The following is a 69,314-nucleotide window of genomic DNA, read 5'->3' as shown; positions in this document are numbered from 1 at the left end:
CCAACAGGTGAGGTGAGGTTTGGGTGTTGCTCAAACAGAACTCCAAATCAATTCATTTAATCATTACTTATCTCTGGGGGACAGATGGGACCAACAATTCTGGTTGTTGAGACAGATGTAGTTATACATTAGACAGACTTAGTTATAATTTAGACAACGCAGGTGATACTTCAAAAGCTATATTGCAATGGAGAACTGTGGAAAAACCCAAACCATATATGGACACTTGATTTGAGTTGAGATATGAGACTTTTCAGGAAAACCTTATGGTTCAGTGACAGACTATGACTGGGTGATGAAATTAGTCCACAGGAATCAATAAGAGATTCAGCTGAGGAAGTAATACCTTCATGGAAGCTTAAAATGCAGAGGGAAAGAAAAAGGAACAGAGAGACAGATAGAAAGTCAGGGGGCTTCCTCACAGGTGTAAACTTTATGTGGCAGAAACAAGCTTGGAAATTTTGAAGAACTGAAAGATGGCATCTGTGGTTGAGTGACCTCATAGACATGTGTGATACTGGCGAAGTGGGTGAAGACTGTGATGCAGGACCCTGTGGTCCATATTGGACCAATTTCATACTGGCAATGAAAAAAATGTCAAAAGGTTTTATGTAAGTGTGTTATGGACAAGCATTTACATTTCCCAAAGATTATTCCAGTGACTGTGAAAATGTATTGATGGGAGGCACTGTGGACAGGAGGAGACTTGTTAATGAGTTAATGAGTGTGTTTTAGTTGTACCAATGTTAAGTGTCATCTTTCTGGTTCTAAAAAGAAAACAGAAGGAAGTGGAAAGATTCACAAAATTAGAAGGTGTAAGTGAAAATGGTGTGACATTGGAAAAGGAGAAGTAATGGGAAATCAGATGTTCCGTAGTGGTGCAAGTGAATATGACCATTTAGTAAAGCATGGTTATGAAATGAAAAGGGAAATTTAGAGATAAGCATGGGGTTCAGTTTGGGCATCACTGAGAAGCTTATGAGAAAGACAGGTAGCAAAGCATGTTGGGATATGTACATTTGTTGCTCAACAGTGAAGTAAGAAAAGAAGGATAAATTCTGTTTTCACTGGTTGGTGATAGAAATCCCAATCACTACCTCCTAAAAGCAGACTGAACAGTGATACCAAAAGAGCATGGAGTCAAAGCCCAAGGAAGTTCAGAGAAGGTCAGAGAAAAGGAACTGAGAAATGGCAACAAGCAACATGGGAGAGAAACAAAGTGTTTGCCTTAGGTAAGAATGAACTCATCTATGGCATCCAGGCTATGCCTTTGATGGATTTAACAACAGTAAGGCTTTTGAAAGGGCTGCTTCGGGGAAGTTGGGAAGGAATTATGAAGATAAGGATGACATAGACAGAAGAGTGTGTTAGTGTGGGACTGTAGGCAGAACACTTGACCTCAATGTCCTAAAAACACAGATGAGGGAAGAGCTTCCACTGTATGAGACCATAATTCACCCCATAAAAAATGGATAGTGAATTAATGAGAAACTACAGGAAACCCCCAATAAAATGCCAGCAAGATGAACCCTGCAAACATATACAGTGATGATATACCATATCTACAGGTAATGTCTGCTAAGTATAAAAAATCAGGAAATATATATTATCAATATAATAAAGAGGTACTTTATTTCAAGATACCTTAATATGTGGAAGAAAAGAATTTATAAAGGTCTGACATCCTTTCACAATGAAAACACAGAAGTAGGAATTGAAGGGCATTCCCTCAATATGAAAACAGCACCTACAAAGAAACAACAAAACAAACAAAATCAAAACAAAAAACAAACAAAAGAACAGTGAGAAGCTGGCATGACTGAGGAGGCCCTTTTATAACATTCCATTCATCATTGCACTGGACTTCTAGCAGGGTGATTAAATGTGACTGTGAAGCCACCTATATTGGAAAGGGGATCCCTTGTAGTAGCCATACATCCCCCATCCCTGTGTTTGACACAACTTCTTTGTGACTTACAGGTAAACCGTTTTCAAATTCACCAATACTACTATGGTCCACCCAACCAGAGGCTAAGAAAATCATTGGGGTAACATTGGAGCCCTATGGTACAGATTTTCTTCTTTGTTCTTATCTACCTACCTGATATTTCCATCAACATATTTGAAAGCACCTTAGCCTGTTGAGCTATTTCCACAGCCCCCGGTTGTTTATTTTAATAAAGTTTTGCAGTTTTCTAAATCAGTAAATCCTTTGTCCTTTATGATCAGGACCACTTTGGTTATTTAGTGAGTTTTGAATTTCTATACAAACTTCCCTTCTTTTCCTTCCCTCCTTTCCCTTCCCTTCCCTTCCTTCCTTCCTCCCTTCCTCTCCCTCTCTCTTTCTTTCTTGCTTCCTTCCTTCCTCCCTTCCATCATTCCTCTCTCCCCTACCCATCTATCTCCCCCCCCGTGTGTGTGTGTGTGTGTGTGTGTGTGTGTGTGTGTGTGTGTGTGTATACGTGTGTGTACTTTAAGTTCAAGTCCGTACAATAGGCAAGATTTCCCTTAATAAGTTGGATGCCCAACTCTAATTTTTTTGTTTGTTTGTTTACTATTTATAGGAAAAGTGTCAGTGGAGTTTTAAGGGCTTGTACTAAACCCATATAATGCTTTAGGGAGTATGGCCATTTAAACAATAACACTTCCAAACCAAGAGCTCACAGGTATTCTTCATTAACTTTAATGAATAGTCTACAGTTTTGCAGGTACAGGACTTTTGCCTCCTTAGTTAAGACTACTCAAGCATTTTAATTTTGGGTGCTACTGTAAATGACTGGTTTCTTGTCCTGCATGTCATCATCTTAATTGTATTGTAGTTTCTTTCATCTTTTCCTCTCTTGTCTACCCCATGATTAGAACATTTTCCCTTGTATGCTATAAAACATTAACTTTTAAACTTTTGTGTAGAAACTTAGCAGTTATGACACAGGCTGCCTGCAGCATCTTATACTTACTACAGGCTATTTTAAAGTGGTAAGAACTTCATTTTGAAATAAAACCCTGCACTTTCATGACATACTCTCTTTTGAAATAGCATCTATCTATATGTAGTCCTGGTAGTCCTGGAACTAGGTGTGTGGACAGGTCCAAGTTGGAACTAACTCACAGAGATCTCAAAGCCTGTGCCTCATGAGTGCTGGCTGTAAAGGCATTCACCACCACACCAGATCATATGTAGTATTTTTGATGTTCCATTTCAAATGTCTTAAAAATCATGTCTCATCAAACAAATTATGGTCATGATTATTATTGTAAATGCTATTGTCTCTGTGCTTTTGTATTGAAGAGTGAGAGATTGTCATGCTACCTCCAGGAACAAGAGTTTCTTATTTAATAACAAGCTTCGTACTTTTACCCAATCTATCCATGTGCTTTCCTTTCATTGTGATGAATTCCAGTCATGGTTTGTTATAAAGTATATCTTATGGTCACGGACCTACTTGGGTTTTATGCATCTGGGAAAGAGTTTTCTTCTCTATGAAATGCAGCTTGAGAGTTAATTTTTCTTTGTTTTGTAAATATGACAGGGGAAAAGATTTGTTGATTTTGCATTAAGCTTATAAATCCAATACTTGTGTGACAAGAAACTGAAGAAAATCCATCCATTTAGAAGTGAATCATCATAATATAAATTAGTTTTCAACTACCAAAACCATATTCACAGGCTGCATGTATTTCAGTGGTAAAGTGGTTACTTACTTAGCCCTGGGTTTGCTGTCTAGCTATACACACACACATGCACACATTCACACAGGCATGCACACATGTACCACATACACACACACATACATGAGGATTCATGTATGTGTGTGTGTGTTTGTGTGTACATATATATACACATACACACACAGGAAACAACAACAAAGGAAGTTAGCAAAAATCACCTTGAGAATTGAGATTCCCAGTGAATTTTACATTAAAGCTTAGAATAAATTCTTTTTCATACTTAAATATAAGATTTACTTACATTTATATTCTTTTTTTTTAAGATATAAAGCTGTAGGCCAGTTACTTGTTTCTTATCACCTAGCTCTGTCTTAATTATTAACCCATTTCTATTCATCTAAGTATTTCCATGTGGTCTTATCGTACCAGAGAGAGGGGCTGGCATTCTTCTTTCCTCCATCTTGGATCTCCTCCCTCCTACATTCTCTCTCCTCCTGGTCTCCTAGTCCCTCCTATCTTGCTTTCCTATTGGCCAACATCTCCCATCATCTTTTCTATCTAAAATAAAAAGAAGGGTTTTAACCTTACCATAGCAAAATGCATAACAAAACAGTTATCAAATAACCACAGTTAATAATATTTAGTCCATTAACATTTAACAAGATTTAAAGAAAATATTTCATCATCTATCCTATCTTTGTGAGTCTGAAATCCTATATGTAATTTATCTTTAATCCTAACTAAAGAAAACTATAATCATAACTATCTGTCTTCAACTCCTTCAAAGACCACAGAAGGATAATATATAAACTCTAGAAATGACAGAGACAACTCTTCAGTCACCTGAAGTTCTTCTGTAATGTTCCATTTTCAGCCCATAGGCCATAGTGTGTCTGGCAGTCTCCTCAGCAAAGCAGGAAACTTTAAACTGTCCATCTGTATTGGCAGTTTGTCAGTCACTTTCTCTGTGTCCTGCAGACTGTCTGGCAGACTCTTCTATGAAGCAGGAACCCTGTAGCAATGTTCAACTTGTATCAGCAGTCACTTTCCTGTGGGTCCTGCATGTCCAGTTTATACAACATAAAATCAAATAGTCCAGACAAGAGCAGTATCTTACCCAAACGGCTAGTCTTGCCACATTGAAAGTAAATTCCATAACGTGTTTCTTCAAGGTCCATCTTCCTTTCTGATGCAGGTGGCGTTGCCAGGAGCAGTTGTACCTCACTGTTAAGAAAAACACTAAACTATTTTAAATGCCATATTCTGTAGGTCTTTGAAAGGTTTGAAGAATGCCTATCCATCTCAAATACATCTCTGTGCATCTTGAAAACCTAACTTACCTCTAAGTTTTGACTATCATAGGTAACTATCTATAATCTGTATTAAATAATACATTACATTTTTAAGCGAGCTATATAAACACAATACCTAAACAAGAGGAGAAATATATACATCATAAAATTGACCTTAAATTGTATCAATAAATGAAAATCCATTTTAAAACGAAGTATTCATCTCTATACCATAATCCCCTTTTTTACCTTTAAAAGAATTGGTTGTGATCATTAACCATGTATAACCAAGCCAATTTAAATGACAACAAACATTTATAAACAGTATTTGGGAATTTGAGCATCATTCTTTCCAAACTGTTTCCTGCTGGTAGGGGGCGCTGTCATGGGGGATCCGAAGGAGATGCAGAAATTCTGGCTGCAATCTGTAAGGTTGCCTTGTCCCAACTGTTTTGAATGTTGGATCACCTGGGACTCTGTTTCGGGGAGGGGGGGTCTTGCTTGATCAAACCACATTAGTCTAAAAGGAATCCTCAGCTTTTCATTTTCTATGGAAACAAAAATTAGAAATCCTTTTCCCCAGTAACTTGTCCTTAGACTTAAATTTTGAAGTCAAAGCATTTTTTTTTTTCAAGCTGACAAATTTTATTTTCTCAGGGGAGGCTTATATAGGACTGTGGGCAGGATGTGAGCAGGGTTTGAGTGTAGCCAGGGCATGGGCACTGGCACATAGGCAGAGTGAGAAGGTCAGTAGAAGGAATGCCCTGAATTGTTTACCTAACCTGTAATTGGCTGTAAATTGCAGCAGGAGAGAGAGAGCCCTGAGCTGGTTAGCTACTCTTTAGCTGGCTATTAAACTGCAGCAGGAAAGAGCACCCTGAGCTATTCCTTAACTGACTGTGAGACCACAAGCCTGTACCTTGGAATGTTCTGCTGAACATTCTGTGTATTTCTTTTAAGAGGCAGTGATTTTTCTGCCTGAGAGACCTGAGGTTGTGAGGATGGTGATGGTTCCCAACAGTACTAGGCATGGCATGACTCATTGTGACACTGGTGCTCACTTGCTGTAGGTGAAACTATTCTTCCCAGGCTCCTCTATATAAGACACTGACTTCTAGACTAAAGACCTTTAGACTAATATTCACATATTCTCTACCTGTAATTGCATTGATTTTTATCTATGTCTATTCTACCTTACCCCTAAAAAGGAGTTAAGACTATTGTAGGTTAATAGATTAGCATGAAAAGAGAGCTTATTATCTGTGGATGCTGACATGTGGAATAACATATTTAATTAGTAAAGAAAAATGGTGTGCTTAAGGAAATGCAGGCATCTGCATTTGGTATTTCAGTGCTTTACTGATTTGTATGTGAGCCTCAGTATATCATTTATTTCTCTGGCTTAATTTGTTAATTTGTAAAATGAACTATTGTGTCATAAAATTTGAAATATGTCAGTGTATCCATCTGACATCATGATATAGTAAAACTTCAATTCAACAGAAAGCAAATCTATAGAATCTATAGTGATTAAACTGGTCTGAACCTGATCAAACTGGCTTGAACAGGATAAAACCAGTCTGGACCAGATAGAACTGGATTAAACCGGTCTAAATCAAGCTGATCAAACCGGTCTGAACTGGATTGAACTGGTTTAAACCAGTCTGAACCAACATGAACCAGATCCAACCAGTCTGAACTGGATCAAACAGGTCTGTACCGGTCTGAACTGGATCAAACCAGTCTGAACAGGTTTGAACCAGATAGTACCGGTCTGAACCAGACTGAACCGGGCAGGACCTGCCTGACTGGGATCTAACCGATCTAACTGGTCTGAACTGGTCTAAACAGGATCTACCGGGTATGAACTGGATCGACCCTGTCTAAACTGGATAGACCCAGTTTAATCAGGTCTAAAGTGGTCTGAACCTGTCTAAACCGGTCTGAACTGGTTTGAGCCGGTCTAAACTGGTTTGAACTGGATCGAACTGGTCTGAAATGGATTTTTAAAATATATAAATTGAATTAATCAAGCAGTATTTCTTTTAACAGTTGTTATTTCCTCAGCAGTCAATTTAAAGATAACAGAACAGCATATAGTATCCAATGTTCCTCTATGCTTTCCATCTTTACGTGGCTTTTTTATTACTCTATTTCATCTACTTCTATTTTTTTAATTTTTTGAGACAGGGTTTCTCTGTGTAATTTTTATCTGTCCTGAAATTAACTTTGTATACCAGGTTTACTTTGCAATCACAGAGATCTGCTTTCCTCTGTTTGCTGAGCACTGGAATTAAAGGCGTGTGCCACCACACCCAGTTACTCTACTTCTTTTTTTGGTTTAAATACTTTTAAATATAAATATAAGTAATTTTAATTATCTGTAAGAATATAATTAAAAATTCACCTACTGTTGGCAGATGTGGCACATGCCTGTAATACTAGGACAGCCAGAGCAACATAGTCCCAATCAGATTTTCACTCAGTTTTCAGAAAAAATTACATACATGTATATTTCAGGATTTCTTTTTCATTTAGGAGACATGAGCTGAATAAACATTTTAAACCATTGCATTTAACTTTATGATTTCATAGTGAAAATTACTCAGAAATCTTAATTTTAAAAACAGAGGTTTGAAAGAGTACTAATAATGTGTAAGCAAATTATGACACATGTGAGGTTTATTTGAATGATAATTTTGAAACAGAATGATATGATAAGGGAGTAGGACTAAACTTTAAAGATATTGATCATTCTTAAACTCTGAGGTTTAATAATAAACAAAGAAGAATTTTTTAAACTCTGTTTTGTCTTTTGTAACCAGCTGCAAAGTAGGGAGCTATTATCTCATTTTTTTCTTTTCATTTACCTGGCAATGCAGTTATTTATTCATACATCAATCATGTTCTCATTCATTTTCTCTTCAATTCACTGAAATAAGTTTTGCCCAAGGACAGAAATGGACAGGATGTCTCTGGAAATCTTACCAGTTCAGAAGTGGAGGCAGACATACAAACACAAAATGGTAATAATAGGAGAAGGGACTATGGGATGTGATGTGTACAGTCCAAAGGATGAAACAAATGTCACAACTCAAAGTAAGATGGATGAGCAAAGACACTAAAGTCTTGGAGTGGATGGCATTGATCAAAGGCTTCTGAAAGGAACAGGGAAAACAGAAAACAAAGGACACCAGCCAGACTGAAATGTGTCAGCAAAGCTTCAGGGCAAAGAGAGTATGGGGCACGTCCAAGGGTTAGGGCTGGAAAATGAATCCATGAAAGAACACATATGGATATTAAAATGGGTGCTTCAGACTTTATTCAGGAAAATAGCAAAGGAAGTGGATAGCAAAGACGTTGGTATTTACCCCATTTGAGTGCACTGAGTACACTTGGAACTTTGTCTGCTGAGGAGCTCATGCTACTCAGTCTATTCAGAGAAGCAAACACCAGGACTGGAGCTCATCACAGCATCCATTGAGCCATTAGATCAAAATTCTGGATATATTGAAATACTCTGACTCAAAACCATCTCAATTAAGGCAACTATTAAAGAGAGTAATCAATGGGACATTTGCCAATTTTGAATTAATTAAACTGAGCCTCTATTTAGGAAAGTGCTGTTCCTAGCAGAATGAACCCATCCTTCTGTAGTGCAGCAATGCATTTCAAACCTGAGCTCTTTCCGACTTTCATCCTTTTGACTGGTTAAGAATGCAATGATGTCTGTGCTATTGTTAAGGATATAGTCAACTGCCTCTAAATCAGTCAACTTGGTCCGACTTTTACCAGCCTTTTATGTTCTCAACATTAGGATCTCAGGATGATTGATGCTATAATAAGGAAGATAAACAAGATTTAATGAAAACCCAACATGCACGCTCTGTTTCCCGAATAACTGCTTTGGGCTTGTGCATGTGTGTGATTGCATGCACATGTTTAAGAATGCATGCATTTAGTGAAATGGGCAGGTACAAGATATATCGATCTGGTTCTTCCCTTCCTGCCATTGACTGTGTGGCCAGTGTCACTTCTCCAGGCAGTGAATCACAGTGACAGGATGCATTACATTTTATAAATTTCTTCCTTATGTAGGAGACTCACAGTTGGAACATATTCGCCTTTTAAAGACAGGCTCTGCGGCACGCTACAGCCATTGGGATATCTGTTTTGACTTGAGAATTCGGTTTCTTTCTTAGCACAGGAGATTTTTTTTACCATGAAGGTCTTCTCAACTTCTCTCTGCTTTGGAATCCTGGCTTTGTTGTCTGTGATGAACCTTTTAAAATATGCACATGGACGGCCATATATGAGCTCAGGTATGTGTACATGAATCTAAGCCCTCCAAGTTCCAGGTGGATGAGTGACTGTTTCCTTTCTGTTCATTTCATTTATTTTCCTGTCATTACTGAAACATGTCTGTAATGCAGTAGTGTAAATTAATCATTGAACCATCCTTAAGTTGTCACTGTTCTGAAGTGGGTGTATTCTGTGAAGCTTTTATCATCAGGAAAATTGTGCCATTTGCCCAATATCGTACTAAATGAACTTCAGATATATATATATATATATATATATATATATATATATATATATATATATATATGCATATATATATATATGTGTGTGTGTGTGTGTGTGTGTGTGTATGTATGTATTTCTAGTCACAGGCATTTATTTTCCACTTGTACTATATGAATACCATTATAAAACCAGTGAAAGTGAATTGAGGTGCTTATTACTTTGTTAACAGTCTTCTTTGAAAGCATTACTTCAATGTAAACAAGTCGCCTGTTCTGTGTCACTTGGTGAACTTACATTTAGTGTTGATTTATTACACAAACAGGTTAACTTCTGAAAGACTCCTAAATTGTCTTGTTTTAAAAGTAATACTGAAAAAAAAGTAATACTGTGCTTAAAACAATATCCCTTCTTGACTGAAATTGTGATTTTTTTTTTGCTTTTTGTTTTTTGCTTTTTTCTTTCTTTTCTCTTCTTTAACCTACACCCTGGTCAGGAAGGCTCTAGACTTTTATCACACACAGCTGGAAGTAGGAAGGAATTTAATAAATGTTCTGTGTCATTAAGGTAAGAAAAGGGCTCAACTTTGTCACTTTTGGATCTAATTCACCTTTACTGACCTATGTTACCCATAAGGTGGTTTTAAAAAACAATGAAACTTATTTATTAATGAAGATTTTCCTATTGACAGGTGAATACCACAGGAAACAAAATCAAGGGTGGGACTTGCAGACTCTGTCTTCTATTGAGGACACTCACGTTTTGTTCTCTCCATCCAAATCACTGTATTTGTAGACTTATATTGCTCTCTCTGCAAAAGAATGAGATTTCTGATAGTTCTGGCATAATGTAAACATGTGAGGAAAAATGTGGTGATCTGTGTAGGCTTTGTAACAATCCTATGTGTTACTGGTCATTGTAACTGGTTCATGCATCTGTGAAATGTACAAATACATTTACAAATTTAAAACAGTGATAAGATTCATAAATATCACCTCCAATCTCAAGATTCCACAGTATAACTTGACATGATGCATGTTTCTAACATAATGGAAAGGTTTCTCTCCAAGACCCTATTAGATACCAGAATCAATGGACATAAATGGAGTTGATTAATTTAAGTCATTTTCTGTCCTAATTATTTCAAGAATAAAACAAGTTTTCCCCATGTATATTAAATATCCATAATGACTAACTCAATGTTGCTAGCTTCTTTTCATGGGGCAATATTAAAGCATGCCTCTGTAAAAAAGGGCAAAACTGGGCAATAGTTTACCAGAAAAGGAATAAAAGACATCATAACCAAGAAGGCGCTGGAGGAGTTATTTGTTATGTTATTATCTGGGAACTTTCCAGGTGTCTTTCTGGTAGAATTTCTTATTTCTGTTTATTAAAAACTTCACATGTTCACATGAGCAAAAAGAGAACTATTTGTTAGTGCCAGGCCCCTGAGTGGTCATGGATCACTATTTTCTGTGTCTTTACCTATCACTAACTCTCCCCTGCCTGAACACTCTGTTTCTTTAGTGACAGACACATCTATAGATGTTTATTATGTAGATATTTTCTTTATCAGTGTTAATACTGTTCATTGCTTAACATGCAAGTGTGGCAAAGAATCATCCTTTTTTTCTTTTAAAGATATAGTTTATAAGCTAAAGTAGAGATTAGAACAGAAATCTGATTGTTTTCATAATTTTCCCAGATTTCATATTAACTTCTTTAGACATGATGATACTATAAAAAAAAATCTTCCCAAGCTCCCCTTTTTGAGATTTTCCAGTAAATGGTGGCTGTTTAAAGCAGGAAAGAATTTTTGAGAACAAATATCATGCAGGCGTAATCACTGAAAACAAAATTGACTAAGGCAATCAATCTGTCTTAATTTGGAAAACATTCTACCTACATCCACAGAATGCAATGCAAAATGTAGCTTCCTAGCCAAGGAACAAGTGAAGACAGTGTATTTGTTTTTAAGATTTATCATTTATTTTCTTAAAGCAGGACAGAGGGAGAGAGAGGAGAGAGAGAGAGAGAGAGAGAGAGAGAGAGAGAGAGAGAGAGAGAGAGAGAGAGGATGACTGACTTTGGGGTAGAATCCAGAAAGTGGCATCAGATCTCCCAGAAACTGAATGTGGGTCTTCTGCAAGAGCAGCAAGCACACTTAACCTTTGAACTCTCTCTTCAGCCCCGAAGATCTTAATCCTGAGCTACATGTGAGGGACCATGGCCCAGGATTCAGTTTGCCCCAAAATACCATATTCTAAAGTGGCAACACTTCATGACTTCTTTATTTAAATCTTACAATGTGTTTACAATTTGTATCACATAGAATACTTATTTCTCTCACTCTGTGGTCAGGTTCTGAGACATTTCCTTGACTGAAATTGTAACACCAACTTCACTTTGGACAATTGAGGTCAGCTCAGTTCACACACCTACTGTAGCTAACCCTCATTAATCCACTCCCTGCCCACACAGTAACAGTGAGAGTGAGGAGCTGGGGAGGGAGAATGAACTGTATATGAGGTAAGAAACAACTTTTTTTTTAAGGCCTTCATTTAAGTTCATTGCTTTTGAATACTCATACTTTGCAGATTGAATGAAGCCTGTTGCTCCAATTTATACTCCAGAATATAAACATATATAATCTGAGGCATGTGAAGACCTAAGCCCCAAACACCTGTGGGGTAAACCAAGGGCAGTGGAAAGAAACTGTATAGAAGAAGTTGACACTAGCTCTTCCTCAAGTTCTTTAACGTGAACCCTAGAACCCAGATTGCCTCATATTTAAATTTAACACATCAAATAAAATCAAAGGATGAAATGTTATGCCTTTCTTTCAAATTCAACATTAAGGTTTTACTTCATGTGTTCAAAGCAATTGCAGATGGTTGAAAAAAAAAAAAAAACCCAGAAAAGTTCTCCTGCAATCCTACCACCTTTGAGGTATATCTGTCTTGCTGTCCGGCAGGATGTTCAAATACATCCACTGGCTTTAGAATGGCCTGTCTTTTGGATCATAGAATGCCCTATTTGTCTAACATTGGTGAATATACACGTAAGAACTGACTGCAAATCCCAGTGACCCAGAAACACATTCAGTGACTCATTAAACATGTTGACATTTCATTATTACAGGACATGAGCTGTTTCCAGCTAATGAGCACACAGTTCATGAGACACTCCTCCTGGCTCTGTTGAGAAGCAACCCCAATTTCCAGAGGCCCTCCCACGCTGGTGAGTCAAGGACAAGGCCTAGCATGTCTGTTAAAAGCAGCAGAATCTGGTTGGTATGTAAAATAAATGAAAAAATATTATTGAGAATGCAGAATCACTGTGGTCTCACAGCAAACTCTCTGATGATCCTCTGGGTCTTAGAACCTTTCTGCCTCTGCTTCACAGTTCTTACATCTTAGGTGTGGGAGTGTTTTATAGGAATATCAGTTGGGATTGGGCTCCTCATCTCTGTATTTTGATTGGTTGTGGTTTTTCTGTAGTGGTCTCCACCCTGTTGCAAATAGAAGTTTCCTTGTTGAGGAGTGAGGACTACACTTATCTTTTGGTACAAGGACAAATATTTAGAATGTAGTTAGTGATTATTCCAGGTTAGTAATGTGAGAGTATATAAGTTCTCCTCCCAGAATCATGACTTCACCTAGCCCTTCTATGTTGTACAGAAGCCTTAAATCATAAAAGTCACAGTTACTTAAAATATTAAAAGCACATTTATCCCATGTGAGAATTCTAATGGGTTGGTAACTGCGGAGGTGAGGAACACTTATCATAACTCATCTTACCCTCACATTTGTGACTCTCCCTAGCACAACTAGTTAGTATTTTCTATATCAAGCTTTTTAAGAGTACTATGTTGATAGTCTTCACTGGAAATTTCACCACCCACCTGCAGTGTTGTGTTGTGTTCCTCTACTTTATGAAAGGGAGAGTACAAGTTGGAAGTCTAGGGTGTATCGATTGCGACACAACAGTCCTCTAATTAAGAGGGTATGTTTTCATAAATTGTCAAGATTCTGTCAGAAATGTAGCGAGGGTACCTCAAGAGAAAGTGTGGTAATTGACAGCAGGATTCCCTCTCAGACATCATCTGGCACATTCTTAAAGGTATTTATACTTGTTGAGTACAGTATTAGTTTAAAAATACATTAGGAGTGGGGATGTGTCTCACTGGAAGGAAGATCTTGTGCTTAGCATGCTTGAGTTCAAGGGCTTGATGTTCTTAAAGCACTATAAAACAAACAATAAAAAAACCCTCAATAATTCATACTTTTAAAAATCAGGATTGTACAAACATTATATAATTAAACACATTTTAAAATTAGAAATTAGTTAAATTATAAAATGGAAAAATCTTCATATCCAAGAAATAAAACTTGGAGGTTTGTAATTGTTTCTTAAAATTTCTTCTTGCTTTTGATTTTATGGAAAATTATTGCTCAGTCTCTTTCTCCATTTTATATTGCTTTACGAGAATTTCCCTGTTAGTAAAATATTGTATTATTTTTATGAATAATACCTCATGAATACTTTAAAAAAAAACTTTGTACTTCAACCCAGAGAAGCTAGGAAACAAAGAGGATTCTAAGAGAGACATACATGGACTCAAGAAGACGGGGAAAGAGACAAGACCCTGAGTAATTTGAGAGCACTGGGGGGGGGGTAGAGGTAGGAGAAAAAGCAGAAGAGATCCAGAGGTCAGAGAAGAGCATGGAGGACCAACAAGGTCAAGTTGGGGGAAGAACAGAGAAGGATAACAAGGAAAGAGATACCTTAATGGAGGGAGCTGTTATGGGCTCAACAAGAAATCTGGCACTGGGGCAATCTCCAGGGATCCACAAGGATGACCCCAACTAAGAATCTAATCAGTACTGGAGAGGCTACCTAAAATACCCTTTCCCTATAATGAAATTGTTGATTAACTTAAATGCTATCATAGAGCCTTCATCCAGTAGATGATGACAGCAGAAGCAGAGATCCACAGCTAAGCACTGAGCTGAACTCCTGGAATCCAGTTGTAGAGAGGGAGGAGTTATAAACAAATGGGTCAAGACCATCCTGGGGAAACCCACAGAAACAGCTGACCTGAGCAAGTGGGAGCTCACAGACCCCAGTGTGACAGCCGGGAAACCAGAATAAGACCAAACCAGGCCCACTGAATGTGGGTGTCTGTTGGGGGGGGGCTGGGAAGTCTATGGGGCCTCTGGCAATGTAACCAGTATTTATCCCTAGTGGACAAATGGGCTTTGGGCATGCATTCCCCATGGAGGGATGCTCTCCCAGCCTAGGTACATGGGGAGAGCCTAGGTCCTGCCCCAAATGATGTGACAAACTTTGATGATCTCCCATGGGAGGCCTCACCTTCCCTGAGGAGTAGATGGGAGGGTGGGATGGGGGATAGGGGAAGTATGAGGACAGAAGGAGAGGGAATTGAGATTGGTATATAAAATAAGATTGTTTTTAACTCAAATAAAATTTAATTTAAAAAAGATAATAACGACCAAGATCTATAGTATAACAAAAGAAAACAAAAACAAAACAACTTTGTGCTTACAGATAGACACAAGAGCTTTTTCATGTTAAAAGTTATTGTAGCTCAGTATTAGAAATATACTTAGTGTTTTGCATTAGGAATGGGAGGGCAGCCTCAAGTCATATGAAAAAGATATTTGCCTTCCACTAAGAGCATAAATGCATATCCCAAAGTGAATTAAATGCTGCCCATGATATGTTTTTCACTTGACAATGTCTCTTCCAGCTGTAGATCTGCCAAGCAAGCGGGAACACCTTAGACAGGTAAGAGTACAAAAGAGTTCAATGCTCAATTTTGAGAACTGTTATTAGATGCACTTTTGACACATTTTTTAAAGAAGTATTAATACTACAGTATTAGCTTATACTTGTACTAGAGAAAGAATAAAGTAATTCTCTGAGAAACAGACATCAAATCATAGTGACACAAAACCGCATACATACACACACTACATACTACACACACACACACTACATACTACACACACACACACTACATATTACACACACTATATACTACACACACACACAACTACACACACACAAAACTACACACACACACACACACACACACACACACACTACATCAATTGTGATGACACCAATGATCTAACCATGAGACACTGGGATAGTTAAAATTCTCTGAACTTGTCATCTGTAAAATCAGAGGATATAAGTAGATACTTTCTGAAGTTACAATTTTTAAATAATGGACTTTTATTTCCTATTGGAAGAAGTTATGTGGTTTCAGAAATTTAACCATGTAAGAAACAGAAGAGGAAACATGTGCAGCTGGTTTGTAGACCAAAGTTCTGCCCTCTTGAGAAGAAGCCTCATCTCTATCAGCTTCATTTTTGCTACTTAATGTCTCATAGAGAGTGTTTAAACAGATGAGTTATACAATTTATAATATAAACTCCTTCAAATAAAAATTGGTGCTGTTCCATCATTATACAAACAGGTTGGCCATTTGGAAACAGAATTAGGCCCATCATACCCTCCTGACCTGCAAGAACCTGGGCACATGCAATATGCAGGCCAACCCTGAATTGATACAGTGGGTTTGTAGTGGCTAGGTGTTTGGAGAGCTTGTTAAATACTAAGGTTGGGCTGAATGCTGGATGAAAACTATCTGGCCTGAAATATGTCTTTTTCTTCAAGACAGGAAAAGACTCCTGGAAGCCTAAACTATCACATAATTCTCTGGAGATTTTGGGTTAGGGCTGATTATATGAGGAACATCAAGTTAAATCTAGCTGCCTAGGCTGCACACAAGCTAACTTGATATATAAATAACATGTGTGTTAGTTACAGTTCTATTGCTTAAAGAGATAGCATGACTAAATCAACTTATAAAAGGAAGCATTTAATTGGGGACTTGCTCACAGCTTACCAGTATGAGTCCATGAACATCATATCAGGGAGCATGGTAGCAGGCAGGTGGGCTGGCGGGCTTGGTACTCAGGCAGGAGCTGAGAGTTCACATCTGATCCATAAAGAGCAGGGAGAGAGAGAGAGGGAGGGGGAGGGTAGAGGGTGGAGGGAGGGAGGGAGGGAGAGAGAGAGACTATACTGGGCTTGACCTGGGCTTTTGAAACCTCAAAGTCCATACCCAGGGACAACCTCCTCCAATAAGGCCACGCCTTCCAACCCTTCCTAAACATTCCAATATAGGAGCCTATGAGGGCATTCTTATTCAAATGGCCCCAGTGTGTTTCTTTCTGATCTCTGATTAACTCTCATACTTATTCCAGACAACTTCTGAATGCCAGTCTTTTAGGCCTTCATGTATTTATTTTTTAAAGTGTTTTCTAATCTCTTTTTTTCTTTTCTTGTTTTTTCTAAATTTTTCTTCTTTCTTTTTTACTTCTTGTCTTCCTTTTCTTTCCTTTCTCACAGCTAAAGAAGCTGAACGAAGAGTTTATGGAGGCAAAGAATGCAGAAGTATCCAATGCCCTAGACTTCATAGATGACAATCTATCCTCTCCCCATCCTAATAAACGAGGTAATCTTTTATTTTAGTTGTAAAATTGACTTCCAAATGATCCTTTTGGTAAATATCTCTATTTTAAAAAAGTAATATTGACATTTTCCATCCTCTGATTGAAATACAGATCATATTTTTAAGAAAAGAGTCTAATGATTGTACTAGAGCCTCTGATGGCGGCAAAAGCAGGTAACTAGGTCACACATTTTAGGTTTAAAATTCTCATCTCCTGTTCCTGTTTGAAGCCAGGAGGATGAAAGTAGAAATAACCAAGTTTTAAAACAATTTAACTTTTTTGTTTACATAGATAGGCACTCTATTGCTACAATATTTGTTATAAACACATTTTGATACAGACAGTTAATTTTGTTTTGTTTTTCAAGACAAAGTTTTTCTGTGCAAGGGTCCTGGCTGTCCTGGAACTCTTGTTAACCAGGCTGGCTTTGAATTCATAGAGATCTGCCTACCTCTGCCTCCCAAGTGCTGGGATTAAAGGCATGCACCACCACTGCCCAGTGGACACAGTTAATCTTAGGAAAATTTTGACTCACTAGCTTTCCATAGCTTTTCTAGGATTTTTTTGGTTCTTATTTTCAAAAGAGTAAAATTCCCACATTGTTTCTCCAGTTCCTTAGTGATATGAATTTCTTAAGGTGTATTTGACTTCTCTTATCAACATCTCAATTTGTCTTTTACTTTTGTAAAAGCTTGTTATTGCAATACTACCGAGACAGAGATTAGATAGTATTCACTACTTAAAACATACCAGCCTTTTTATAGTGTGACATTTCAAAATACAATAGAGCCAGATGGCTTGAGTTCAAATCTTAACTTTGATAATTTGCATCTGTGTGATCTCAGGCAATTAATTTCTTATGAATTGGATTTTTGCCCATATATGTATTAAATAATTTTCATAAATTGTTAGGACTAATTTATTTTACTTATTTTAGAAATCTACATGGTCTATAGTAAGTATTCTGTGAGCTTAAGTTAAAATGTATTCCAGTAATTGTTCCATGATTATTATTTTATTCTTTATAATTGCTATGTCGATTCTGTATATGAGAAAACTGTATTTTATAAAGATTAGATTACATGCCTCAAAATAAACCAACTGGTAATGAGTGTAAAGGAGAAAATAGTATGATATAAGGTAGATAAAGGATGGGGGCAGGGAAATTTATAGCTTTATTAAGGACTGTTAATTTCTACTTTGCATCACAGAAAACTGGATGATTCTAAGAAAATCAGTGATTAACTAAAAGGGAATTTGACCAGAAACATTTGTGTGTGTGTGTGAAAAATTTTTTAATTTTTTTTATTTAATATTTTTTATTTTACATATGAAGCCCAGTTCCCTCTCTCTCCCACCTTCCCATACCCACCTCCTCGCAGACCCCTCCATCCCATCCCCCATACACTCTCCAGGGAGAGTGAAGCCTTCTATGAGGGATCATCAAAGTCAGCCAAATCATTTGGGATAGGGCCTAGGACCTCCCCCATGTCTCTAGGCTAATGGAGTATCCCTCCATGGGGAATTGGGCTCCTGAAGTCTGTTCCTGCACTAGGGATACACCCTGGTTCCATTGTCAGAGGCCCCATAGACTTCCCAGGCCTCCCAACCAGAAGCATTTTTGATGCCATATGATACACACACACTTCAAAAGAGGAGCAGAGTGGGAAGCAGCAGCATTGAAGCTCCCTCAATGGTGGTTGCTAGTAGGAGATGGGCAAAAGCAAATTACAAAGGATTTAACAATGGGTATGTATTGAGCAGTATGTCAACAAAGATATTAAAATGACTCTACAGCGGTCACTCTGAGAAAGCACGAAAGGAAACAAGGGGCTAATTTTGATTTATCAACTCAGTGAAAGGTTAGGAGGAGATAGTTGGAACAGGGGGAATATTTAAGAAGAGTAATAATAGAATTGTTTGCACTTTCCATTTGTTCAGTTTAGACTGTGCTGTGCATCTATTGTTAATCTGAGTCTCAGAGCTTAACATAGCTATATGTAACACATATAGCTCCGTATCTTTACTTTATCACCTAGAACTCTGAACTGCTTCCGGGGTGTTCTTGGCAGAGTAGGAGCCTAGAAGGGACATTCAGGTAATGAACTGCCTCAGTTCCAAAGATATACTTGCTACGCCTGCTGTCAGGGTTAGTCACAGGCTGCCACCAACATACTGACAAGTCAAGATGGTGAAAAGCAGGAAGTCTCCATACTACCTGGTGATCACTTTACTAGATCATTTGATCTTTATTGAAAATATATACTGCACTCATCCCATTTCTGAGAGGATTGTATGACCCCTAAAATGTAAGTGATTGGATATCCAGGGCATATTCGATCAGGAGCACTGTAGCAAATCTTCCTTTATATTATTTTAAACATTGAACTAGAAAGAGAACTTATTCACTTCACATAAACCCAATAATTTCTAGAGGAACAGGGAAAGGATAGATGCAGTCACATATCTCTATGAAGGAAAATGGGAGGCAGAGACTCCTGGAGTGATATCCTCAGTTGTTCTGAAAATTTGATGGCCTGATAATAAGGGCATTTCTTATTCTGAGAATGGAGAGCACGTTTTCTTAGCACTTGCTAGTTTCTAGGATTTCTCTGTCTATTGAATCCTTACTCTTCTTCCACCCTTCCTGAGAGTTTTTTTTTTTTTTTTAGGACATATCTCTTACTTAAGGAAATACTTTCATGTAAAGCTTTCTAAGGTCTCTTCAAACTCTTACAGCTGGAGGTACAAGTTTTATTTTGTCTTAAACCATCAGATACAGTTTTCATTTCAAGAATCAAGGTTTCCTTTGTATGATGTTTTATTTGTTTGTTTTATTTTTGTTTTAAGAAAGAAAGAAAAAGAAAAGAAATCAAGAAAGCTTATCAACGATTTTTTTGCATAATATCTTATTTTGCATTCCCTTCTATGACTTATATCAACGTCCTTGAAAGCAGCTGAAATATTTCTTAAATTTAATATTGATAGTTTGATTTTCCCCATGAACTCTTTATCCCAGATGTTACTTAATGCCATTTTAAAATCTGCTTATTTCAGCTAAAATAATGATCAAATTTTATTCATTTAAGTGGAAAGGATAGAATTTCCTCATTTTGGCTAAGTAAAATTCTCTCTCTGCCCCCTCCTTCCCTTCTCACCTCCATCCAAATGTGAGTGTGTGTGTTTGTGTGGTGCGTGTCCATGTACTGATGACTTCAGCAATTTCATAATTTGTCTATTGGGATTATTGCAGTGATAGACGTGTACAGGCATCTTTACTCATTTTGATTCTTTTGGTTGTATACTTAAATATGGTATACTTGTATCACATGACAGTTCTATTTCAACATTTTAAATTGTGTGTATGAGTTTATATAAGTGCATGGTACTGCTGATATTTACAGTTTAGGAGATGGCATCAAATGCCTAAGATCTGAATGTACAAGTGGTAACCTGCCCAATGGAGGCACAGGTCTTCTTTTAGAGCAGTACTCTCAATCACTCAGCCATTTCTATAAGCCAACACTGTTAACTTTTGAGGAGGCTCTGTAGTGATTTCCATAAGAGGTAGACTAATTTACACTCCTACAAGCCACGAATACAAATCCCTCTCCCTTGTTTTGCATCAACACTTTCTGGTTGCTGTCTTTGTTTCCTGGATGATTCCTATCCTGACTGGGATATGATGAGAAATTTGCTAAGGGACATCTGTGGTTTCTCTGTACTGATTTAAATCAGTAAATTGAAACTTACTCCAACATTAAAAAATTTGGAAAAGCATCTCTGTTGGCAGTGTCTGGGACCCAGGCAGTTAGTTTTGTCAGTGCATTACGTGGGACACACTGTCCAGTGTCCTTACAGCAAGGTAGGAAAGGGTAAAAGGAGTGCAACATGCCTTTCCCTTCTATAACTTATCGAGTGATCTTGATCCTATTGGAATGAGGCTGGGTCCAGTTGAGAATATCAAGAATACAAGGAATAATTGGAGAACTAGTATTTTGACCTTATTACATCCTGGATAGCAGCAAAGTTGTTCTGGTCATGACTTCAGTGAACAAATGACTTTGAAATTTAGGAAAGCAGCTCAGATGGAGTGTATATATTTGACATTGATCAACAAATTCACATCTGGCGTTTGATGAGACTATTCATGGAGTGATACTACATATAGAGGGAAGCTACTTAAGGACTGAATATCAGGTCAGTTAAAGAGCAGATGTTGTGAAAATGATAATCAATAAAAAGGGTTGGGTAGAAGCAGATACTAAGGAAAAGAGCATTACAGAACACAATTCATAGAAGCCACGTACCAACATGTTTCAAGAAACTTAAGTGCATCTGTTCTATTATAGCTCCAGTAAGATGAGAACTGATACCCACCAGTGAGTCCAGGAGCAAAGATCCTTAACTTTTTTTTAAAAGGGGTATGATTGAACAATTGGAACCACAGACAACAGACATGTCTTATATGTGTCTATGTGTTCATGTGTGTATATATGAATGCAAGCTCATGCAAATACAAGTATCAATTTGTATAGAGGGCAAAGGACAGATTCAGTTGTCATTTCTCAGACATTATCAACTTTATTTTGTGAGACAATGTCCCTCTCTGGGCTGTGAGCTTGCCAATTAGACTATGCCAGCTGGGCGTCATCTGTAGTATTCTGCCTGTATAGAGAGCTCTTTTGAATAAAACATTTCTGTTGGAGCCCTTGACATTAACTAGAATGATGTAAGCATCAAGGAAGTTTTCCTGCTGTTGTTGTTTTGTTTTTAAGCAGAGAGATATGGAAGCATGCTCCTGTGTAGTAACAGACAAGAAGGTGTTGTGATGATGACTCTATGGACTAGATGGCCTGGTTAGGTCATGAAAAAATACACATTCTTTATGAAGTCATCACTATTGGCACATCTTAAAATTATTTGCCATGAATAGCCATGTATGAAGGCGAAATGGACCCCCAGATCCAGCCTAAGGCAGTAGGAATTTTCATTTACTGAAATAGTTTTCCATACAAATTTAATATATAGTCATTAGATAGCTTCTCCAAGCCTAGTGTGAATTAGACAGACATCAAGGGTCGGCAGCAGTTAAGCTGGCTAGAATTTAACTTTATGAAACTGAGAGATGACTAGTATGCATGGGAGAATTGATTCTATTAGCAGCATGTTAGTCCATTTCAATCATGCCCAAAATATTTCTCCACACTATGTTCCATTGCAAACTTAACTGTGCTGCTATGTGATTTAAACCTTGGCTCCACGTCAGCTTTTATTTTTGTGCCAGACAGAAGACAGATATCCAAAGATATCTGAAGGAACAAGCTGCACAATGATGATGACTTTCCATAACACACTATTTAAAGGAAGACTGGATTAAAGGCCCACATTCTCAGCTCAGTTCTGAGAATAGACTCCTGCTAGGGGCTGAATGCAATTTTTTTTTCCCAGAAGGACAACTACTGCTCTACCTACTGGAGATTTAAAATGATTCATTGATGCATTCCAAGATCGAAATGCTGCTGAATTTGTTTCTGTTATTTGTCTGAAGTAGTGTAATGTGATCACAATAGTAAGGCTCAATGTGATGAAGCATAATTTAACTAAATATCATTTGCTGGGTTACAGAGTGACCCTTAAGCACCCCCCCTTCTTCCCTTAATGAGCAGAGGGTCAGTTAGCCCCACCTTGTACGTAAGTGTCTTCTGCTTTAGCATTTTAGTTGCACAAAATGTGAAGTGGAAGTGTGTGTGTCCTAGATCAGCACCCGTGGTCCTTGGATTGTATTATGTGCATTGTAATGCAGAGGAATGGTGACCCATAGAACTGGAATAGTGGGACAATTCCCTAATTTATTCTACTCATTCTGATAGTCATTAACCTCTAGGTGGTATTGTGAATGTGACATGTGGCTAATATAATGAGCAACCTGAATTATTAATTTATTTAATTTTAGGCCCACATAAAGCTAGTGACTAGCATATTGAATATATATTTTTAAATGGTCTCCGCCTCTTTTTTGAGCACATAGAATATTTTATTCAAATGGAAGATTAAAAAATCATTCTAATAATTCACTTTGTTTGCCTTTTTAGCTTGCTTTTGGAAATACTGTGTCTGAGTCTTCTCTGGATATATAAAAGAAAAGAACACTTAGAAAGATTAATAGTCTCTTGCTTCAAGTTTGCCTTTGTTTGAAGTGTTAAGAACCTGGCTCCTCTTCTGCACATCATTTTCCTCGCTTTCTTACCTGCTCCTGCCTGTGTAATGGTTTGCTTAATGCTCATGTGGTCAAGAGTGACACTGACTGCACCACTGAGTGGATCTGACCATCAACATGGCTTTAGAAAGTGTTTGATTTATTGTATGCTTCCTATAAGTCCACTCTCTCTGTGTGTCAATGCTTTGTTGTTGGCTATCAACAAAAATATTTTGAAAAGCATGTAGAAGTTAAAATAAATTATATTGTCTCAATTCGTGTAGAAAATATGCACCATGCCTCTTTCTTATTTTAATGATTGTGTTTCTTTTGGCTTCATTGGGACAGTTGCCATTGAGCATACTAGGGATGACTACACTACTGTGAAAAAGAGATACATCACAGAAGAAAGTAATACTAGATTTCTCAGAAATAGAATGTGAAGAAAATGTTCATGAAAAAACTTGCTTGGGGGTTCTAATTTCTCATATTTGCTTTCCTCGGAGCATCTGAAACACACTGACACTCTCTGCATGTCTAGAACAGGCCCTGAAACAAACCTTCCCAGAATGCATTTGCTTTTCCTTGTTAGGTTTTAATTTCCCATGGCTACATTGGTTTTTCTTATATCTGAACAAGCCTGTTTAGTTAATTCTGACTTTAGAGTTTAGCCTTAATTTTGCCTGACAATCACTCTGATACTTTGAACTAAGGAATATTGGTGACTGCCCTATTATGTGGCCTACATAAGTTCCTTTTTCTTTATAAAATTGAGAAATGCATTTTTATCTGTGTACTGCTATGTGGTGTTTAATGACAAAAGTATTTCATAAAGGAGGATGATAGTATTTATTAAACTAGCATTTAATAAAAGAGAACAAAGCTCTGTGATAAGGCTGAGGATACCTGAATAATAAAGATAACTTAAAGCCTAGTGTGGTAACACCTAATATACAGAGCCCCAAGTGAGGTCTTTTAAGAGGATAACAGGAAAGTATAGTGATTAGGGGTAGGATGAAGAAACTCAGCTGAATGTTTAGCCAGATCTCCGAGGTCCTTTTGAAAAGGTGACATTTGGGCTGACCTTCAAAGCTGGGAAGGGCATGCAAGGGGATTGAAGAAAAGGACAAATCCCTCAAGGTGCTGGAGAAACAGGGAACTAGCACTTGGAAAGGCCAAAGTAGGAAGGACTTGACATCCTTGAAAGAGGAAAGGAGTCAGCGTGCTTGTGGTCAGTGAGCAAAGCCCATGAAAGTGAGTGTGGTCAGGCAGGTGGGTTACAGACCACTAGGCAAAGACAACAGGCAGGTATTTTATTCTAAAGAAACAAATAAACAAATATAAAAGTAAAACCTCTCTCCTGATGGATGGAAATTAGAACAAGATCAGCACATGCTTCAAGCCTTTGAAATAAGACTTCCCTCTCTGGAACCACAGAGAATGCCACTTCTCTTCCTCAGTCACCAAGGACAAGCTATGGTACACAGTGATGTCCATCTGACCACAAGGCTCTCATTCTACCTGCAGCTATCCTGGAATGAGCTTGGCTTCCTTCTAGAGAACAAGTTTCAATGTTTGTTAACCAAGTATTTAGGTAGAAGATTTCCTACAAATAGTGCTGTCTTCCTAAAATCTAAAATCTCAAATCTGAAAATATAGATGACAGGTTGCTTTAAAAACCGATCACACAATAAAGGAAAAAGAAAAGAAGAAAATTAAAGTGACCACCTTAAGCACTGTGCTTGTAGTACTGTGTATGTACATCTTCATGAGCATAAAAAACACAGGAATAAATATGAGGCAACAAGAATGCTCCTGTGGACTTACAAGATTTGTGAGCACATACAGAAGGCTATTGTAAGGATTAAGACTTCAGCTTTTTTCATCAAAAATTAATTTACTTTGGAAAAGCTGGATAACAGTCCAGCACACTGAAGCTTACACATCATGCACAATGCCATTGCTGTTTTTTTTTTTTTTTTTTAGAAGATTCATGTTCAGTTTTTAATTTAAGAAATTTGATTCCCCAAATGATATGGAGATTAAAGGTGCAATTTGATAAATTTTGTGTACTGTAAATCTGAAGGCATTGTAGCTTGGAATTACATCCTCACATGCAAAATTGGTTACATAATTGACACTAGACCTCAGAAATTTATATTCGCTTGCCCTGTGTATTTTTGTTTAGAAATAAGGAGAAAAATTCAATATATATTTAACTTTAAATCATGACCTTTTAAATTGTTATCTTCCCAGGGAAAAATAGTTGAATTTACTGATAGACAAAGTTAAAAGACAAATGAGATATGACATCATATTACTAACATAACATAAGAAGGCTCCATTTCAACTATTTTATTGCTGTTTATATTTCTATTCTTTGCAACATAGTGATTAAAAACTAAGATTATGAATTAAAGTAGCTTTAAGTTGAGAGGATGTTTTTCTTTTTTCATTGAAGTTTGTATTAAGACAAGTGCACTCACTACACAGAATAAAGAATAGATTAATATTTTGTGATCTCTTACTTTAAGTTAGATGTGATTTCTCTCTCCCTCCCTCCTTTCCTCCCTCCTTTTCTCCTTTCCTTCATCCATCCCACCCTTCCTTCCTCTCTTCCTCTCTTCCATTGTTTCTTTCTCCTTTTGAAAGAGTCTCATGTTGCCTAGCCTGGTCTCAAACTTTCTGCTTAGCTGAGGGTGGCCTTGAGTTTCTGATCTTCCTGTTCTTTTTTCCAAGTGCTGGGTTTACAGGCATGAGCCACCATTCCATTAGACAGAAAATTTGTCTCTTTCGTGCTAGGCTGGCATTCTGCTATTGATCTGCATTCCTTGCTCTCATATCCTTTTTGAAGGAAGTCAATTTTTACAGCTTAAATTCACACTTTAATAGAAGTGTTAGCCTAATGCTTATTTTAATATCTTTTATCAAGGTACAGAGCAACTTGTGGTTGCATTGGTAGCTTATAAAAATCTAATGGAGAGAAAAAAAAAAGGAAAAAACAAAGCAAAAACAAAAACAAAAGCTTCTAACAGAGAAAACATTTATACAGAATGCCCCAATGCTTGGAAAAATAAATTAGAGAGACAGAAATGTCTTTAAAATAAATCTTTCAAATTCAGAGTTCTGTAGAACATTACACATAGCTTTCCTTATATTAACTTTTAGATATTTGTTTCTAGACAATACTTTTGCTCAGCTTTCGCAGAATGTAATTCCTTTGCTACAGCCTTCTACAAAACTTACACAATCATTTACTAACTTTTCTCTAAGCCTGGATTGGAAAGTTTCAGCCATTTGACACATTTCAGAAAAATTGAAAAGCTTTCTATAAACCATTTTGTATTCTGTATGTGCATTCCTTTCTTTACATCTTCAGATCTTTAAACCCTAGGTTTCTAGAAAGCACATGGGGTAACTGAATTGTCAAAACATTAATGGCAAGATAATGCACAACACTTGACAACTATTTGAAAAAGTAGTTCTTGGGGACATGTTACAATTCATGAACCATTAAAAAAATATCGCCAAAGATATTCATTCACTGAAATGATCTGCGCATCTTAACTAAAACCATAGCAACACTAGGACATGGTGCATTGAGGCTCTCAAGCTTCGGGAAGGTTTGCAGAAGGTTGGTTCTTAAACAGTTTAACCAGTAAGGAGCAGTGAAGAACTTCACTGAAGCGTCTTCTGTATGGTCTGTGCCGTCTCTCTCAAGTCAGACACATCTATCTGCAAGAGTGAAAGTTGCAGTTGTTAACATTGTTTCTGCACTCTGCAGATCAGATGAAATTCCACAACTTCAACAGTGAAGATATAATCCTTTAATCATATGGTACCTTGTGTCAGTTTTTAGTTACATGGCATATTTTATAATGTAATGTGAAGTAATAATTTCAAGGAACAGTGAGCAAAGAGCATTTGTGACAAGCTAAGAGACTATGTTCAAGTTTCAGTGACAATTATAATATCTGTCAGTTCTTTATTTCCTTTTTATTTTTTATTTTTTTTGAGACAGGGTTTCTTTGTGTAGCTTTGGGACCTGCCCTGAAACTTGCTCTGTAGACCAGGCTGGCATCAAACTCACAGAGATTCACCTGCCTCTGCCTCCCAAGTGTTGGGATTAAAGGCGTATACCACCAACACCCAACAGTTCTTTCTTGATATCAACTATACCAAATTTCTAGTGAGTTTTTGATCTTAGATCAAAGGGTGTTGTCACAAAAAGAAAAAAAAAGATAAAGTAGAATTGACTAGAGTTTGTTTTGTTTTAGGTATCCATTAATAAATATATATTTTGTATTGTTTACACGTGATATTCCTGCAGTATTTCAGAGTCCTATTAATTTATATGAACAGTGATGTCAGCATCATACTAAGATAAACAATTGTTGATCTAAAGCAACGATATGTGCTTTACGTCATTAAAAGAAAGTCTTAATTCAGGCAGTAGCAAGTGACTACCACAGCAAGGGCTGTACTTCTAGTGTCATGAAGTAGGCTATCCTGACTTCAGCACTAGTTTCTAATTGCAACTAGGAAAGCGACAAAAGGGTTGAATGTGAGTTTCTTAAACCAATGCCTCTACAGTCTCCAGACTTTAACGAACTTACCCCATAGGAGTAGATGCCAGGAAATAATCAACTTGAGGGCTGAAATCATCAAAACAGAAACCAGGAAAACAATACAAAAAATCAATGCAACGAGGAGTTGGTTTTTTGAGAAAATCAACAAGATAGACAAACCTTTATCCAAATTAACGAAAAAGCAGAGAGAGAACATGCAAATTAACAAAATCAGAAACGAAAAGGGAACATAACAACGGACACAGAGGAAATCCAGACAATTTTCAGGTCATACTTTGAAAATCTGTATTCCACATAAATTGAAAATTCAAAGAAAATGGACAAATTTCTGGATAACTATAACTTACCAAAATTAAATCAAGAACAGACAAACAACTTAAATAGACCTATAACCCACAATGAAATAGAAGCAGCCATCAACAGTCTTCCAACCAAAAAAAGTCTAGGGCCAGATGGATTCAATGCAGAATTCTACCAGACAGTCAAGGAAGAACTAATACCACTACTCCTCAAACTGTTCCACAAGATAGAAACAGAAGGTTTATTGCCAAACTCTTTTTATGAGGCAACAATAACTTTGGTACCCAAACCTCACAAAGACACAACTAAGAAAGAAAACTACAGACAAATATCCCTAATAAACATTGATGCAAAAATACTCAATAAAATACTGGCAAACAGAATTCAAGAATACATCACAGAAATCATTCACCATGACCAAGTAGGTTTCATCCCTGGAATGCAGGGATGGTTTAACATACGAAAATCTATCAACGTGATCCACCATATAAACAAACTGAAAAAGAAAAACCATATGATTATCTCCCTAGATGCGGAAAAAGCCTTCGACAAAATTCAACACCCTTTTATGATAAAGGTCTTGGAGAGGTCAGGGATAACAGGAACATACCTAAACATAATAAGAGCAATATACAGCAAACCAACGGCCAACATCAAACTGAATAGAGAGAAATTTAAGCCAATTCCTCTAAAATCAGGAACAAGACAAGGTTGCCTTCTCTCTATATATCTTTTCAATATCGTACTAGAAGTTCTAGCTAATGCTGTAAGACAACAAAAGGAGATCAAGGGGATCCAAATTGGAAAGGAAGAAATCAAACTGTCTCTATTTGCAGATGATATGATAGCTTACATAAGCGACCCAATAAACTCTACCAGGGAACTCCTACAGCTGATAAACACCTTCAGCAAACTAGCAGGATACAAGATAAACTCAAAAAAATCAGTAGCCCTACTTTTTTCAGATGACAAAGAGGTAGAGAAAGAAATCAGAGAAACATTACCCTTTACAATAGCCACAAGCAACATAAAGTATCTTGGTGTAATGCTTACCAAACAAGTAAAAGACCTATATAATAAGAACTTTGTGGCTCTAAAGAAAGAAATTAAAGAAGATACCAGAAAATGGAAAGATCTCCCATGCTCTTGGATAGGTAGGATAAACATAGTAAAAATGGCAATCTTGCCAAAAGCAATCTACAGATTCAATGCAATCCCCATTAAAATCCCAGCACAATTCTTCACTGACCTTGAAAGGATAATAATCAACTTTATATGGAAAAACAAAAGACCCAGGATAGCCAAAACAACCCTATACAATAAAAGAACTTCAGGAGACATCACCATTCCTGACTTTAAGCTCTACTATAGAGCTATAGTTCTGAAAACAGCCTGGTATTGGCATAAAAATAGACAGGTAGACCAATGGAACAAATTGAAAATCCTATATTAACCCACACACCTATAAACACCTGATTTTCGACAAAACAGCTAAAATTATGCAATGGGGTGAAGACAGCATCTTCAACAAATGGTGCTGGCACAATTGGATGAGAGTGTGTAGAAGACTGAAGATAGTCCCATGTCTGTCGCCATGCACAAAACTCAAGTCCAAATGGAGCAAAGACCTCAACATCAATCCAGCCACATTGAACTTCTTAGAAGAGAAAGTAGGAGGTACCCTTGAACAAATTGGTATGGGAGACCGCTTCCTGAATATAACTCCAGGGGTACAGACACTGAGAGAACAATTAATAAATGGGACCTCTTCAAACTTAGAAGCTGATTGAAATAAAACATGTAAATATCAGATTATATCTCTTTCCAAAATATAGGAGAGAAGAAATTGTCCTTTTCTCTAGAAACTTGTTAATATCTAGAAGCTGTATGTGGACTTGACCTTAAACCAAGCCAATTTTCTTTGACTAGAGAGCAGTTTCACTTTGAGTGTGAAAACTCAATATGAAACCCAAAAGGGAAAAACCTACAGTTAAGCCTCCTCCAAGGGAAAGCACTTCAGCCCCCACAGAAGTGAAAAGGAGGCAGAGTATGCTTTCTCTGTGGCTTTGCTTTGTGACAGTTAGGGCTGGGGATATAGCTTAGGGGTGGTACAGTTGCCTAGCATATTGGAGACCTTGGTTTGATCCCTGGCACCATCTGTTTGACCCAAACTGACCAGTGATGCTCTCAACCAACATTAATAGCCTAGAATCAAGAGAGCACTGTGGGTTGTGAACACAACATTGACCTAGTGAGTGAAACACCTGATTTCTCCACCTTGATCTGTACAAAGTCTACAAAATGTATTACACTAATGTCTACCAACAATTCCTGAATATTCTCAAATCCGTAATTATTTGTTTGACTGTGTGAACATTATCTAACAAATGCTTTAATTCTTGTCTTGTAAATGGCTTGCTGTACAAATTGTACCCACTGTTTAATTCAAAGGAATATTGTGATAGCAAAAATGTATTAGAAATAACAGAAATTTGAATGAAAATCATTTTGTAGGTTTTGTTATCCAATCAAATCACAAACTTTCACATGAGGAAATAAATATTTTATGAATGTTCATATGAAAATTAGTTTCCTATATTGGACCTCATGTGCACTTTGGGAAATTCAGAAATATGAAAGCATGTGATAATGAAGAGTGGCAAAAGGCTATGCAGATATGAATGAGAATCATTCAATCTTAGGTTCATGTTAATGTGTCAGGAAATTGGAAGATGTGCCTTTGGTTCCAGGAAGTACTTGGCTTTTAATAGCTATTAGTTAATTCCTGGTCAAATATAAGTGCAACAGTTGTTAGCACACACCCAAGGAATGATCACATTTAGGCTATTTCTAGAATGAGGGAAACAGCTCCATGCGAGTTTTGAGGGTAGTGCTGTTCAAAAAGTAATGTTCCTTTCAGCAGTCGGTGCACACTCCTGCTTTTATGGGGGCTCAGTGACTCCAGAGCCTCAATATAAAAAACTCTTGAGAGCCAACACTCTTTTAATCAAGTCATTATCATAAAATATCAACCATCATTATGACTTTAGAGTATATGAAGGAAAGAAAAACTTAAATTTTAAAGGATTACGCCAATGTCTTGAAAGAAATAGTAAACAGAGTTCTTATAGCTCTGTTCTGAGATGGTTGGAGTAGTTGCAGGTTGTTAGAATTATTTGGAAGTAAGAATGGGCCTTTAATGAGCTTTACTGGAAGAAAACATATTGCCTAGATTTCAAACTCACAAATATTTATTGTTTGTTATATAATACATCTTAATGAAATAAAAAAGTGATTTATTGTGTTCCTCTAGTTTTCTTTCTATTGCTTTGTGACCAAAAGCTATTTGGGGAGGAAACTTTGCTTAAGCTTTAACGTCACAGTCCATTACTGAGGGAAGGCAAGGTGGGAACACAAGGCAGGAACACAAGGCAGCAACCTGGAAAAGAAGAGCTCTTGACTGGCCAGCTGTCTAGTTTGCTCCCATGCTCACTCTTAGCTGATTTTCTTACACAGTCCAAGACCCTAGGGATGGTATTCTTTACATGAGGCTTGGCCAACACGCCCTCATCTGATCTAGGCAATTTCTCAGTCAGGCTTTCCTCTCTGTGTGTTCTTTGCTTTGTGAAGTTAACAATTAAAGTTAGCTAGGACATATGTTAGTTATAATCTTAATCCTTCCTTGAATATTAACATTAGACAATTGCACGGGCTTATGTGAAAATAATGATTGCATATTCATGAAGAATGACTTTTCTTTAAGATAAAATTTGGTTTTTCTTTTTTCTTTTCTTTTGCTTTCTTTTTTTTTTTTTTTTTTTTTTTTTTTTTTTTGAGACAGGGCTTCTCTGTATTATTTTGGAGTCTGTCCTGGAACTAGCTCTGTAGACCAGGCTGGCAGAAAACTCACAGAGATTTGCCTGCCTCTGCCTCCCAAGTGCTGGGATTAAAGGTGTGCACCACCAAAATTTGATGTTCCTCAATCATGTCCAGCCAACAACTTTTGAGCTGCATATGCCTCAGAGCATCTAAGAATGTAGCATAATATAAACTGTAAACTTCCTTGAACTATTAAAAAGACTTTGTGCATGTATTAAGTTTTAAAACCTGATTGTACATTGAGTATAAACTTTAAAAATAAATAAAAATGTTATGTTGCTATCTCAAAAATTTGGAAACTCTTGGTAGAATGTTTGTTTCCTTTCCAAAAGTCCCCTAAATTATTTAGCATCAATATGTTAATTGACTGAAAAATATTTTCACATTGTATGTATATATATACATATATATACACACATATATACAATACATACATACATACATAGATGCATATATCAAAAGGACATTTACAAGTAAGCATGGCCCCAATCATTTAGTGTGAAATGCTTTCTAGCAACTTCCCATAGACTGCTTGTTGGAATTGTACTCACGATGAGAATCCATCAACCTCTGGAACCAGAAAGTCGATTTCTACCAATCCGATCCATGGGGATGCCAAACCGCTTTTTTGAATGATCTACTACCTTCCTGTAACAAACCATGGAGAATATTTTTAAACCAATGTCCAAGTTATCAACTGTTGCTTTTATTTTTGATTTAATGCAAACCTAGGGCTCTCTTCAGAAGTGGGAACAAAAATTGGTACCATTTATCAGTTCTCATCTCTGCTCATTTGTCAAGAAAATTAAAGTTTAAAGAAGCCTTTTCTACTCTGTTAGTCCCCATGAAAACCCAGGTATTATCAGCACATTAAACTGCTAATAATCTAGTTGATAAACCCTTGTTCTCTTGTTGCTCTTATGCTTCTAGATGAATCCTATGAAGAAGAATGATGGTTGAAGACAGAAAAATGTATAGATGCTAAAACTGTTGTAGCAGAAGCCTGCTTCTAATGCCTTCACTTAGACATCTAGTTCAAATGCTTGTATGTGAACATCTGTGTCTGCTTATATATTTTCTATGTAAAGTATTGGTTGAAGAAATGAATTATAATATAATTTCCTGCTTGATAAATTTTCTGTTGCTGTGATAAAACACCATGGCCAAGGCAACTTAGAGAAGGAAGGGACTATTTTGGCTTATGACTCCACAAGGATAAGAGTTCAGTACCTTCACAGTGGGGAAGTAGTGGCCTTGGGTAGTCATGTCAGCAGAAACAGCAGGCAGTGAGAATGTGCTAGGAATGGTGCAAGATTTTGAACCTCAATTACATCCTCAGTTACATACATCCTTCAGCAAAGCTACACTTCCTAAGCTGACTCAGACAGTACCACAACTGGCAAACAAACACTCAATCAAACATTTGAGCCCATGGGACACCTTTATTCAAGCTATCACCACTTTTGTGAAGTGGTTCTTTTTTATTTTTATTTTATTATGTTTATTTTATGTTACATATCGATCCCAGTTACCTCTCCCTCTCCCCTTCTCTCTCCTTCCCTCCCTCTTTCTTCTCTCCCCCCTCACATGCACCCGGACTACCCTCGCCTTCTCACCCCACCCTCCCCCCCCACCCTGCTCCACATGTAGGGTGATGCCATCCAGGAGGGGTCATCTAAATCTGTCAAGTCATTTGAAGTGGGGACTAGGACTTCTCTCCTGTCTCTAGGTTAAGGGAGTATCCCTCCATGGGGAATGTGCCTGCAATGTCCTTTTGTGCACCATGAATACATCCTGGTTCCATTGTCTGAGGTCCCTTTGACTGCTCTGGCCTTCCAGCTGAGACCCATCTTCAGGGGGTCTGAGTCAGTCCAAAGCTGGATTCCCAGCTATCAGTCTGGGGGCCCGTTAGCTCCTCCTTGTTCAGGTCAGCTGTCTCTATGTGTTTCTGCAGCGTGGTCTTGTCCTCTGGATTCTGAACTAGAATCTCTGCATCTGAATTCTAGTTTGGCTGGGTGTTTAGTTGTGGGTGTTAGCTTCTGTTTCCAACAGGTACTAGATGATGGCTCCATGATGGTGTTTATAGTAGCCTTTTCACTGGTTCTTAATACCTTATAAGATAACCGGATGTTCAACAACTCAGACCTAAAAACAAATATTTGCTTCAGGATGTCTTCAATGGCTTTCATTCTTTTTTTCCTTTAAGTTGTGCTGTCAGTCTCATTTCATCATAAATACTAAAAATGAATGAAATCCTCAATGATTTTTTTCTACTATCATCCAATGGACTTTTCTATTCTACAATCTCCTTTGTCCTTATATGTGTAAGGAACTTCTTTTGTGTGTCCTGGGGTTCACAATCAGAAGTAGTATTTGTTTTCAAAAGCCTTGACTACTCTCAGAAGTGATGATGGCTGAAGATAAATAGAACAGGAAAAAGTTTCCCATTTTACCGAGTCCTAGTTTTTCATTAATAATAATATTTAAAAAAAGCAATTTATTAAAAAGCTATGAGGTCATTGAGAACTTTTTTACAACTATACCTTGTACATAAAATACTCAAAGGCTGAGCAATTTACTTAACATAGTTAATTTGAAGGTAGTTAATATTTCCTGAGTGCTTTCTACATGCCAGGTGCTATGCTGGTGCTGTGCACACAGCACAGATTACAGAGCAGGATGCAATGCATACCCGCAAGTGATTCTTAAGAACAACGGGGCTATGTTATATTGTCCTCCTATCCATGTTATATTTCTTTCTAGGCTCTTGGTTTAGTCATGAGCATTGATAATATGCTATTTTATAAGGAATTGTCTTCTAAAAATTTAAATATATTTACTGCATATAATACTACTTTACAACCTATTCCTCAATACTACTATACAATCCTACTCCAACTCAAATTTTTAAAAAATATGTCCTATTAAGAGATGCCTTCAGTTTCATTGTCTTGATTTCCTAATTACCAATTGGACATATATTTTTCAGCTTGTTAAACAATAGGAAATACATAATTTATAAAATTAGCTTAAAACCAATGGGCAAGAGTTATGGGAAATTATACATAATAGTCATGCTTTAAGAGTTTGGTGTAATTATAAACAATGGGTGCTGAATAAAAATATTTTCTACTATTATTATTGTTATTATTATTATTATTATCAGCATCTTCATCATTATTAGCCAGGGCCTTACTATGGAATGCTGGCTATCCTGGAACTCATTCTGTAGATCAGGCTGGCATCATATCACAGAGATCTCTCTGTCTCAGCCTCCTGAGTGCTGGGATTAAAGGTGTGCAAAAGTACACAGGTCCTCCACTGTACTTTAACTGGCTTTACCATGACTAACATAAATAGACTTTTAATTAAACATTGTTTTCTTGTGGTAATTAGCAGACTGGCTTCCCACCAGTGTTGACATTTCAGTTTCCAGAATGTAATTTTATATGGATCTGATATCTTTCACAATAGTTCTTAAAAGTTAATGATAGCTGCAGAAGAGTACCTCAGACATCAGATAAAAAGAGCAATCTGAGAGGGACCAAAATTACCAATGACAGCATGAAGATGGAGGAGCCATAAGTGAAGGAATGATGTGGCTCCTTGAAGTTTTTGCAAGGAAAATGGGACCTCAGTCCTTCAAGCATAAGAGTTGAATTCTGCCAACAAGTCAAATGAGATGAAAATGTTTTCCCTAGAGAACGCTAAAATATTACAGCCTGATGACACCTTCATATCATCTGTGTCGAGCAGGAAGACAAGGCAAGAGTGTTCAAGAACACACAAAAGGGAATTTACATACCATCATTGGCCAGAAATCAGCCACATCTCTCCCTAACAGAAAGAGACTGGGAAAATTGCCCTGAAATGATGGAGTGTGCATGATAAGGATATACTGGACCTTGACTGACAAAATTATGAGTTAGTAATTGATTATAATTTATTATGGTATCAATATTTCTCTGTATGATTAGGGCTTATGTCTAAGTGACAAGGTATTAAATTGATGTGCCCCTCCCTTTAAATTGATTTCTTCCTTGACTATCCATCATTATAATCCCAGGACAAAGGAGAATGCTCAAGGGTGACTAGGTGAAAAGAAAGTAAAGAATCAACTCCCCCAAGGTCTTAAAAAGGGGAAGAAAGTGGCAGCTTAGGGTTACATGCACTGCCTACTGTTCCCAAAGCCACTTTACATTCAAGGATGTGAAAAACATTCATTTGCTTTTTTTTTTTTTTTTAAATAAGTTCACTATTCTTATAGAGTATATAAATTACAACAGAATGTTCACTGGTTCTCATAATGGTTTCCCAAAACCAAGTTAAAAGAAATGTAAATGACATTTTTCTTGCTTTGCAGTAGTTGATGTTTTCCTGCTAAAGCAAATGAGTAGAGGTTGTGCTTGTGGAAAAAGCAGAATAATTAACTTCCTTCCATCCAAACCCCATAATCACTCTCTCCTCTAACTGTCCCCAGGTTTGATCTAAAATGTGTTAGGAACCAGGAAATAGAACTTGGCCTTTAATGAGTTATTTTACTTAATGTTTCTGTGATCCTCTGCGATTCTGCTATTCTGAGGAATTCTTTAATCTCTGATAAAATTCAGATGACACCTGGTGTCCCTATTGGAATTGCTTATTCACTTAACACACTTACTTGTTAGGTATTATTTGGTTATAATTTTGTTTTATCTCTCAGTGCCCCATTCGTGTTGAAAATGGCAGCTGAGGTGGCACTCAGAGTCATTTACACGTTTCTTCAGCTTATGATCCTGCTAGTTCAGTTGGATTATTCCCAGATGATTTGAGCTACTTCAAAGTGGACAGCTAGCACATGTCTTTGTTCTCGCATCTTAGTTACTTTGATTCATTTTATAAAAGGTGGCATGATCTGCTGCAAAAATTTACAGATATCTAGAAATAATTTCTCATGAGCTTGCATATGTATAAATAGGCTCAACACAGGAAAAATTTAGCACATTTAAAAAACAAAACCAATTTAAAAAGTCCATGAAAATCTAAATGGCTCATGAAGCAAAGGAGTTTATCTATGTTTTATACCAGTTCAGAGACAAATGGCAAGCTGGGAGTTTTCTTAACATTTTTTTCTTGATATCAACTATGTATCTAACTTTATAACAGATACATTGACAGGAGTACCCAGTGTGCATAGAAGGAAAGTTGGATACTCTAATACCACACAGGACAGCTAAATTCTGACTGTCTAGTCCCTCTTGTGACAAAATGATGTAATGACATGGCTTGTATTATATGCAGGTGAAGGAATCCTCCATTTTCATGGAAAAGTACCTTAGGAATTGTTTATAGAGATGGAGTATCTATCGAACTATTACAAGAAGAACATTTGGATTGTTTATTTTCAAGATGACTTTTATATTTACAATAAAATATAGACTTTATGTCAAATAGGATTTTCTTTGATATCTGTATCAATCCTTTCTGAAGCTGGATTAGCATTGTTAAAAGGCAGTAGAAAAATTGTATTTAAGCATTTTATTAAGTATTACCCCATATATGCCAATGAGTGAAACAATTATCTCTATCTAGTTTAAAGAAAATAAAAAAGAACATTTGTACTTGCAGTACTAGCAAATGATATGTAATTTTATCTGCATAGTAGGCATCCCACTGTCCTCTGCAAAGCAGTGTCCTGGTTCCAGAAGTCTTCCGTGGACTCAAGCTTAGTCCAATCATGTCTTTGCCTCTCCTTATCTTGTGTATATTGTTTAAAGGTCTGATACTTACTGCAGGTAGTTTTAGAATTTTGCTTAAAGCAATTATGTACTGCAGACTTAATGTATAACCTAATACTAGCTATGATTGATAGTGTTACTAGTGTGAATAACACTGTTACTCTTAATAACTGTATTATGAGTTATGCCTTTAGAACATATGATACACTAGACGTTTGTTAAAAGAGTAAAGATTGTGTTCTTATCATAAAATCAGGTGTTGTGTGAGGTGATGGCTATGTCAACTAGCTTCACAGAGGCAATTATTTCACAATGTATCCATGTATCAAATCATCTTTGATTTTATATGTCTTACATTCAATGTCTCTTTGTCTGTCTGTCTGTCTGTCTCTCTCACTCGTGTGTGTGTGTGTGTGTGTGTGTGTGTGTGGCGGGTAAGAGGGCAAGAAGTCAGTTCTCTTCACAATGTGGGCCTCAGGGAATAAACCCAAAGTATCAGGCAAGCACCTTTTACTCTTCGAGTCATCTTGCAAGCCCATGTCCATTTCTAAGGAGAAATTATTTTCTTTCAATCATGCCCCACTAAATCTTTAAAAATAAAAGGCATCATATATGAATTCTCTATTTCAGTAAAGCTATGCATTTTGAAATGCATTCATATTGATGTGTGTAGCTACAGCTGCCTTTCCTTTCTTCTCTAGAGTATTCCATTGAATGGGTGTATAGCGTTTGTCTATCCTTACTGTTACCCAGGAAAGCTCAAGGAGCTGAATTTTTTGATGTTGTTTACCACCAAAACTCAGTTGAAAATTGCTTTATACATATCTTTCAACTTTATTTAGGGATTTCTGAACAGGATATTATCAAATAATAGAGTTGCCAGATATGACTATTTAATTTTATTATTTAGTACCAAACTGTTTATCATATTCATACCTATTTACAAACCTAAGAGTCATGTGCCACAATTATTTTTATTTCAAGAGTATTACAGGACCTGGGACATGACTTTATAGCCTTAAAAGTCTGATTTCTTAGTTTCTATCATATACTGGATGTAACCAACTCTTACATTGCTAATGTAGCCTCCTGCTTTTCATCTACTCTTGTCCACCTAGATTTCTTTGGAAGTATCTGCTTAATTAAACGTTTATTTTTTTCTTATTGATTTTTTTTCTCCTTTCAAATATTGATGATAGGTGGGCTTGCTTAGTGTGCACTGAATGTGACACGTTGTCAGTCTTAAGTACTTTCTGCCATCAACTTTCTTGATTTTGTTATTAGAAAATCTTTTATGTTATTTCAATGAATAACAGTGTTTTATCTTTCTGTCTCATAATTGCAGATTAAGCTTATTGAGTTTCTTGAAAATCTGATTGGAGCTTTGTCTAGAATTGAATTGACTCTATGTTGTAAGTCAATCTGTGGGAAACAAAGATCATTATGAATGTGTCATGCTATCCCAGATGATTTATCTATCACTTAGGCTACTTTGATGTCTTCAGGCAAAGTGTTATAATTGTCTCCATAAAAACCATGCATAATTTGTGGAATTTCATTTGTTTTAAGTGATATCACATAAGAGTATATACTGTAGGAGTTTTTTTTAAATAACTGTCTTTTACTTGGTTAAAAAGTCCCCTTCTAATGTTCATTTATTGATGATTTTAATCATGAATGGAATTTGATTTTGTGAGGTGATTTTCTTGCATTTGTTGTGATGATATGGTTTATTTCCTTACTATTGATTCCATTAGTTAATTTTCTGAATCAAATAACTTTTATAGAGCAAACTAATGAGATAATGGGGTATTGTTTTACACACCTGATTGGACATGTTTAGCTATATTTTGCAGTAACTTTGTATCTGTGGTCACTAATGTGGCTGTCATGTTGTTCTTTTTTTTTTTTTTTTTTTTTTTTTTTTTTTTTTTTGTTCATTCCCTATAAGGTTTTGGTAGTTAGACAATTTTATCTTATTAAATGGGATAAGGACTATATATATTTTTAAGATAGGGAAATATTTCTTTTGGGTTTTATCATGAGTTTTAAGGCTCATTTTCAGACTTAACCATTCATGAATTTCATGTTGGTTCCTGTGTGCCAACTGTTGAATATGTAACTTTTTGCTTACCTTGTGTGTGGTTGGGAGACTCAAGGAAAGAAATTTGGATTGAGGGTCTGAATAATGTTCCACTGAGCAACAATCTAGGCTTGTTGCTGCATTTTAAGGACACAATAAAATTCTGGGCTCCTTTAGGAAGGGTCATTGGCTCACAAACCTGGAAAACTACCCACAGGGAGGACACAGTAACTGCTCATAGAGGAAGTTCTTTTCAATAGGTCAGTAAGATTAGCAAACCAGGAACTATATTTTAGTAAACAAAACAAAACAAAACCAAAAAAAAAAAAAACCAAAAAACTTAACAAGACTGAAGCATTCAGTCTGTAAATTGGGTCCCAATAATTCCCTCACTGTGTAGTCTACTACACTGGAAAGAGCCAACTTCCATAGCGAGTGTGGGAAAGGCACAGTACAAATTCCTGTAAAATGCAGTACTTTCTCCCTTTCGTAGCTGGACTAAGAGGGGCATCTAGCTGCCATTTCCCTAAGAGCCTCATAAAAAGTCCACATGGCAAAGACCTGAAACCTCCTGCCAATAGCCTGAGAGAAACAGAGTCATTCTAGCCATGAGTGGGTCAGTTTGGAAGTAGATGCTTTAGCCTCAAGGGCCCCTCAGATGACTGCAGCTCTTGTGAAGAGACCTGGCCAAGTACATGAATTGATTATTTACATCTTATTTTTCTGTTATTCCTAAGCATGGTTTTGAAGAAAAAAAAGGTTTTACATACAGACTACTTAAAACAACTCCATCACTAAAACTAAATGTATTCTTTAACCTAACATTGGCAGATTGGAACTTGAAAATCTATTTTCAAATTTAAATGTGAGTTGTGGCCATTCTCTTTAACATTTCTTAGATCTTTTCTGGGGTCTTTTTAGTATGCTCTCTTGTATGTCATACCACTCATTCCAAGCTAGTTATTTACATTTGAATATGACCCTCATCCCTTCTGGATTCTCCAATTCAGTAATCAAAATTGCCAAATTCCAGGACTGACTATATGCTATATATGCTATTTCATGTTCCCTAGGTTTTTCAGAGAACCCCCAAATTGGGTGTACCTTCTAGTCTTATGAGTCTCACAGAATTATGTAATGAACTGCTAGGCAAAAAATATTCAAAATTGAGTAGTCCAAGCTTTTGTTCGCACATTTTTTTTTTTTGTGCATAAAAAGGAAAACAAAGCTGGCTGTTTCTTGAAAAGCAGACAAACAGACAAACAAACAAACAAAAAGCAAAGAAAAACATGACAGCTATCTACATGACAAAGACCTTCCTGTATTAGATAGACTTGCATGAAAGGATATTGTTTCCCTATAAAGAGAAGAAGGAAGTTCAGTCCCTTCTACCAAAATGAGTAAGCCCCTAGAGGCTATTAGTTCCCTGGGAAGGAAGGAATAAGGGGTGTGGCAAGTGTCAGTCATTTTCTGATGGAAGTGCTTCCTTAAGTTGTGCTGACACTGGTGAGTTTAGGTCATAACGGGAAGCATTGCTTCAGTGAGAAAGGTTATATCTGATTTAGCATTTTGTTTCAACGATGGTAATTAAGCTTATGCAGATTCTGTTAAATTTGTGATGATGATGCTGACCTTGTAACATTATCTTCTAAAGTATTTTCTCCAAGGAACGAGCTGTGTGAACAAAGAAGCATTAAGACAGACAAGCACCGAGTCCAATAGTGAGATGTAAGTAACCCAAGTAACCCAGTCACAACTCTGTGGGGTCCCTTGAGAAGACATAGTGATCCTCACTGGCTTGCCTTATGACCTTCTTGAGAAGCTAAAGAACTTTTAAAACTCCTGTCTAGCAAAGAGATTTACATTAAAATGCTGCACAGACATTTATTTATTTATTTATTTTTGCGAGGGTGAATAAAATTCATTACAAACTTTCTACAGACTCTGCATTATCCTTTTGAGAGAAAGTTTTTGACCTTCATATATAAGTTCGGTAAGGTTGACAAGCAAGTGGTGCTGAACTGAGGTGTGAAGAGACTGGCAGAAAAGAGTAAGCTCTGGCAAGGGATGCTGAAGACCATTACGCTCAAGGGCATTTCCCAGTTTAGCGCCAGGCCTTTTAACAAGGAGGATAGAGGCCTGGAAAAGGGGCACTGCCCTTGGGATACTTTTCCATGTCTTAATATCTGAAATAGAGCCCATTTTGAACCTTCTCCTCCAGACATTACCATATAGAAGCTTGACAATACAAGCATGGACTATGAGATGACTTAGCTGGTCCAGGTTTCACACACTGGTTTATAATGAATCAAAAGTTACTCATCTTGGTCTTTGGAACTGACACTGAGAAAAGGATAATCACATCAGTAAATTGAATCTGACACCATTATTCTCCACTTTAGCTTGGACCTCCAACCAATGCAGGGTGAGAGACCCTTATTCATTATGAGAGACCCTTATTCATTGTTATGGAATGCTGAGAATTTTATATATATATATATATATATATATATATATATATTCAGAGTTAACTTCATTATTTTTGGCCTTCTATAAGCACATTATTCATAGAGTTTTCATTTCCGTGTAGGAAATAGTGTAGGAAATAGTTTTAAATGGAAGGTATTAGACTTGAAGTTAAATGATGATGTATAATTTATAAGTAGGTAATGTCAGGAATATAATTTAATGTCGGAAAAAAATCATTCAAAAAAGTGTGTATCCTAATATCACCTCCTTTGATTGTCATGAACCAACATCATAGAATGATTTTCTTTATTTTAGTATTTGGTTTTGATCAACCTCTCAAAACTAAGGAAAACCTGAAAAAAAGATTAGGTAGCAAATATTTCTTTTTGTGTTCTCAAGTGAAGTCATAGGGTTATACAATATTTAGAAGAATGCTGCTACAACTGATTATTTCCAATCTTAAAACCCAAAAGGGTTCCCCTGAATGGGTCAGGGGAAATTTCTTGTGAGCAAGTTACAGAATAACAGCAGTACTTTTCCAAAAGGAGATGGCCTTTGAAAAAAATCATCAAGGTAACCTGATGATAGACCAGATGGATCAGTGTTTTCCAAAACTAGAAGCAAAGAGCTGTGAGATCCAGCCTAACGCAATGAGGAGGGGATTGTGCATGAAATAGCTTTACTCAGTAATCAAAATCAACGATATGGAGCATGTGGTTGGTTTATGTTAAGTATGAAAGGGAAATATTCCTGCCAGCTGGGATGGGGAAACTAACTAGGCAGGATGCTGGTTGTGTTGCCAAATGGTCAAGCCAGGAAGACAGGATGAAGGTGAAAAGTACACCTGACTTTCCAGAGGGAAAGCACTGATTGGGGCAAGACTATAACAATTCCAGTAGATGCTATGTGATGGCCAGCAGAAACATTCCCCGTTATAAGGATTTAAGAAGCCTCAAGTGTTAAAAGGCCAGATTTTGATAGTGTCTGTTATTAATTCTTTACTGCTAATTGGAAGAGAGAAAAATCCAACCTGGTGCAGAGGAAATGATGAAGGGGACAGAATTAAAGTAACAGATCACTGCCTTTCCCAGTTCAATTCTCCCATTTGAATGGGCTGAAGCTGTGTAAGGGAAAGTTTTTTTTTTTATAAAAGTGAAGGTTGGGTGATCAAACATAAATGGACATTTTAATCAGTGATTTCTTAAAAAGACTAACATGAAAAGAAACATGCTTATCATGAATATGTGACCAGTGGCATCATAGTTACCTTTGATATCATTTGAGGGATGGAGGTTGCCTTGAAAATGTATAAGTTTTCTTTCCTATAGGGTTCTTCTGTCTTGAGTTTAGAGGAATTAATGTTATAGAAAAAATTTTTTGCTGACCCAGATATGTAATTGAATTATGGATCTTTCATCTTATGTCTAGACTTGTCTGTTAATCTTTTCTATTTTAGCTTTCAACCCTAGGAGACTGTACTCTTTGGATTACATAAATGTTTCTATATTTCTTACTGTTGAGTCAAGAAATAGGTAGCCTTGGATAGAGAGAAGGGAGGAAGAACAGGAGAGATTGTGGAAATATTTTTACTTGTCCTCCCCAAACTCCTTTGTGAACATCTTTAGTGAGTTATGTTGCTGGATGAAACTCACTGGCCCCTAATTTCCTAGCTTTGCTCTGATTTGCAGAAACCTCTTTCTCTATGTCCTTAGACTGGGACCTTGGGCTGTTGTGCATCCACTATCACTTGTCTATATTCAGAGTCTGCATAAAGCCTTCTGGTAAAATAGCCTCTTTATATTTCCTATTCCTGAAGGGTCACCTATTTCTTTGTTGCTAGAAGACAGAGGAACATAACTCGAGGGGCACAGACACTGAGAGCAACAATTAATTAATGGGACCTCTTCAAACTTAGAAGCTTCTTTAAGGCAAAGGACACAGTGGACAAGACCAAATGGCAGCCCACAGACTTGGAAAAGATTTTCACCAATCCTATATCCGACAAAGGGCTGATCCCCAAAATATACAAAGAACTCAAGAAACTAGTCAACAAAACACCAAATAACCCTATTAAAAAAGGGGGTACAGAACTGAAGAAAGAATTCTCAATGGAGGAAATCAAAAAGGCTGAAAGACACTTAAGAAAGTGCTCCACATCCTTAGCTATCAGGGAAATGCAAATCAAAACAACTTTGAGATACCATCTTACTCCTGCTAGAATGGCTAAAATTAGAAGCACCAATGGTGACTCATGCTGGAGAGGATGTGGAGAAAGGGGAACACTCCTCCACTGCTGGTGGGAGTGCAAACTCATACAGCCATTTTGGAGATCAGTATGGCGGTTCCTCAGGAAAATGGGAATTAGTTTACCACAGGACCCGGCAATCCCCCTCTTAGGCATATACCCAAATGATCCACATCCATGCAACAAAGACATCTGTTCAACTATGTTCATAGCAGCACTATTTGTAATAGCAAGAACCTGGAAGCAACCTAGATGCCTCTCAGTTGAAGAATGGTTAATGAAGATGTGGCACATCTACACAATGGAATACTACTCTGCAGAAAAAAGTAATGGAATCTTGAAATTCACAGGCAATTGGATGGCACTTGAAGAAACCATCCTGAATGAGGTAACCCAGTCACGAAAAGAGGAACATAGTATGTACTCACTCATATATGGATTTTAGACCTAGAGCAAAGGATCACCAGCCTATTATTCCTGTGGTTTTTGTACCCTCTCTCTTCTTATTAGCATGTGAAGCCTGCACTAGGTTATTTTGCCTATCAAGAACTTCCCCAAAAGCTTTGAATCACCTCTTATACTGTTGTTTTCCTAAGGGAGTAAGAACAATGCTTTTTCCTCATTTCTTTTTGTTTCTGTGGATTTTATTCATGAATTGACAACAGCCTTTAGCCTCACAAATGACAGGATTACAAAGATTACAAACATGCATTATCATGTTCTTAATTCACTTAACCTGTCTAAAAATTACTGGCTATTTCTGTCAAAATTTTATGTTTTTATACACTGAGTCGAACTAGAACCCAGATGCAGATGGAGAGGACAAGACCAGGCTGCAGAAACACATAGAGGCAGCTTACCTGAACAAGGAGGAGCTAAAGGGGCACCAGACTGATAGCTGGGAAGCCACCATGGGACTGACTCAGGACCCACTGAATGTGGGTCTCAGCCAGAAGGACTGAGCAGCCTAAGGGACCTCAGACAGTGGAGCCAGGATATATCCCTGGTGCACAAAAAGACCTTACTAACACACCCCCCATGGAGGGATAACTCCCTTAACCTAGAGACAGGAGAGAAGCCCTGGTCCCTTCTTCAAATGACCTGACAGATCTACATGACCCCAACTGGTTGGCATTCCCCTACATATGGAATTGGGATGGGGGGATGGGAGGGGAGGGTGGTTAGAGTGCATGTGGGAGGGCAGAGAGGGTAAAATGGAGGGAAGGAGGGATGGAGGGATGGAGGAGGAACTGGGATCGACATGTAAAATAATAAATTAAATAAAAAAAATGCTTTGACTCCAAAATCTAAGTTGAAGGACAAGTTACTGGGGAAAAGGATTTCTATTTTTGTTTCCACAGAAAATGAAAAGCTGTGGATTCCTTCCAGACTAATGTGGTTTTATGAAGCCAGACTGCCTGAAACAGAGTACCAGGTGATCCTACGTTCAAAACAGCTGGACAAAGCAGCCTTACAGACTACAGCCAGGATTTCTGCATCTTCTTAGAATCCCCCATGACAGCACCCCTTATCAGCAGGAACTAGTTTGGAAAGAACAATGCCCAAATTCCCAAATATTGTCTATAAATGTTTCTTTTCATTTAAATGGACTTGGTTATATAAAATAAATTAAAAAAATTTTATGTTCTACTTGAGTATTCATATCTTCTTTTTCGTCTCTTTTTTCTTTTTTATTCCTTTTCTTTTTTTCTGTCTTTTACTTTTTTCTTTCTTCCTTTTTCTTTTCTTTTCTTCTTCTTTTTTTTTTTTTTTACTATTTTTGATGAGCTTCCAGAAATCATATCTTCAAATATTATTTTTGCACCCATAAAATTCTTGGTACATTGGATTGTATGTTACTATTTCTCCTTCTACTCTCCGTATGTTTTAGACTTATCCAGTCATTTTTTCAGATCATCATATGCCATGGCTATATATGTTTCATTGTTCAATTAAAAAAACTTGTTGTATATTATTTCAGACACTTGCCGAGATAAAATAGGACCCCCTATCTTCCTTCATCCTGTTTGTCCCTACAACTGTATTATTTTAAAGAAAATTTCAAATAAATATGGATGGCCTTTTACCGTCATTATTTTATATTGTAATTTTCGGTTTTATGATGGCAAGAAAGCCATGAACATTTCATAGAGATTGTATTCGATTTTTGGTCTTTCGCGATTGTATTAGATTTTTGGTCTTTCCCTGAGATGGCAATCTATGTGATTTTTTGGACATATATCAGTTAGACAGATTAACAAGTTATATTTTACAGGTATTATGTCACTGAGTTCAATAGGTTAGGTGTATTAAATGCATTTTAAACTGATAGATTTATTTTAAATTTATTTAAACTTATAGATTTATAAAGAAACAACCAATCATAATTCAAGTGGCACATATAATTTCATATTTAAATATTTGAGATATATTGTTTTGTATCATGTCATCATTTTCCTAATAACAACATGGAATTATTAAGTAGTCCCTGCTCTCACACATATTGCTTCTTATAGATTTCAACTTTAATCAAAGTCATTGTTAAATCAGGAACCCCCATAGGCATTGAAAAATTCCATGAGTCTCTCAAGTCTATTTTGTGAGTATCTTTACTTTGTCCATCTTTTTTTTTCCTCTGCAAATATTTGTAATCTGTTCATTGAAAACTTAAACTAACTGTTTTAGAGCCCTCCACAGTCTGGGTTTTATCCTTGCTTGCTTCCCTATAGTGTCTCCAAAGGACTTCTGACTTCATGTTTGCTGAAAATTGGTATTTAGCTAAAAACAAGATGGGTTTTTGCTTCTCTTTCTTTTTGTTTTTCAGTAATGCTATCTTACAGGAACTAATAGGTTCTTTCACTAGGGGACACAGGATGAGCTTTTCTTCTGTAGTGACAGTAGCAGTTGTTGACATTTTCTGAATCCACAAGAGCATGAAAATTTTAGATTATAGATGGACTACTATTCCATTTTCATTTATTAGCCACAATGATTCCATAAAGGAAGCTTTCTTCCTTATCTATCCATTTATCATTTTTTAATTGTTTCAGATATTAGAGCATAAGCAAAAAAATCTCATATCTATTGTTGATAGAGTTCATTTACGAAAGGTAGGCTTAGTGCTGTCTTCACTTGAAGTTTTCATATTGTGAGCTGAAAAATGTAATTCTTTGAAGGGAGCCCACAGTCTAAATGTCATTCTCCATTCATTGACTTAACGTTTAATACTGTGTAGCTTATGTTTCAATTGCAGCTCAGATTATTACTCAGCAGGGATGTCTCCAAGTGTATGCCCAAATCCCTCACCCAGTCTTTGGCACAAGGGAGCTATCCTGTACCAGGTAAATCAAGATGTTGACAGCAATTTAATATTTCTCTGTCTCTGAGGACTCTCACATGTTCCTGTAAGTGAGAAATGACACTGAGTAATGGCAATCTGGGCTCTCAGGCTGCTTGCTAAAGATTGCTGGTTTCTTTTTGTTTTTGAGGCATTTTCAATATACACAAACTGAATCAAAAGTTTTTGTAGTTCGGACTGATACAAATATTTCATAAACTATTTGAAGTCATGATATCTGGGAGTTACATTTTATTTGACAGATTCACCTAACAAATTTATCTCATTTCTTTTCCTTCTGTGAACCTCAGTTCTTGTTAGCATCAGGGACGTCACAACTGGATTATTAAATAAATGTTCATTTGCTTTGTCCTGTAATATATGATTGATACTGTTATGATAGAAATATCAATATTACCACTCATAATGTAATTTCTGAAGGGAGTTTTAGGTTTGTTTTCTTTTATTATTTTTCCTGATGCTTGTCTCACTTTTAGGTTTATATTTTTGTCACCTGTTTTCCTAGAGGTGTGGGGTAAAATTATTTCTTGCTGTTATTGGTACAAATATTCTTTTTTCTAAATATTCTTTATGTGGTAGCTGTATTATTAAATGAAATATGTAATTTAATTTATTTCATCTCATGAACTAGTTATAATATTTAAAATTATATGTTAAATAAATATTTAGATATATAGTGTAATTTAGTGGTTCAACCTTTAATATTCTACTTCTTAATATTTCCCATGTTTACTCCTATATGATTTCTATTTAATATTTTCCATTTTAATTAATTAATATCTTTTTTTGTATAAGAGTGATTTGCCTGCATATGTGTTTGTGTGTCACATTCATGCCTGGTGCCTGCAGAGGGCAGTAGAGGCATCAGATAAGATAGAAAAAGCATTACCATGTGGGTGCTGGGAATCAAACCCAGGTAATGTATAAGAGCAGCAAGTATTCTTAATGACCCAGCAATCCTTCTAGTCCTTAACTTATATTTTTATTGTATAATTTGTATTTGGTCCATTTGTTGACACTTCTAAATTGTCTCATTTCTAACTGTATCCTTACAAACAAAGCAGGATTTTTTATCAGCCCACCTGAGAAGGCTGATAGTCTATCACTTTATTTTTAGTTTCAGAGAATGGCACAGGGTCTCATATGCCAGGAGCTCTCTCTGCCATATGCCATATCCTACTCTCCTGAAGAAATCAGATATTAATAGACATACTATCTCCACTTACATGAGTGGATATGATTGATTTTAATAACATTTTAGCAGTGTGGTACAGGGAACTCTTTTGCAACTGTAAAGGGAAATACAAAGCAAGAGGAACATATACTGAGGATAGAAAATGAATTGTGCGTATAATGATGGTTTAACAGAATTAAGATAAATTCAATGATTCTTTAATCATTAATTAAGGGAGGACATCAAGGAATATATTCAAATAGCATTGTAACTGTTAGGAGTTTACAAAATACTTCAATTTGATTATGTAATCTGCTTTTATATAGGTAAATGCTTATAGCTATTTTAGATAGAAATAAAGTGAGCATTATGGAGGATTTTGTATGAGACACATGTTCAGAAAAGAGAAAAAGTTTGATTTAAGCACACATGTTCTGAAACAAATTTTGAGCATTCTTTGCTGCTTCTCACTGTAAGAGATGAATTAATTCACACTTTATGAAGCCTTGTATTAAAAATAACATGGAAACACTGCTCTGGCTGTGTCTTTTAGATATCACTCTCAAGCAACTGTAGTACCCCATCACATACACATTGCACCTTACCTGCCATAAGCAACAATATCTTAAAAAAATATTTTTAAAGTCTATATTCTATTCAAGATCTTCCTTAGGGAGCACAGTAAGATATTCTAACCCACTACCACAGCATCTACCTCTCAAATCATCAATTAACCCACAAGTTGGCCAGCACACTCCACTTTTCCCTCATGTTTCAAGTATGGAACGGTTACATAACCTGGAAAGAAAGAACTAGACTTTGGGCTAATTTTCCTCGTTCACCTACCTCTGTTTCCCTTTGTGCTCTACCGACCCAGCAGAGAGTCTGTCGAGGGGAGACCCAAAGCCAGGGAAGCTTCTCTTCTTCTTGGTCTCGAATACATCGTTCTCCAAGGACACCAGTTCATCAAGAAGCAGGAGCTTAGCTGCAAGGTCGGTGGCTGATTTCTCTTCCCTGCCTGTAGGTGGCGACTGCAAGCCTGCTGCTCCAAACTCAGAGGCCTACAGGGCAGAGAAAGGTAAATTCATTTAGACAGTGATAACTGGCATTAGGCATTCCATACCACTAGATGACACGCCCAGTGATGCCTCGGGATTTTAGCAAGAAAATTAGACTTTGGGGTACTGGGACATACAGAGATGGACTATACCCAAGAGAAAATAGCAAAACAACTCCCGAAGCTTCCTTCTAAAAGTTGATGTTATTTACCGATTAGCCTTTTAGATTTAGCCCCAGAAACAGCAGCTTCCTTCCCTATCCACGATGACAACTTTCCCTCTATCTCTTTCATTATTGTGCTCGTCACATTTTTACTTTAAATAATATTGGTTATTACAAATTTATTTTTCTTATTAAGTGTAAGTAACTTGAGGGCATGGCCTAAGCTTTTATTTTATTCAATGTCTATCCCAATATTTATTTTTCTCATAACAAAAAAAATCTGAAGTTTTTCTGAAAGCAAAAATCTAAGAGTCATGCTAATTTACTTCCTTGATTCATTCGTTATTTGTGTAAACCTCTACCACTATATTGTCTTCCACATTTTCCATTAGGTTAAAGGGACGCAAAAATAAGCAAAATCCTATTTCTTTGCCCAAGGAAATTAATTTCTCAGTCTATGTAATTTATTAAAAAGTATAAACGATGTGTAGAGCTGTAATATAGTAATAATCCTGTTATAGGCACAATTTATTATTAATTTATAAAGTCCCTTTTCCTTTCTGAGGCCCAGTAATAGAATTTTAGAAACTACGCTTGTTGAACCCCAGGCTCCTCTCTAATCAAGGAATACAAATCTGTTTGAGGTGCCTGAGATGAGTATCCAGGAGGATTTCTTCCATAATCCCCTTCTTCCCTTTAGTCACATGATTCCATGTATCACAAGATGGATCACAACACAGAGATTAGGAGAGGAATGACACTAAATCCCAATACAGAAGCCCCAAAAGTGGGAGAAATAACTTCAAAGATGGTTATCTTTTATTATTGACCAAAGTGAGACAGATTTGGGAGTCCTATTTCTGTGGGGGTGCTAATCCAGGTAGTGAGCAAAATTATTGTGCTGCTAATCCTTAAAATTGCTATTAATTTTTAATAATTTCTTATTGTAGATATCCTTCATGACAACTGATAAACTTCAAAAGGTCAGCCAAACTACCTTTATGCTAGTACTTAACCACTGATACTACAGAAGTGATTGGAGGAAGTTGTGTGACCATGGGAACTGTTTGCTGCTGAGGCATGACACTGGCTACTGAAGATGAGGTACCAATCACCTGGACTGAGATTTCCCTGCAGTTATTTCTATTTGGGCCAGAGAAGTGGCCTAGCTGTAGGACTGTTGTGGTTGGTTTAAAACTAGTAATGCCACGATTGGTGTAAACACGCCTCCAATTGCATGAAGATTTTCTGTACATGGTTTGTATTTCTGGCTGTACAAGCAGGTAGTTCAGCTCATTGATCCCATTTGGTAAGCTAGCTGATAGACATCCTGTGGTGGATCTTCCTCTACCCATGGCTACATTAGGCCCAGTGCAAAGGTTTTTCTCTCGACTGGCATTTCCTGCCTGATTTTGCTGTCATATGGGCAAGGTAGTGCTTCAGAAGCAGTCGACAGTTTCAGGAAGAGAAAAGACAGGAGCTGGCAGCAGAGTGGTAGCGGAGATAGTCGCAGCAGAGGCACAAAGCAATGTCAGCTACTTTCTCTTCAGTGGCAGCTGTGGCTACAGTCACAGCAAACGTAGACAGTTGGAAAGTTCTCCAGCCAGAGAGCATCCAAGGCAGACACAAAATAAATGGCAGAAGTAAAGAGAAGGTGAGAAAGATGGGGGGAAACCGAGGCTGGAGGACAGAGAATTCTAAACAGTCAGGAAGTAAAGCTGCAGTCACTGGAATCGATGCCAGAGACATCTGGCAAGCTTTAAAGACTAAAGCTCTCAGACAATAAGGACCGGGAATTGTATCTCTAGTTGCTGCCAAGGGCTGTGGAGTCTGAACATCTCTGGGCTGCATTGGGGCTATAACATATAACACTTGCAGCCTTAAGGAACACACCCTAGTAGCTGTGTGCTGCAGGAACATTGGAACACTAGTGTCAGTCACCAGTTCCTGGTGCTTCTGCTACTGCCAGAAGCCAAGGCTCAAACCAACCAAGCACACAAAAAGCTTTTCCTCGAAAGAACAAAAGGCCGTGGTCTGACAAATGGGAGCTAAGACATCTGAAAAGTGTTTCTACTCTTCTACCCAGCACAACATAAAAACCTAGAGTTTTGTTTCCTAATGAAATAAAATGTTTGGCTAAAACTGTATAATTCTGTATTCAGTCAACTTCGCATTTGACATAATAAAATCTCATGTTGATGTAATGACAAAATTAAAACGTGTTTGTGGTGATAAGTTAATTTTTCACGTTTTTTATTGTTTCAGGAATACAAATGTTACTATTTCAAACTTTCAAAAATATCTAGATAAGTCACATGGTGTGAATTCTCTGAACCCAATGGTTATCATCATTTATATATTTAAAGTTTTCAACCTTGAATATCATTGGCAATGAGAGTAAGGTAATAGAAAAATGTTTGTCTTCTTGATTTTGTGTTCTGAACACATTTCTTTGTCAGTTGCATCTTCTGGCTGATGTAAAAACTGCTTATGTCTGTTAAAATACAAATATGGCCATGTATGCCTGTGTGTGTTTGTGTGTGTGTGTGTGTGTGTGTTTGTGTGTGTGTGTGTGTGTGTGTGTGTGTGTGTGTGTGTGTGTGTGTGTGTGTGTAGGCCATAGCTGGCATTAAGTATTTCTTCTTTACCTTATTTTTTAAGATATACGCTTTAGTTGACTCTGGAGCAGAGCTCACTGATCAGGCTAGCCTGGCTAGCTTAAACCTCAGGAATTGTGATTTCACACTCCCAGAACAGAACTATGGGAGCCTGTTGCTTCAGCCAGTTTGCCTGTGGGTGCTGGGGATCTGAATTCAGGGCCTCATGCTTGCTGGGATAGAGTGCTATTGACCTAGCCTTTGTCCTTGCATGTGACTTCCTATGCTGATTTCCATTACCTCTGTTGCTAAATCCACAGAGAACGCCTTTCCTGAGCTCCATAGCATGACAATCACGGCCAGGATGAAGTGTGCACTTGCCAATCTCCGGTCCAGCATCTAGGCTCAATATAGGAGAACTAATATTAATTATTTGTAATATAAAGTCAAAAAAGAAAAGCTAAGAAAAAGATTATAGAAGTGAAGTCATTCACTTCTATGTGCTACAGTGCATGTCTACCAACCTACAATGCCTAATAAATTCTGTCAGTTTCCACAACACATTCCCTAAAAGATGAATTTCCATGAAAACATACAGTATATTTATATAACTATAATAATAATGTAATTAAAGCTAACCAAATACCAATATCATATAACTTGATTTGGGAAGTAGTAGAGAGATTACAACTTCATGTTGACAGACATGAGTGAATAGAGTATTGGGTCTCTGAACCAGAATATATAGTATGCCTGAAAGCATTTAAATTTAAAAATTTTAAAAATGCTACACATTCAATAAGATAATATCTCTATATTCTTGGGTTTTATGCTGATCCTTTAAGCAAGATTCAAAAGGTGAATATTACTTAAATGTGTCAAAATTAATAATTTAAACTTTAAAAAATTCTATATGGTGAGATTCAACAAAATTAACACAACAAAATCATGAGACAGATTCTAACATAAGACACATTTTCTAAATATTCAAGGCAAGGCAATTCCCTGTATTGGGAATATGTGTGTGTGTGTGTGTGTGTGTGTGTGTGTGTGTGTGTGTGTATCTCAATAGAACTTGCTTCTTAATTTCTTGTTTATGGTGATTATGGTTGCCTCTGAGGAAGGAGGGAAAACTGAAAAAGATTTGGAAGAAACACAAGGAAATTATTTTTTAGAAAGCAAACACACATGAGTATACTATATTTGTTAATTTTGATTAGTAAGCATTAGAACATCATTTACAAATTTCAGAACTTTTACATTAGAAGCACTATGCTGTTAATTATGACTCATCCCTGATTCCATTAGATTTGCCTCCTGTGGATTTGATATGACTATCTTATTATACTGTGTAGTGAAGAAAGGGGCATTGCCCATTAAGGGAAGACCATAGATTTGTATGTTAATTTCTTTATAAGCTTTCTCTCAGAACACATTTTGGGACAAAGAGAAAGGGATAGAGTTTGGAAGAGCTGGTTTCATATCTCCTTTGCATTAGTATTGCTGTGACTCTCTTTTGACTAGCCCTTTGTCTGTATTCTACCATCTCTTGAAAAGGAACATTAATTTTGTGTTCTTTGTTTGTTAAGTTGGTATTGAGTTGAGGTTTTCAGTGAGAATTGAAAGATGATAAATGAAATTATATTTCCAAGTACAGAAAAGATATATCTTGAGTAGTGATCATTTGATTAAAATATTAACCAAAACTATATTAGCTTTTCCTTTAGAAAACCAGGCACTCTTCATTCATAGTTTTTCCTACAGATTTTGCTGTTTCTTTTATGTTCATCTATACACAGGAAGACATTTAAAACCATAACTGTTTTAAAAATAATCTTTTTAAATATTTCTTATATATCTACTTTTAAATTAACACTCTCATTTAATCAAAGGTAAATTACAATTGTGATGTTCACCTTCCTTCATTTTTATTATGCTAAAAATAGTTTTCAATGTGCTAAACTGCCCTGTTTTACAAGTCTTTCCATGTGTATTTTTCTTTAACTATTTTTACAAACATTTTACTTACCAAATTCCCCTTCATGCCCACAATCTTGTAAATGTAACAGAATGATGGCGTTTGTAATACTGATGATTACATCTGGCACATGTATTTTGGAGCTTGGGTGTATATAGAAAAAACAGTTTTAATGTATCCTCTAACAGATAACCACATCCCCATCATTTGGATAGGGAGGTGTAAAAATAAACACTGAGTTTAAATACATGTATTTAATGTTTTAAAGCCATGCTTGTACCCAATAAACCAACAGGCCAAGTTTCTAAATATGGCACTTTGTACACTAATATAAATAAGCACTCTGGCACCTGCCAAACAAGAGACATTTGATTAGCTCATTGAGACTCGATTGCTACAGAATTAGAAACAGAGGAAATTATAGGGAGGAAAGGAAAAGATCAGGTTTAGCCCCATTTCTCCATTTTGTTGATAGTGAACAAATATAGCTCATGATTTAAAATCCCCTAGGACCCATATGCTCTCCAAATCACAGAGGGAACCCTCAAAGAACCTTTTTTGACTGTATAAACTCAGCAAAGCAGAAGTGTTTGCACATTAAAAAAAAAGCCTAGCACATTAACATTTTTATCTTTTCTTTAAAAATATGTAGCCATGGTAAACAATTCTTCTTCTGTAGCCTCCCAAGTGCAGGATTATGAGTCTATAGCATGCTAGACTCCTTCTTTTAACTGAGTAGCTTTTGAGTTAATATTCCTTTGAGTAATAAAGAATTACAAAACAGAGGACATGGAATCTTACTCCTAGGATTTTGTAGGTATTTTATTTGAAATCAACTGGGATATTACATTTTATATACTACATTTTAGTATTCCTATATACTATTTATTATAATAAAACATTATAAGATTAAGTACTCCATCATATTTCATGTGTCACAAATGGGCTATTTAATACTGGGTGCACAAAGATATTTTACTTTGTGAAATATCTGAAGCTGTGTTTGAGACTTTCCACATGTGACATTTTCTTATATCTGGAAAGGGCCTCCCAACACAAGGTTTGTGTGTGTGTGTGTGTGTGTGTGTGTGTGTGTGTGTGTGTGTGTGTGTGTGTCAATCAGTGGCTTCAGAAGAGAGTTAACATCAGAGGTCACTTAGCTAAACCCATTTCCCTTGATATAGTGAGGGAAAGATTTGCCCAAAGCCCCATTGTTAGCTGGCAGCAGAGCCACAAGGGAGCCTGATGTCCTTGACTGCAGCATCCCTTTCTACTGTTCTGATGAGCAACAGACTTCCTGTTAATCATCGCCCCTATTAGGATCACTTTCTGAATGAAGAGATATTGTCACTAGCTCTGTCCTGCTCCTGCATTCCTCTCTACTAGGAAGAAGGCCCACATGACTATGGCATGGGGCACAAAGGGGGATGGTAGGGAAGAAAAGAGGAATACAAAAAATTTCTGTGACTTTAGAGTTTAGCTATGTCACTCATATTTTGCTTGAGGAGTGTCTGCATTTCCAGATGAAGAAAACTATAATAGTTGAATTAGAAGGAACAGCTGGCCATTACATAGGCTCAGAACTGGTGCTTATGGCCTGATGCTAAGCCTCATAAATGCTTGTAGTCTGTCACAGTGGAAGGAAAAGGTATACATTGAACCAGTAAATAAATCCTCTACCTTTAATTGATTTTGTTCAGTTTTTAATTGTTTTGTTGAAAATGAGGGAAAATAGATTCTGGCTTTAATGTTCCCAATCCAGTTATTAGAGACAATTAAAAATTTCCAGATGCCACTGAAATTCACCCACAAACTTAGTGTCATTTTGAGTTTCTAATGTTTATGTCAACTAACCAAAAGTTAATTGATTAGTATGAAGTTTCAAACTGAAGAGAACTTTAATCACCTGATGATTAAATTCAACAATAGCCTTCAATTCAGCACTGATATTTTAAAAGTCTTACTAGCTCAGAAGTGCATCCAATCAGCCATATTGTCTTTGGGCTTCCCCTTTTGCCACTATATTTTACAGAATGTTTCATTATGACTAGTCAGTCAATATAACATTGAGAAAGATGATGGATTGACTCTTCACCTCAGTTGCCCACATTTTTTTTTTTTGCTCCATACCCTTCAACTTGCTGATTTCTTGTTTAATGACTCATAAAATGGAAACACGTTTCTTCACACTCAGTTGTCTCTTACTAGGTTCAAACCAAATTAGGCAAGTTCTACACTGCCGTGCTTCCATAGTTCATTGTGTTTTAAAGCATGCACAATATGTATTGTTTCTCCAGTGTAGATGATAACACTTCATATCTCTCCACATTGATCAACCTAGAACCTGATGCAGGGCTGGAATTCATTCTACCACTGAGCTAGATACCCCAGCCAATGTTATTCTGTCCTTAAAATGCACTTTAAGTTTAGGGAAAAAATGTTATCCTTTTAAGATGGACATACTACAATGTGCAACACTTAATACAATTTAGTAATTTGTATGTAAGGAACAGTTGATGAGATGCACTATTTCTATTTATTTCAGAATGTTAACTGGGGAGCTGTGGATGTAACCCAGTTGGTGGGGTGCTTGCCTAGTATACTCGAAGTCCTGCATTCGATGCTTAGCACAACATATACTGGCCATCGTAGTTTAGGCCTGTAATCTCAATCTGGAATTTATGAAACACTACCTCAACAAACATAGAAACAAACAAAAGAAAGTTGTGAACTTATGTATTTGGTTTTCCTTTTTGATCATGGAAAAATCTTTTAATTCATCCACTCACAGTGATAAAAGTAACTGGAATAAGTTCTACTTTCCATGGCATTAAAGTGGCAGCTGCTCTGTTGGGTTTCAAAAGGAAATGACAGTACATGGCTTCATTTGATTGACAATGCAGTCCCAGCCCCACTAAAAGAGTAGCATGATGCTTCATTTATTTCCAGAGACAAAATTTCAAATTCATGTAGTCTTTGAAGTGTTGACTGACTAATCCCCTATATTTAGGCAATGGTCTGTAAAGATAATCACTCTAGAATTCCCTCAGTAGATCCCCAATGGTCATGTTTACGAACTTAACTTCTATAAAAATTAAGAGGGTTTCCATTAGAAATTTTGAGGTATTTGAATCTGTACCGATTCCCTCTGCCCACACATGCACTTATAATTTTCATACATTATCATTCCAAAATCTTGCTAATGAATTAATAGATAATTTAAAAGTAAAACCCAGCAATAAATTCTCCAACACAAGACAGTTGGTTCTACGATGGTGTGGCACACACTTTACTGTATATGTTGGATGTGGTTCTAAAAAGTTCATATTAAAACTGCAAATGAATAATGCATTGTTTATGTGAAAATTAAAATACCAGGGTGTATTTTCTCTTATTCTCATTGTTCAGTTGGCAGGATGGGCTTTTCCAGAGCCATGAAGCCAGAGAAGGAAGGGCCAGAGCACAGAGCAACAGCCCATATCTTCAGACAGTTTCATGCTCTTTCAAGTATATCCTAGTTGTATAATAGTAAAATACTTTCCTATCTTCAAAACAAATTTGAACTACAGGGAGGTCTTTATGGAAGCATTTTAAAATGACTTCTCTTGAGTGTTACAATTTGGAAAGAATGATAATTTGCTAGTGGGCATTATCAACTGATTTTCTCTAATTGGACACAATTTTCATTTACTGTTGGTTTCTGATTTTGGAACAACAAAACTTGTATTTAATGCCTCTGGAAAGAAAAAAATCTCCATCTTAATCTTTTAGAAGACATAAAGAAGGTGGAAGCTTACAATGCCACTTTAAAGAGTGATTCCACTAACACCAAAACAAAAACTTTAAATACGTTTACAAAGTTTGACTGTGATCATAAAGTCCTCAAGGGAAGGGGGTTGTGTCATGTTTACCAGTTCATATAGGCACATTGCAAAATGCCTGGCAGTCAACAGTGTATGTTTAATAAAGCAGCCATAGTTGTTGATAGGTAAGAACAAATGCACAGTAGAAATTAACAACTAAATTGAAATGAGATGGAAGCTAACTCATATCAACTAATTAAGTTAGGTAAAGGAAAAAGAGAAGTTTCTACACTAGAAATAAGTTTGATTAAATTCAGGCTAGAGTCAAGTCACATATATTGCCATTCCACATTCTCAACTTTGTAAAGTGATGAACATCAGAACCTCTGATAATCACCCCTCTTCCTAGCTTAAGGCATCCTATTAAATCCTGACTGACAATTAAATCTCTGAGCAGCTAAACAATGATGTAAAACAATGCTACCTACAGTCAGAAAAAAAAAACTCAGCCTGTGATTGTAGCTGAATCTTCTAAGGAATATAAGTTCTTTAATTCTGATACTCATCAGTAGGAAAAAATAGAACCTTTGACACTGTGGATAGAGAAAACATTGACAGAGTTGCATATTAACATGCAGGGTTGGTGTATCAGAAATATAGCATAAAATGTTGGATAAGTGAAGTTGAATATCAGACATATAAGCTTCAGGGTAAATTGATGATTGCCACTCCATTCTTTATTCTCTCTCTACCCATATAACATTTAATATTAATCATATGTTTAAGTGACATAAAATTAGCCAATATAATCAATAAAAACTCTCTAAAATGTACATTAAAAGGGCAAATATGAATTTGATACTACTTAGCAACAGGACACAATCATTAATCGTACTTTGTATATTAAAAATGAGGGATCTAGCAATGGATAGCTGTCCAACCCATGTTGCCTGTTTGCTCTGCACTCAGATTTCCTCTTGCAAAAGCAGATTCTTCTTGCAGTGTTTAGACAGTATTTAAAGAACCTTGACATTGTTTAATAAATCATTAATAATTTCAAAATTATCTTGCATCCTTTTGTGCATGCAGTGATCAAGTTAGATTAGTGTGGAATGCATTATAATTTTTTCCTTGAAGTTGATGAACTGAGATAAGCTGAGTTTACACAGGACCATGACCTCCTAACTCCTAGTGCTGCTCCTGAACTTCCTACTAAAACAAAGTGAAGAAATGGAAAAGTGCAGACTCTCAACTTACACAGCATGGGATCTGAGCTCCAGCAGGACATACACATAAGCAACAGCAATGAACTAAGCAGGTTATATTTATGTGATTTATGTGAGTGTGTGTGTGTGTGTGTATGTATATGTATATGTATATGTATATGTATATGTATATATATATATATATGTAATGGTAATAATTAAAGAAAACTAGATTATTGACTTAAGAGGATGGCTGGGAGGTGTAAAGGAGTGGTTGGAGAAAAAGAAAGACAGATGGGAAAGGATATAATCATATTTTAATTAAGAATACATTAAATTAAAAGGAAAGAGTGAAATCAGAGTCAGTGTTTCCAGGTAGCATTATTGTAATGCTTGATGTACTGTTTTTACTTTCAGCTGTACTGTTTTCATGAAAATATTTGTATTTAGTCTGGATAATACCCTCCTGGGTAGAAACAAAGTAAGAATCCTCGTTTGTACACAAAGCATAATTACTGATCAAGCTCTAACTACATTAACCAAAGTGAATTTTAAATGAATATATATATATATATATATATATATATATATACACACACACACATATATATATATATATATATATATATATATATACATATACATATACATATGTATATGTGGTTAGGGCCCCTTAGGTTTCATAGAAATATGGGATTTTTAGAAAAGGAGAAGATCTTAGTTAGACATCCTTTAATTTAACAACTAATAGCTAAGAAAGTGAGGCTTGGAGAGAATGAAATGAATGTGATCAGAGTGTAAGTAAGTAATGCCTGTGTGAGCAGAGAAAGGGATGACAGAGAGCTGTTGGTGGAGGGAGGGGCACTGTTCTGGAGGCAGGGAAAGGGAAGGCAGAACACAGTTGGTGGTGGTAGGGGAAGGGGGGGGGGCAGGGCTGCTCATCTGGAAGAAAGAAAGGGCAATAATGAGCAAAAACCAGTGCAAGCTAGCCAAAGCAAGGAACAACTGTTGCTAAGCAGTGCTGATCAGGAGTGCATCCCTGGATTTATTTGGAGAAGGGGAGGGGGATGTACACCTGAAGATGGACTTAACATTGAAGCAACTGTGCAGCTTAAGGTATTCTCCTTACAGAGTGGTCCAGGGTTAGGAGAGGACTTTTGCTCCCCAATGCCATCTCTACAGACTTCAGTTTTAAGATGAAAAGTCCCAGGGAATTGAATGTTTCAGAGAGTTATGTGGGACTGGTGTTAGAAGTCTAGTGTCCAGAATCTGAGGCTGTGTTCCTTGGCTGCATCAGTGAATCCAACTAAGACTTGACTAGCAGATATGTCAGAACACCACAGGTCACCATAGGTGACTGAAGTTAAATTAGATCACATCATAAAGATTAGCCTCAAGATTTTGTGATACTGACTTTTATTCTCCAATATGGGCAAACTGATAGGTAGAGGAGCTTCCTGGTCATTCTGTCATCCCACATTCTTTCTATTTGTAATTATTTTGTCTGTTCAATAGCAAAATATTGCCGAGCCCTAGTTTATGCTCAAGACTCACCTGAAGTGCAGAGGAAAACAGAGTGGATCTAGAGAGATAATTTTGATTTATTTTATTTTGAGACAAACCCAAGTGATCTAAGTTGATTAAACAAATATCAAAATTATGTGATTACTTGACCAAAAAATAAAAATAAATCGTATCTCAGAGTTTCCTATATCTTCTCACATGAAGATGTGTGACATCCTTTACTGATCATGACTCATTCTCATAAGAATCCTTTAAAACCCCATGAAATAAAAAGGAGAAAGCAAATGCCAAAGTTAAATCCTTTAACTGCTTAATGAAGCTATAGCATAATTAGGTTGCAGTGGAGACTGGAACTCTCTGCAGAGGCTCTTGTTGGAGAAAGTCCCTTCAGAATCTGTTGAATTGTACCGAAGAGAAAGTACAAAATACACCATTGATTTGGTGGTAGAACATTACAGATGATTCTGTTAATTCAATAACTATATGGACATTTAAATTGCCATAATCCACCTCTAGAAGGATAGACCAGAAACATAGTAATCACATATCTAAAAAAGAAAACCATAGCAGTTTATTCCTACACCTAAATGAGCTACCTTTATGATTCAGAGGGGGAATGTTTTATACTGTTAGAGCTCAATTTATTGAATACACACTTATGCTTTACTTTAATGATCTAAACCCTTTACTTTAATGATCTAAACCTGCAGCACAAATTTTAATGTACCCTCAAAAATAGCATAAAAATACATATTAAATTATTAACACAGTTCAATAAGTACCAGCAGTGTTTCAAATACTGAATGATAGACCTTATATAAGTCTCTGTAACTTTGTTGTTATTGCTGTATTTAATTTTTCTAATAAGACAAACAGGGTGCTCCAGAATTTGCAGAAATAGAATTTGATTTCTTTAGGGTTATTCTTAGGCTCAAATTTTTCCAGAAGCCTTCTGATCTAGCCAAATTATTTAAACATGACCATTTATACATTAAAACATTTCTTGATACTGAACATCTGTGATGAAAGAGAATTAAAACCATGAGCATATCTCCTGAGTTCTTTTTTCTTGGCCTTGAAATGAAAATAAAAGAAAAAAAAGAGAGAGATAGAGAAAAAACACAAATCAATGTAAGAATCTAACAACTATCTGCCTAATTTGTTTTACAAAATATGCTCAACTTAGAGAGAAGAAAATTTATCAGAAGCTATTTCTAAGTTTAGCAGAATCAGGGCATACATGAAATAGTTTTAAAAGGATGTGAAAATAAATACAATAGTTGAAAGAGAAATCTAAGCCCGAGATCTTTCTCAGTTTTCACATTTAGCTTACCTTGTGAGGAGTTGGGACTCCTAACTTTAGAGAACTGTCTGCAGTTGATCCCAAACTTAGCCCGGATGGTGAGATGGTGAGTTTCCTTCTGTGTTTTTATAGTCTCGGTTCTACTTCTCTTGCTGCAATCCCTGCCGTTGCCTTTTCTTACATCAGTTCTACAGATTTTCCATGGAACATTCCCTTAACACACATTCTCTCTCTCTCTCTCTCTCTCTCTCTCTCTCTCTCTCTCTCTCTCTCTCTCTCTCTCTCTCTCTCGCCCACCCTCCTCCTTGGTCCCTCCTTTCTTTACAATCTTTTCCTTCTACTCTCCCTCTCCTCATTTCTTTTCCTTTATGCATTTGCTCTATCTATTCTGCTTTGATTGTGGCATTGGAGCTGCTTAACTGTGGAAAACTTAATTATACACTTAGTTTCATGTTCAGCTTCAGATACATCCTGTCAACCAGAGGTTTTAGTCCAGCTTTGAGTATTAATATTTGTATTGGGGAAATTAAATACACAAAGATTTGTGAAAGTCACCAGGGAATTTCCCAGCAAGATTTAAGATTTTAATCAGACACAAATTGTATTATTGGTGTAGTTTGGGATCCTTATATTACATGATCATCTAGAGAACTAATGGGGAATTTGAACCTCAGGTGCACTGTGATGTGTCAGTGAAACAGACAGGTACTTTTTAATTGACATGGCTATACCAGGAAGATAATAATAATAAACTAATAAACCCATAAATACTACACTATGACATGTGACTATAAGTGCAGAGATATAGAACCTACCTTGTTCTTGTTCCACTTTATTTTAATTTCATTTCAATCAAAAGTTTCCTTGTTCTTTCTGAGGGTTACCTTTATCTTCATTTCCTGGAAATTACATTTCTCTGCACATGGACATTATTAAAAACAAGTGCTTGAGTTTATAGGTGCATGCTATATGTTAGTAGGTCATCATGGGCTTGTTTTATTCACTGTGTGTCTCCATTTAACAAAGAGTAAAATTACACTGACTTAATGAAGACACACAGCTAAGGGCTCTGTGTGAGCTAAATCACAAATGCAGGTTTTATTCCCACATTCAGTTCTTTGCCCATGGTTGCATTTTGTCTATCTCGAAAGCTACCAAAGAGACTCTAAACCAGATTATATTATTGCCCCAAGAGAAATAAATTTGTTCTTTTTGGTTTTGCTTACAAGCCATTTAAAATACTATTTACTAGCATGAGAACTATTGCATGGTTAATTTGGAGTTACACAGGCGAACTGACCAGAGCACACTGAATTGGTGGGACAGAAAATGCTTTGTTTTTATGAAGGGCTTCCAGGGACAACATATGTCTCAACAAGTCTGAAATCTGAGCAGTAAGCAGCAGTGATTCACAAGTCACGATAAAAATACAACCTAAATGTGGAACCTTGTTTAGATATTACAGACAAAACAATTCTGTTTAAGCCTGAATCCACATGATGGAAAACTCTCAATATAGTTTTAATGGATGCATCATGATGCTGCCACAGTCAGGATCTATGACGTTCCACCCGCCTCAGTATTCTGACAAGTGATATCTACAGCTGATTTGTTCCAGATCCGTCCTTGTTCACAGTCCAAAGATTCCAGCCTATTTGTGGATTTTGTTGACCTAATTCAAAAATTTGACTTAACTGTTCTGCAGCAGAAAAAAATAGTAACAGTTTATTCCAGGAACACAGTCATGGTCCATTTAATTCACTTGTGCAGGCTTCTGTACGTACATTGCACACTACTGTGAGAATTGCTTTTGTGCTTTGCATTATCTTGCAAAATAAAGGAGAGAGAGATCATGAAAAGATGTATAAAGATGAAGAAAATAGGCACCCAGTGATAAATTAGGAGAAATTAATACAAGAAAGAGAAAATATTATTGAGAGCTTTTCAGTGAGCTTTTCTTTTCTTTTGTTGTGTGAGACTATTTTAATGTCACCATTTTCTTCCTGAATCTAGGATTATTTTACTCACTATTTTGTCTTGATCAAACAATATGGAAATGTGTCCTTATTTATTCAGATAGTTAACCTTGGGTGCCATTAATTTTCTCTTCTATTTCATCATTTAATTAGATACTGTCTGTGTTATGTCATTATTTTCCTTTTCTATGCAGATTTAATTTGTGTATTATTTTTAAATTTCTTAATTTGGGAGCTGAAATGGTTGACTGTGTTTGTTTTTAATATAATCATTATAAATTCTCTTCGCAACATCATCGCTTTTGTGGTATTTGATATCCTTTGATATAGTTTATGTTATGTAGTTTGAATTTTTTTAAATACTACTGTTACTTAAATATCTTTTTTGTTTCTTAAACGTTTGATTTTTTTCATTATTTTCTTTTTGATTCCTCTCTTGTTCTGTTGTCATCAAGCATGTGTTCTATTATTTCAGTTCTTTTAAATTTTAAACATTTAATGGTTATGTTTTGTGATATTTCCCAAAGATTTGAAAACCAGTGCTTACTCATTATAAATGAATAGTTATACAAATCTTCAATTAGCTGACCAGAAATGTTTTAATGTCTTTATCTATTTAGTTTCTACCATTACTTTAAAAAAAACTGCTGCTGCTATATATATATATATATATATATGTATATATATATGCATATATATATGCACAGTTGTAAATTCTATTTATTTTTAGTTCTATTTTGATTTATACATTGTAAAGCCTTTTAAATATCAGGTCTATTTCTTTTTATTGTGATTAAACTTACCTTTTTAATCTCTAAGAAAAGTCACCCTTTTGAAACTGAAGTTAAATTGTTCATTCTCTCTCTTTCTCTCTCTCTCTCTGTGTGTGTGTATGTGTGTGGTTTGCACGTAGGTATGTGTTTCTGAGAGTGTGCATTCATGTGAAGGTCTGACACAACCTCATGTGTCACTTAGAAGTGCCATATGTTTGTTTAACATAGAGTCTAGCACACTGTTCTTGAACATGGAGCTCCAGTAGTGGCCTGTCTCTATCTCTCCAATGCTGGGATTATGAGTGTACCCTGCCTTGAATTCTTGGGGTCAAGCTCAGATGATCACGCTTGTGAGGTGCATACTGTAGTGGATAAACCACCTGTCTCATCCTGAGTCTTTTTCCGCCTTATTGTCAACATGTTACAACTTTCTCATTACTTTTACTATTAATTAACTTATGCAAAATTTGGAAAAAATTATTCCTATAGGAAGGATGGAATTGATTCACGCTAATTTCCCCAATCTGATACTAATGCTTCAGTCATTGTTTTAACTATTAATCATTATTGGTATTACAGTAGACTTTACTTTATAAATGCTATATAGGAAATTGGTTTCTTTTTTATATTAGCTCCTTTATATATCTTTTGTTTCTACTATGCATTACTCTGGATTATTATTTATACCTGATTTACTTTTTCAAAATATTTGTTTGGGTTTTATTTAAGTGCATATTTGTGTGGCTTTGTGCATGTGAGTGCAGGTGTCTAAAGAGAACAGGAAACAGTGTCATATCCCCTGGAACTCGAGTTACAGGCAGAAGGAAGGTGGCCAACAGCTGATGAGACACAAATTCGGGTTCTCTGCAAAAGCAATATGTGCTCTTATGTAATGAACCACATCTCCAGTCCCATTTTACAATTTAAAGATGTTATGATAAGCTAACATTGAATTTTATCAAGTCTTTATAAGCTTTCTTCAAATAATAGCTACTCCCCCCACATGTATTCCATGGGATAAACTCATTAATCTCTCACATAGCCTTTCCAGTATTGTTATACATTTCAGTTTTACATGTTCTGGTCTCACAATTCCAATTATTTTTAAAACACTTCCTCTTATTTAGTGGGTGTGTGCATGCAAATGCACCCATGAGTGTTTTACAGTATTCCTCTCCACCTTCTAGCTCTTACATTCTTCCTGCTCCCTCTTCTGCAATGCTCCCTGTACATCAAAAAGCATGATACAAATATTCCATATAAATTTAGCACTCAACTGTGATATATTATTACCACTTTGATCTGTTATAAGTCTTTTCATACCCACTACCCACCACAAAGAGAAGCTTCTATTATCAAGGCTGACAGAAGCACTGGCCTTTTGAAAATGTGCGTGAATATTTAGAAGGCATTTGTATAGCATGCTGCTTAGTAAAACAGCTATCGTAGATTCCTTTCTAGGGCCTGTGACATGCTTAGCAGTGGGTCAAGGTTTCCCATACTGGGCATTAGTTATTTCACATAGGGCAGGAGTACAGGGACAAGCAGAGGGACATACAAATAGGCGAAGAGACCACATTACTTATTTGCAAAATATATGATAATATACTGAAGATACCCCAAAACTTCCACCAGAAAACTTCTAGAAACAATTAACATTTCAAAGCATTGTCAGGGAACAAATCAATCTATGAAATCAGTAGTCTTTTTGTACACTACCAGCAAACACACTGAAAATAAAATCATGGGCAAACATCCACTTACAATAGCATCAAATACAGTAAAAAATCATAGAAGATATCAAGAAAGACACTAAAAAAATGGAAAACATCCCATATCCATGGATTGGTAGAATTAATATTTTAAAAATGACCATCTACCAAAAGCAATTTACATACTCAAGGCAATCACAATGAAAACATACACAGCATTTTAAGAGAAATATACAAAACATCCTAAAATTCACAAGAAAACAGAAAGGACCTTGAATAGTTAAAGAAATTCTGACTGGAAAAAAAGAAAGACTGTACAGATTGCTGCTGCAGACCTCAAGATATACTATAGAGCTACAGTAATAAGAGAACAGTAGAGTACTAGCACAAAACAGACATGTAGATCAATGAAATAAAATAGAAGACACAAAAACACAAGTACACTACAGCCATTTATAACGATAAAGCAGTATATATATATATATATATATATATATATATATATATCAGAGAAAAGACAGCATCTTCAGCAACTGGTCCTGGAAAAACTGGATGTCTATGTGCAGAAAGATGAAATTAATCCTCCATCTGTGACCCTGCATGAAAATTAGATCCGAGTGCAGCAGAGACCCTCAATGTGAAATCTGAAACTAAGACTGTATGAAGAATATATAGGAACTACCCTGCAAGACATAGGTGAATAAAATGGATTCCTTAACTGGACTCCCTTTGCTCTGTGGTTGACAACTCTTAAAACTAAAATCGTGTCTGTCCAGCTAAGCAAACAATTGGTGAGACAAAGCACCTCACAGAATGTGAGAGGAGATTACTAGCTATGCCCCTGCCAGAACATTCCTATCAAGAAGGTACAAAGAACTAAATAAACAAAGAGATAAGGAAACAAGTGATTCCATTTTAAAAATGTTCTTGGGGTCTTCTCTGATAGTCCTCAATAAGAGAAATAAAAGTGACTGATAAAAACCTCAAAAAGTATTTATCATTCTTAGCAAATGGGGCAATGCAAATTAACAGAACTTTGAGACTCCTTCTCATCCCAGTCAGAATGATTAATATCAGCAAAACATGTGAAAATAAATGCTGGCAGGGGCACGGAGAAAGAGGAATTCTCATTCACTATTGTAGGAATAATATCACTATGGAGAATCTTCAAAGAAAATAAAAATAAATCAGCCATATAAGTGATCTATGCCATTCATTGGCATATGCTTAGAGGACTCAGCATCCTATTCAACAGAGCTTGCTTAGAGATGTTCATTACCATCTTATTTACAACAGCCAGTAAGTGGAAACAGTCTAAATGTCACTCAACTAATATATGCATAATGAAAATGATTACATACACAGCTGTAAAGTGAAATGAAATCATTTAATTTGCTGGTAAATTAGATTGACCTAGCCCCCCCCCCAAAAAAAAATACATATTACATGAGGTTACCCAAACCCAGAAAGACAATGTCACATGCTCTCTTTCACCAGGGGTTTCTAGTTTCAAATCATCACATTTGAGTTCACAACATTCTAACATAATGGAGCAGTGATCATAAGAACCACTGTGCAGGTGAAGAGCCAATTTTAAGGCACTTGTCCCATTTTCTAGGTTCCCAACTCCTTATTTGTGAAATAAGCAGTATTTTCTTTCATCCCCTAGGCCTCTTCAAAGGCTCAAGTCTCCTTTCTTACTAAGTCAGGCAGTTGCTTACTTGTGAACAACTGGAGACTGTATGAATGAGAGATATTGGAACACTCATTTCTAAATGGAATGTCCCCATCAATTCCCTTTCCCCATGGCTCTGGGAACTGAGCTGAAGCGGGGGCAGAAACTTGTAATATTCAGAGTGTTTGCAGAACACCAAAAAAAAACAAGACCTTCTAAGTTAATAGGGAGAACACACAGATGAACTCACAGCGACTGTGGCAGCCTGCACAGGGTCAGCACAAGTTGGAGCCAGATAGGATCCCAGTGCTAAGAAGGGAAGTGGACATAAGCCCACAACCCTACCACAGAAGCTATCTCCAAATGACAAATGCTCACACAGTGAAGGTGAGTATTCTCCAACAGTTTCATTGGATGTACAAACCATACTTAAGGCCAGATCCCATGTCCACAAAATGATCTCAGTGGCAGCTTTGGAGATTCTTTGTCTCATAATGTT

At 36.5% G+C, this 69,314-nt stretch overlaps 2 protein-coding genes across 2 annotated transcripts; one reads left to right on the top strand and one right to left on the bottom strand.

Annotated features, from left to right (window-relative positions):
- Positions 1-9,183: 9,183 nt before the first annotated feature.
- On the top strand, positions 9,184-23,202 carry Uts2b (urotensin 2B). The gene is made up of 5 exons (XM_051191253.1): positions 9,184-9,283; positions 12,627-12,725; positions 15,259-15,296; positions 16,932-17,037; positions 23,131-23,202. Exons 1-5 carry the CDS (start codon positions 9,184-9,186, stop codon positions 23,154-23,156), a joined length of 369 nt encoding a protein of 122 aa, XP_051047210.1. The 3' UTR covers positions 23,157-23,202.
- A 9,351-nt stretch (positions 23,203-32,553) lies between these two features.
- Positions 32,554-53,265, bottom strand: Ostn (osteocrin). Its single transcript, XM_051191254.1, has 3 exons — positions 53,167-53,265; positions 49,895-50,109; positions 32,554-32,650 (listed from the first exon to the last, which is right to left on the bottom strand). Exons 1-3 carry the CDS (start codon positions 53,263-53,265, stop codon positions 32,566-32,568), a joined length of 399 nt encoding a protein of 132 aa, XP_051047211.1. The 3' UTR covers positions 32,554-32,565.
- Between the last annotated feature and the right edge of the window lie 16,049 nt (positions 53,266-69,314).

Source organism: Phodopus roborovskii, unplaced genomic scaffold, assembly GCF_943737965.1.
Source record: "Phodopus roborovskii unplaced genomic scaffold, PHOROB, whole genome shotgun sequence".
NCBI classification, from domain to species: domain Eukaryota; kingdom Metazoa; phylum Chordata; class Mammalia; order Rodentia; family Cricetidae; genus Phodopus; species Phodopus roborovskii.
This window is presented reverse-complemented; position numbering and strand designations above follow the sequence as displayed.

Bases quoted from the DNA above. Each gene is read 5' to 3' on its own strand.
- Ostn (XM_051191254.1), bottom strand. From the start codon at position 53,265: ATGCTGGACCGGAGATTGGCAAGTGCACACTTCATCCTGGCCGTGATT. The intron at 50,110-53,166 runs GTAATGGAAATC...TCTGCCCTGTAG, and splicing joins CTGTGGATTTAGCAACAGAG to GCCTCTGAGTTTGGAGCAGC. The intron at 32,651-49,894 runs GTAGGTGAACGA...GGTTTGTTACAG, and splicing joins GAGCACAAAGGGAAACAGAG to GAAGGTAGTAGATCATTCAA.
- Uts2b (XM_051191253.1), top strand. From the start codon at position 9,184: ATGAAGGTCTTCTCAACTTCTCTCTGCTTTGGAATCCTGGCTTTGTTG. The intron at 9,284-12,626 runs GTATGTGTACAT...TCATTATTACAG, and splicing joins ACGGCCATATATGAGCTCAG to GACATGAGCTGTTTCCAGCT. The intron at 17,038-23,130 runs GTAATCTTTTAT...TTGCCTTTTTAG, and splicing joins TCCCCATCCTAATAAACGAG to CTTGCTTTTGGAAATACTGT.